Raw genomic sequence first — 72,089 nt, forward strand, 5'->3', positions numbered from 1 at the left:
AGTCTATGTATTCAAAGTCATAACATCAAGTCTAAGAGAAGTAATTCTCTTAGCACAACGTTACATGTGAAACGGGTTTTAATAATTCACATGCTAGCCCGATTCAAACGGTAATCGGTAAAGACACATCAAACCCGTTGAAGGCTGGGATTTGCTAAAAATCCTAAAGTCTATGTCTAACACACATCGTCGGTTTAGTCTTTCCCCGATTAAAAAAGACACCAGAGTCCAAGTCTGAGGAATTTTATCCCGAAACCTAAGAAGAGAGAAGCCATCATCTAATACGCGGTGCTGGGTACCTTTTCCCTATAAAAATGGTGAAGTCTATATATTCAAAGTCATAACATCAAGTCTAAGTGAATTAATATTCTTAGCACAACGTTACATGCGGAACGGACTAAAACAATACGCATGCTAGCCCGATTCAAACGGTAATCGGTAAAGGCACATCAAACCCGTTGATGGCTGAGGGTTTGCCAAAAATCCTATAAGCATTATGATAAAAGATGAATATAATTAAATCAAATACTGGGTCTCTACTAACAGATCAAGTCAAAGCATACAATAAAAAGTTCATCGGCCCGAACGCAGTTGGCGATCAAGAATATGAAACTCTAACTTAGAAAGTCAATCTGCATAACTCTGCTCAAGTTCTGCCTGCAGATCAGCTCGGACAGATTCTTCGGAATCGCTCAAGATCTTCGCGGCGTCATTCTTCAGCTTCATCAATCTCTCCTGCGTAGATCCTAGTCTCTCAAGTGTCTGTCCACGAGAATTCTCTAATCTAGCCAGCTCTTCTGCGATGATAGCACCAGACTCCTCGGTATACTTCAAAGCCTTCTTCAACCTATCTACTTCTTCATGGTTGGAATCCAAAGAACTGAGTAATTCGACTCTATCCGTATCCTTTCTCGCAAGAGTAGCCATCAGCTGCACAATAGAATTCTCATGTGACTGAAGCTCACTGCCAATGGAAGATCTCAGGTCACGCCACTGTGCCAGTCTATGCTCTAACTGAGAAGATATGAAGGAAGAAGCTCCATTAGCCTTTAACTCCTCCAACTCTCGGATTTCAGACTCCAGAACAACAAAGTCGGCAGTGAGAGAATCAGCCAACTCTGGATATCCCTCCTCTCTGATCATCGTCATGTAGCGAGAAAGGGAACGTCTGAACTGGTCAAAACAATATCCTTGATGAAGAAGTTTCTCGATTATGCCGTCAAAAAAAGGGACAAAAAAACCGAGATCCGTGCGGAAAATGTCTTTATTGGGATCGGAATCGGCCAAAAGGGCGAGGACACGCTCATATGGAGATGATTGAGATCCTACAAGCAATAATACGGAAAGGAAAGAGACTCTCAAACATGATAAGAAATTTAAAGAGAATTCAAAGCATATCAATACCAATAGAGGTTCCTGTAGACTGAGGTCCTACAACCGGTTCTGTTAGTCTAGTCTCAACAGGCTCCGAAATGACAGCAGATGTGGTCGTTGAGGGTATATCAACCTCTCTAGGTAAATCTGTAATGCCTCTCGGCTGTGGAGGAGAGACACCACCGTTAGGCAAGCTAGCAACGCTGGTAAATCTGTAATGCCTCTCGGCTGTGGAGGAGAGACACCACCGTTAGGCAAGCTAGCAACGCTGGAGACTGTAGTCGTATCAGTCATAACGGCTGGTCCTATAATCACACTCCTTTATTAGTCAAGTAGAAGTTCAGGCAAATGAAGAGAATCACGGTGACGAAGATTATATGCATACCTGTGGGTCCATTACCCTCAGGTAAACTAGAGATGCCGGGAATCATAACGGAATCAGTCCTAGTGATTGGTCCTATGATTATAATTCTTTGTTAATCAGATAAAAAAATTTGACAAAATGAGAGGATCATATATATACCTGCAGACGAATCACTCTCAAAGGGTGGTCCTGCAGTCCCTCTAGTGGCCTGCTCCGCCAACATGTCAACTAACAATCTAATGTCAGATCCTGAGAAACTCGGTGCAGAGACATACGCATGTTCTACAAAACCCATATCATGGAAGGCCTCGTCCTCGATTGGTCTCTCTGACAAAGGTCCTACGTGAGAATTTAAGGGTCGGATATATACGAAAGACAGGAAAAGAAGGAAAAGCTTAGATTTAGCTGTAGTAGGGGCGAAAGATTCTTTTGCCCCGATGTCCGTGCCTGGATTCTTCAATTTATCTAAAAGAAAACGAAGCGCGGAAATAATTAAAGGAGGAGTAAATCCTGAATTCCCTAACTCTTTCAATCGCTGCTCGAATAGGATATTACTGGAGTTAAAAGTACCTAAGCATATAACCGTCGGCTCGACGCTATCAACCTGCTCAACATTCCTGTTTGTTTCAACATCCATAGGCTCGTCATGAATGGCATCACACATCTGCTATACGAAGCTATCCAAATGTCTAGAATCAGGAAACACAGAATCTTATGGAAGTTCACCTTCGTCATGGTTTCCTGAAACACAGAACATGATTAAGTTTGACAAATCCAAACAAAAGAATCATATTAAAACAAGAAAGACAATAGGGTGTTACCCTCTACTCCGCCAGTGATACCTTCTAATTCTGCCCTGTAGGTGCGCTTACCGATATGTGGCTTATGAGCGGTTTTCTTTTGTTTTGGAGTACGAACTCTTACTGAACCAATAGATCGTTCATGCATGAACTTAGTACGCATCTCAACCTGTGCGGGAGCTTTGCCACTAGGCCGAGACCTCGCATAGTGAGAAGCAAGCGACTCGTGCTCGTCAACCATTCTACCTGGGGTGATAAGAGTCATCTTATTAGGATAAGTGAATAAGACCTTTCGCTCTGGTTTTTGAAAAGCCAATTGAGATCTAGAAAGGATATGATGTTGATGCTAACGAAAGAAGGCCAGATCAGTTAATTCTGAAAAGAAAGAGTCTGACAAACCTACATTAGGTTCTTCCTTGCAGTATCTGTGTCCACATATTCTTCCTCAGAAGTCTCGTCCTCATCGTCAGTAGGAAGGACCTCTTCATCATCCTCCATCTTGTCTCTCCTCAAAAGGGAGGGTTTGGCAAGCTTTTTCCCCTGCTTCTTCGAAAGCTCGGCCTTACGAGCAGCCTGGATAGTGATTTGAACCAAATGCTCAGCCTCCAACTCTGAAAGACTCCTCACGCCTAGAAACTCATTGGCAGAAAGGAACCACTTGCAGATGAGAAAAGTAAGCAACGGCTTGCGCTTAGAAGAAGGAAGAGCGAAGTAGGCTCCAGTACAGCCCACCATAGTCCAAATCCATGCTCGAACGCCATCAATAAGCCTCCCTCAGTCCTCAAACCACGGCTCTGATTCCTAACATACAGTTGGTCGTAACCGAACTGGCGAGCGAAGCGGCACGGAAGATAACGCTCTATGTGATAATGATTCTTCACCCTTAGAACAAGATATCCAACGCGAATGTTTACCAACCAACGAAAACAACCAGCGTCAAGAGAAGTCCGACCAGTCTTGGGTTTTTCCTCATCAATCAACACATCATCGTAACGGCCCGAGAAGCGAGGAAAACACTTGAAGAACTCCCAGCTCTTATGAACTTGAAGCTCTCGCTGTACGTCAGTGAACGTCTTCCCGAACCATTTACTCCTTTCCAACAGCTGCACAAAAGGAATGGAGACATCAACAGTACTAGGCACCGACATCAAATCAGGACGATGAAGAACGAGCCACGCCATCAGGTATGTATACGGAAGCTCGACCTTTACAGAAATGCTCAGTCGACGGTTCAGAACCCACCTGTGTAAAACCATCGACCAAATACCTAAGCCCACAATGGATGCCAGCAACCATCGCCGGAAGCAGAGAAAGCTCCCTCCCGTATGCTAGTTGAACGGTAGGGAAGAGCACCTCAAGAGGTAAGGCGTCAAAAAACTGATATGGAATAACGCACTTCTTCAACCAGATGGCAAGATAGCCTGCTAACAGAGTCCTGGGCTAAATAGACTTATGTGCATGGCTAAGAAATGTCTGAAACTTGGTCCCTGCAGAAAAAGCTCCCTCAACACCGGTAGTAGTATAGGAGCAAGCTTCGGCCTTTTCCATTAACTCATTAATGGAAGAAGGTGTCAAAATGCCTAACTCACGAATAGTTTCGCTTGGACCACCCTCCAAATACTGAAATAGATAAACGGTGAATTGGTTCAAGCTGATCTGTCTCTTCCTCTTCGCCTGAGTGGTCACTTTGATTAGAGATGTGTAATAGTGACACATAAGATCCCAAAGTGTGTCGTACATATCGGGCGAATCCTTCTTCATCCACTCCAATTGCATGTTCGAGGGAAAGTACTCCTAGTACGGACAATCCCCCATCGGAAGGCCGGAAACTTTGTGCATCTCATGCAAAGCTAACCCTAACTCTCCACCGCAAGTCAGGAAGGTGTTACTATCAGGGACATATGTTTCTAATAATGCTAGAAAGTGGCGACAGCTGACCGAGAATCCATACATTGTGGCTCGTATAGGCGCATACAACCCGTTGCTTCTCAGATCACCCTCCCAACGTCCCAAGACGTAACTAGTCATACGGGTCCACCATCCCTTGGGTTATGAGTAAACCCAACTAAAACATTTGAAATCTGGTGGAGGTAACTTCCTCCCAAGCTTAGCCAAATAATTCCTCACAGTAGGAGCAGCCGATGACACCTCGTCTGGGGGTGCAGTATCAAGACCCAAAATCCCCGGTCGAAGACCGCGAATATAATTGTGCCCATCAGAACCTGGAGTCTTGTGGTGGGAGATATATCCATAATGAACTCGGTCACCATCATCTTTAAGATTCTAGGACATCCGTCGCGGTACGGCCTGCGCCTCCAAATGAGTAAAAGAATGCTGACGGGGAATGGAAGGAATGTAAAGAAGAGCTCATTCATCATTATTCAACCAGTGCTCATCAGCAAAAGTCAACCTAGCCAGATCCTCAACGGAATCTCCAAACAGATAACTAGGCCTCTCTAAAGCCCGAGTGGAAATGGAGTCTGTGGTAAAAGGAGCATTAGTGATCAACTGGCATAATGAACGGCGTCCCCCATCTCGTATCAAACGGCATGACTCATCGGAACGACTCCTATCAAACTGAGGAAGTGGACCAATAGTCTGCCTGTCAGTAATAGAAGAGAAAACCTCCCCATTGCAACCAGTAGTAGCATGAGGGGGAAGGCTATCCGTAGGGAATTCAACTGCAACAAAACAAGAATAGAGTCAGAAAATTATCCAAGGATTAAATCCATCTCACAAGAGAGCGAGATAGGATCTTCCATTGGGCAATTGGCGAGACGATTTTGAGCGGTATGCATCATCATGTAAACAACGTGGTAACATACCCCGACCTACACAGTGTAAGACAACACGAAATCGCCCTAATATGCCGGAAGACTTGAATTGGCCAAGCAAAACAAGTCTGAAACCTCGATCCCCATGAAGGAGGATGTCAGTTCTTCCCGAATGACCAGTGAAGGGGCCAGTCGAGGGTATAACAGAACCACGAATTTCCTGAAACCTCGATCCCCGCAAAGGAATATGTCGGTTCTTCACGAATGACCCGCGAAGGGATCAATCGGGGATACAGAAAGTACACATGCTCACCCCCAAAATAGAAATCCGCGAAGGAGGATGCCGCGGGAGCCTCCCTCTCGCTATGCTACGAAAAGGAGCGGCTCCTATGAAATCGCGGTCAGCGCGGAGACATGGAAAACCTGCAATGAAAATTGACGGGTCAGGTACAATCATAAATCTGAACACCCGAAAGTTAAAAGGGGAATTAAGAACTTTAACTAAAATCCTATAAAATAAATAGGATTTTATAGTTAAAGTCTAATTAAACCTATGAGTTTTATGCATGCAAACAAGGAGCTCATATTGCAGTATAAACCCTCTTGATGAAATTTTTGGTGAAATACCCAAAATACCTCTCGTGTTCAAGGCTAAATTTTAGTCAAGGACACACTCTAATTGGATCATGATCATCATGTTTGTTCATCTAACATCCCCGATATCTCACAATCTAGGCTAATTTTGCAAATAAACCCTTCTATCAAATTTAGTAAATTTTGCAAATAGACCTGTACAAATTTCGGTTTGGTTTGCACATACTCCTCTCAAATTCTTGGTCATGGATTTGTGGTCTAAACTTTGGAAATTTTAGCCATAAAATTTTAGCCCTTTTTGCAAATAAACCCCTCTACAATTTATGGTTGCTTTTTGTAATTAAACCTCTCAACAATGTTGATTCTTTTGCATGAAAACACCCCTCAAAGTTTGGCCAAATAAGTGTGAAATTTCAGTCCTAAATTTCAGTCTACTTTTGCACAAAAGTCTTCAAATTTTAGTCCACTTTTGCACAAAAGCCCCTCAAATTTTGGCCATAGCGTTGTTTTTGCATAAAACCCCCCAAATCTTTGTCCATACACACGATCCATTATCAAGACCCTATCTTTTTCACAAAACTCAACTCATGGGAACAAAAAGCTATGATCTTGGCATATAAATTCATGTCATACTCCCATTACAAGCATAAAGTTGCAATCTTTCTTAAGAAAGGAGAGAGTTTTGAAGGAGAATTTACCCAAATCAAGAAGCCTCCTTTGAGTTTGAAGATGAAGAAAAAAGCCTAGCCTTGAGGAGAGGATATTTTCGGCCAAGAAAAGAACATGAAAAATCCAAATTTATGAGAAGGTGGAGAGGTTTTAAAGAGGAGAGTTCTAATGGGTTTGGAGTTCTTAAAGGAGGAGAACAATGGTGTTTGGATAAGAGGAGGAAGAAGATAGAGTTTAGGGGAGAAAATGACTCCCTTTTGAAAATTTGAAAGAGGGGAAAGTACATAATACAAAAGAAAACAAAAGAAAGAAAAAAGAGAGACAAGTGTCTCGGTTTTTGAACCGAGACACCCTAGGGTGTCTCGGCCAAGGTTGAGACACCCACAGGTGTCTCAGCCCAGTTCGAGTTCCCGGATGCGCTTTTCAAGCCCGAATTTTGCCCGTTCTCGTCGGTTATTGGATGTTTCGATAAGAACCAACACTAGTCAACGTCGGGCGATTCAAAACCCTAAGGTCAACGCCGGTCAACGCGTAACCCTAGGTCAACATCAGTCAACGCGTTGCAATCAAAAGTCAACGTCGGGCGATTCAAAACCCTAAGGTCAACACCGGTCAACGCGTAACCCTAGGTCAACGCCAGTCAACGCATTGCAACCAAAAGTCAACGTACGATGTTCAAAACCCTAAGGCCAACACCGGTTAACGCGTAACCCTAGGTCAACGCCAGTCAACGCGTTACAACCAAAAGTCAACGTACGACATTCAAAACCCTAAGGTCAACGCCGATCAACGTGTAACCCTAGGTCAACGCCAGTCAACGCGTTACAACCAAAAGTCAATGTACGACGTTCAAAACCCTAAGGTCAACGCCGATCAACGCGTAATCCTAGATCAACGACAGTCAACGTGTTGCAACCAAAAGTCAACGTACGACGTTCAAAACCCTAAGGTCAACATCGGTCAACGCGTAACCCTAGGTTAACGCCAGTCAACGCGTTACAACCAAAAAGTCAACGTACGACATTTAAAACCCTAAGGTCTACACCGGTCAATGCCAGTCAACGCGTTACAACCAAAAGTCAACGTACGACGTTCAAAACCCTAAGGTCAACGCCGATCAACGCGTAACCCTAGGTCAACGCTAGTCAACGCGTTACAACCAAAAGTCAACGTACGATGTTTAAAACCCTAAGGTCAATGTCGGTCAACACGTAACCCTAGGTCAACACCAGTCAACGTGTTATGACGAAAAGTCAACGTTGGGCGATTCGAAACCCTAAGGTTAACGTCGGTCAATGCGTAACCCTAGGTCAACGCCAGTCAACGTGTTGTAATCAAAAGTCAACGTGTGCCGTTCGTAACCCTAGGTCAACGCCAGTCAACGCGTTGTGGCCAAAAGTCAATGTGCGACGTTCAAAACCCTAGGCCAACGTCAGTCAACGCGTTATGACCAAAAGTCAATGTCAGGTGATCCGAAACCCTAAGTCAACGCTGGTCAATGCGTAACCCTAGGTCAACTCCAATCAATGCGTTGCAATGAAAGAGTCGATGCGACGGAGATAGTCAGTTCTAAGTCAATTCAATGACACGAACCAAACTCAGCTCACCGGTTGTAGACTCGAGACTCCGACGACGGCCAGGCGATAAACGCATCGCCGGAAGGACTTCAGCTATTCGTCAAAGCATCGAATATACTAAAAATCAAAGGAGCCAAGAGTTGAAGCTAATTAAAGGTCCTTTATACCGATCGAAGGCTGGACCAATCACATCCAAAGTATTCCAGCCTCTTCTATAAAAGAAACGAGTCTGGAACACTTTGGAGGGGGTATCTGTAGGCATCGAAAATTACCTATAGGTCTCCACGAACAGCTCAGCGCTAAGAAAATCTGTAGGCATCGAAAATTACCTATAGGTCTCCACGAACAGCTCAGCGCTAAGAAAAGATGATGAACAGTACTATCCGGTTCACAGAAGCTTGATTGATGTCGATGAACACTTCAAGTGGATTGACGAACTACGTGAAGTAACGGAGTTTTAGAATAATAAGGATACGAACTGATCGGGAGCCCCACGTCGCTTACAAAAGGCAAAGTGATGCTCCTATCCCAACTTAATCCACAATGATCTAATCATCAGAGCTTATAGAACTCCTCGTCAGCTTTCCAACACACTTTAAATCACTCAAATCAGAGTTCGGATGAAGAAATTACGACGGAAACGGACGAATATGCGGAAAAAACGTCTCAGCCTGTGTTGAGACACCCCGAGGTGTCTCGGCACAAGCGAGACACCCCAAGGTGTCTCGGCCTCACTGAGACACCCTGGGGTGTCTCCAGCCCCAAAAATGGGTCGTTACGCGGTTTTAACCGCCCGGATTTTATTAGAGCCTATAAATACAGCCCCAGGACCCTCATTTTTTGAGATCTGGAATTTTGGAGAATTGGCGAAGCCCTGCCGAATCGAAGATTGATCGAGTTCTTTAACACAGGAGGGAAAGCTTCTTCAGATCTACATCACTCGCATCCGTTCCTTAGGATTATCCCGTTGTGGTAATCCTAAGAAGAGTAATTATCTCGTCGTTGTCGAGATAAGCGCTTCTGCTTCTAGATTCCTTCGCGAATCGACAGAATTCTGGATCTGATCTGATTGTCAGGTAGTCCACGGATATCGATGTCTCCATCACTGGCTAAAGACCCACGCAAGCAAGAAACGACGAACAGATCTTGTGTTATTTTTGAGAAAGTTGTAACCTTTTATTTTCTTTTGTTGAAAACTTGAATTCTTTTGTAAACAATCAATATTATAATGAATTCAGCAATGAAGGCAACTTTCAGCGAAAACAGTTACCTTCATATTTAAAGATCTTGAAATCTGACAGTACTATTACATGCTTATCTTTGATCGTGTTTTTAAAAATTGATCCCTCGTTGGTAGTCATATCCCCAAATAAGGTTACTTGCAGAGTCGTGCCACTATATAGAAAAAAAAATATCAGTTTTTTTTATGTTATGGTAACTAAGTATTATGTGCATATTTTTGTCCATTATAGTATTTTTTCTCATCTTATCTAGTTTATTATATCTCGCAATATAGTTGATCAATGGATTCACTTTAGTTTCTATTGCAAAATTATTTATATGTAATTTTATATTAAGTTTATGATTCCTTCGGTGTTTTTAGAATAAAGTATAAAAAATTATAAGTATTTCCTAATTTTTCTTGTATCATTCATGAAGAATGCTTTTTTAATTAGGACATAATTGTTCAATATGTTCTTCAATGGGAACTCGGTCAGTGCTTCTTTGCTAGATATACCTTTTATCAATGTCAATTCAGGTGATTCATGAATGTTTCCGAATTTTGAGTTTATTTCCTTCACTGATCCATTTGAAATGAAAACAACTTAGTTTTTTAAAAGGATATATCTGAACTTTCTGATAGTTTCTCCATACATAACTCTTTGTATTTTTTTTACTTTATAAATAATTATTATCAACATTAGAGATAAATGTTTATACATTATAATCAATTAATGCTAACCTATTATATTTTAATGTAATAATATCAAATATTTTCTCTTTTCTTTGCCAAATTTCATCCTTTTTATGATTTTAAACTTTTGAGGGTGTGTTTTGCAATTTTTAAACTTTGATAGTATTTTATAAAAAAAATTTAAAATTTAAGTTAGGTGCTTATAATTTTCATGTTTTATGTATTGGTGGTAAATTTTTAATTATTAGAATATTTTTTGTAACACTGAAATTTTGAAGGTATTTTTATAATTACTAAAATTTTGGGTTCTTTTTTAAAAATTTTAATTTTTCAGTGATCTACTGATAATTTCTAAATTTAATGTGTATCGATTATAAGCTTTAGAATTTCAAAATTTTTTAATAAATTTTTACTTTTGAGGGAGTTTTTATAATTTTTGTAACTTTGAGATTATTTTTTACTAATTTTAAATTTCTAGGTGCCTAATGATAATCCAAGTAATCCATCTATGTTGTTTCTAATTTTTAAAATCTCTGAATTTCAGGATGCTTTTTGCAATTTAAACTTGCCTAAATGGTACTTATATACCCAATTGTTTCAATCTTGTAGTAGTTATATACGTTAAGTTACAAAACATAGCAAAAAATACCATGAGATGGTAACTGTTTAAATTTAGCTAACAATGTTAAAAAATACATGAAAGGATAATATTGTCTCTCCTTAGGAAAAAACCCCCACCCCCAAAATATAGTGAAAAATCTTATTTTCTATTGTTATCCATAATAAAAAGGAAGAAGAAGTTGGAGGCCACGAAAAGAAGAAGATAATAATGAAAATAATTTTTTTTTTTGGGTGGGGGTGGTAAGTAATATATTAAATAATGTAATAAATGAGGGTAAGAAGCATTCAAGTTCGTCATATGTGCAGCACGTGAGAATATTCCAGAGAATATTCTCACGATTGGTTAACAGAATGTACCAATTTGCAAAATTTTGCTAACTCAGGGTATTTTTTGCTATGTTTTGTAAGTTAGGGTATATAATTGCTACAAAAGCAAAACAATAGGGTATATAAATATAATTTAGCCTTTAAACTTTTAAGGTTATTTCTACAATTTAAAAAATGTTGAGGGTGTTAATTACAAGTTTTAAATTTTTAGGTTGGAAAAATTTTTAAAAACAACTCTTTTGTAATTTTAATAAGCAAAATCAACATTCTCTTAAAATAAACAACAAACTCGACTCTTTCGAACTGCACGAGACTACTAGTCCCGTGCAGTTAAGATAATTACTCAATCCAAAGTTACAAGATCCTCTCCTCCATTTTCTTCCCCATTCTCCTCTCCTGTCGACCCCGAACCCACAAAAAAACCCCAACCAAACCCTAACCCTAGAAAAAGCCATGACCTCCTCCTCCTCCCACCTCCTCCTCCTCCTCTTCCGCTGCTCCTCACAGCCCACCTCCATCCCCAAGAAGCTCCAGCGCGTCTGCGACCACTCGCCATCAAGCTCCCAATCTCCGCCCCCTCACAGTTGGCTACTTCCTTCTCCTCCACCCACACGCCTTCCACGTCTTCGAGCTAGCGGTGGTGGTGACAAACCAAGTGGTGGATGTGATCGATGGGGACTTTAGGATCTCGTGGGCTTTGGGATCGGCATGAGGATGACGAAGAGGATTCAGGCGGACAAGGGGGAGGGAGTACGGGCCGCACAGGATACGGGTGAACTACGTGTCTCCCTATAGCGTGGCAACGCCGATCGCCTGCGGCTTGATGGGGGGCTGAGCCCGCAAACGATGGAGGACCTCTGCTCTGCGAAGACCAACCTGTAGTGGATCTTTCTGAAGTCGAGCCACGTCTCCGAGGCGGCCATGTTTCTGGCGTTGGATCAGTCGGCGTTCATCAGCGGACACAATCTTGTTGTCGACGGCGCGACCATCGCTTTTAACAAGCCTTAGTCGACATTATTTGGAGGCTTAATTTTCAACAAAGTGTCATTGTGGTTTGTTTTGCTTAATTTGTAGCGAAGAGGATGCTAAAAGAGGACGATGAAGAGGATTCAGGCAGACGAGGGGGAGTTTAGCATCTTTAATTACACGGGACTACTAGTTCCGTGCAGTTCGAAAATCTTTCTCATAGCAAAATCGACTAAAATGGTCGATTTTGCTATTTATTTTTAGGGAAGGTCGATTTTGCCCATTAAAATTACAAAATGGTTGTTTTTAAAAATTTCTCCTTTTAGATTTCATGTTTGTCTTTAAGTTTTAAAAAGTCAACGTGTTTTGTGTAATTTTAAACTTTTAAGGCTATTATATGTAGTTTTTGAAACTTTTAGGTTTTTTATAATCCTTCATGTATTATAAAATGTTATCTACGTATAATTTTTTAATCTTATTTTTTTTAAAATTGTTGAGCTATAGGTAGTTCATATGGAGTTAATATAGTATACAATTAGTATTTGGATAGATTAAGATTTAAGTAAAACATTCAAAATAAATTTTTTAAAATTGTTGACTTATAGATAGTTCAGGTAGATAAGATATGATTAAAATTATAATTGATTAAAATTTAAATAAAATACTCAAAATAGTGAAGAGTGATACTGACCATGAAAAGATTTTCCTGAACTCATGCTTTTAAAAGGAGTATGATATGATATAAAAGATGATTATCTTGTCAAAACTTTTGATTTCTATTTTTACCCTTTTAGGTTTTATAACTCATGTAAAGGTCCATGGGCAGCTTCCGACGGGTCGCGCACGAGCTTTAATCGTGGTAAACAGTCTCAAATAGTTTCTGATCAAGATACTACAACGGAGAAGGGCAAGGGTCCAGCGACAACAACTGCAAAGAAGACTACACCCTAAACCCATATGCCAAGCCTGACTCAATCAAGTGCTATAGATGTAGACAGCCTGGTTATTAATCCAATCAGTGCCCTAAAAGAGGTGTTGTGAATATAGTGGATCATGAAGATGAAGTTACAGACCATGACGAAGTTGAAGATTACAATGATAGATTGGATCCTAATGATGATGGGGAACAACTCTCATGTGTTGTGCGGCGTCTATTGTTGGCCCCAAAGACAGAAGAGCCACCGCAGAGGCATAACATCTTCTGCACGAGATGTACCGTGATACAGAAGATCTGTGATGTCATCATTAATAGTGGGAGCAGCGAGAATATTGTCTCTTAGTGCATGGTGAAAAAGTTAGGATTAAGGACAGAGAAGCATCCCGCCCCTTACAAGATTGGTTGGATTCAAAAGGGTAGCGATGTACAAGTTGATAAAGTGTGTCGAGTATCCTTTTCCATTGGCCGAACTTATATCGATAAGGCATTATATGATGTACTTGAGATGGACGCATGTCATATCTTATTAGGTAGGCCATGGCAGTTTGATGTTGATGCCACACATCAGGGAAAAGATAATGTTTATATATTTAAGAAGGATGGTCGATGAATTGTGCTTAAGCCTCTAACTGAGAAGGGGCCTGTCAATACTAATGTGGCTGAAAAGAAGACTTTCTTGATCATTGACAATGAAGATTTTATGAAAGAAGTGAAGCAGTCCAACAAGGTTTATGCTCTTGTTTTGTCGAAAAAGGAGGATTCTACCACAGCCGAAATTCCACCTGGAGTTCAAACCCTCTTGCACAGTTTGAAATAGCTATGCCTAACGATCTGCCCTCTGAATTACCAATGCTTTGAGACGTGTAACATCAGATTGATTTCATCCCTAGATCTCGACTACCAAATCTGCCACACTATCGGATGAACCCGAAGGAAGGAGAGATTTTACAGAAGCAGGTGGATGATCTTGTCCAGAAGAGTCTTATACGGCCTAGCATGAGTCCATAAGCTGTAGCAGCACTACTAGTCCCAAAGAAGAACGAATAGTGGCGCATGTGTGTGGACAGTAGGGCTATCAACAAAATCACCGTGAAGTATCGATTTCCTATCCCACACCTAAAAGACATGCTAGACATGTTATCTGGATTAAAATTGTTCTCAAAGATAGATCTCAAGAGTGGTTATCATCAGATTCGGATTAGGGAAGGAGATGAGTGGAAGACTGCATTCAAGACAAAAGAAGGCCTGTATGAATGGTTAGTAATGCCTTTTGGCCTTTCTAATGCTCCCAGCACTTTCATGCGTTTGATAAATCAAGTATTAAAATCCTTTATCAGCAAGTTCGTTGTAGTTTACTTTGATGATATCCTGATTTATAGCCAGAGTAAGACTACACGTCTGGACCACTTGAGGGAGGTACTAACAGTTTTGCAGGAGAACAAGTTGTACATCAATCTGAAGAAGTACAACTTCATGACCAGTAGCCTTGTATTTCTAGGCTTTGTTGTTAGCGCAGAGGGCATCCATGTTGATGAAAAGAAGGTCCGTGCTATTCGAGATTGGCCTACACCGAAGACAGTAAGTGAAGTTCGTAGTTTTCATGGCCTAGCAACATTCTACAGAAGATTTGTCAGAAACTTCAGCAGTATTGTAGCTCCTATCACTGAGTGCATGAAGAAAGACAAATTCAATTAGGGGACAATGCGGATCGTAGCTTTGCACTGATCAAAGAGAAATTGTAGCTTTGCACTGATCAAAGAGAAATTGTCCACTGCACCAGTACTTGCACTACCAGATTTTCAAAAGGTCTTTGAAGTTGATTGCGATGCGTCCATCATAGGAATTGGTGGTGTTTTATCTCAGGAAGGGCGTCCAGTTACTTTTTATAATGAGAAACTCAGCGAAGCTCGGCAAAAGTGGACCACATATGAGCTGGAGTTATATGTTATAGTTTAGTCTTTGAAGCATTAGGAGCACTATTTGATCTCGAGAGAGTTTCTGCTTCATACTGATCATCAGGCTTTAAAGACCCTTAATAGTCAGACTACCATTAACAGTATGCATGCTCGTTGGATCACATATCTGCAGTGTTTCACCTTTGTTTTGAAGCATAAATCCGAGCAGCAGAATAAGGTTGCAGATGCACTCAGTAGGAGAGCTGGATTGTTGGTAACTTTGAAGGCTGAAGTGGTTGAGTTTGAGTGCCTTAAGGAGATGTATGCATAGGATGAAGATTTTAAGAAGATTTGGGATGACTGCCTTCAAAATAAATCAGTCAAAGGCTTTCATATTCAGGATGATTACCTATTTTATGGCGATCAATTGTGCATACCCCAGAGTTCACTAAGAGAGCAGATAATTTGAGACCTTCATGCTAGCGGACTAGGAGGACACTTGGGACGTGATAAAACAATTGCAGCTATTGAAGAACAATATTACTGGCCTCAGTTGAAGAAGAGAGTGGAAAAATATGTGTGACGTTGTCCAGTTTGTCAAGTTGATAAGGGACAGTCTCAGAATACAGGATTGTATACACCTTTACCTATTTTTGATGCAGCATGGCATGATATCTCTATGGACTTTATGTTGGGACTGCCTCGAACCCAATGAGGCATGGATTCTGTTTTTGTTGTGGTTGACAGATTTTAGAAGATGGCGTACTTTATTCCGTGCAAGAAGACTGCAGATGCGAGCAACATTGCCAATCTTTTCTTTCGGTAGATAGTTCACCTTCATGGAGTGCCGAAGTCCATTACATTCGATCGAGATTCTAAGTTCTTATCTCATTTTTGGAGAACTTTGTGACAGCGATTCAATACTTCTCTTAAGTTTAGTACTGCCTATCACCCTCAAACAGATGGCCAAACTGAAATGGTCAATCGCACCCTTGGTAATCTTCTTAGATCCATCTCTGGAGATCGACAAAAACAGTAGGATCTTGCTTTGGCACATGCTGAGTTTGCTTATAACTGTATGGTGAGTCGAACTACAGGTAAGGCACCTTTTGTGATTGTGTATGGAAGGCTTCCGAATCATTATCTCGACCTTGCTCCATTGCCTAAGCTTCTCGGACAGAGTGTTCCTACAGATCATATGGTTGAAAAGATACGGGCTATCCAACTGAAAGTAAAGGAGAAGATAAAACATTCTAATGCTAAATATAAGAATGATGCTGATCGACACAGGAGGCAGAAGGTGTTTGAAGAGGGAGACATGGCTAAATATAAGAATGATGCTGATCGACACAGGAGGCAGAAGGTGTTTGAAGAGGGAGACATGGTGATGGTGTTTCTGCGAAAAGAACCGACACAGGAGGCAGAAGGTGTTTGAAGAGGGAGACATGGTGATGGTGTTTCTGCGAAAAGAACGTTTTTCCATGGGCACCTACAACAAGATGAAGAATAAGAAGTATAGTCCATGCAAAATACTAAAGAAGATTAGTGACAATGCTTATGTGGTTGACTTTCCTACAGATTTTGGTATTTCTCCTAGTTTTAATGTTGTAGATTTGTTTGAGTATTACCCACCAGAAGAAACAATTATTCATGCAAGTGTAAGCTCGAGGTTGAGCTCTTTTCAAGCAGGGGGGACTGATGTAGAACACACAGCAGACACATTTATGTCAAAGTGGGATAGTCACAAGCCCAAATGCGGGCTTGGTCGAAGAAAATAACTAGTTTCGAAGAAATGACCGTAACTTTCAAACCGTACGTCAGAATTGGACAAATTATATATAAAAATCGACTATCTCGATGAGACGGAGTCATCCAAACCTACCCCTTTGGGCTTGGTTTGTGTTTTATGTTTCACCAAATTCCTTACGGTTTGAGAGATATTTGTATTTTTGTCCGTTTTTTACTATTTTTAGTAATATTTTAAGAGTCTGTTTTGTTTAGGAAACAAATCCGATTTGATCTCAGATTTGATCGGTGGACTTTCCTATTAATAAGGAGTCTTTTTAGGAGTTTTAATATTTTAGAATTCTTTTACTATTTTTGGTAGAGTTTGAGTCCTTGAAGGAGTTTTGCTTTTTTTTCTATTTAAGAAGAGTCTTGTAAGCCCTAGATGCATAACTTTTTATTAATAAAATTTTGTTTTTCCTCGATATTTCTTCGTGGATTCGAAGCTCTTCGTGGATTCGATGATTTTCCTTTGTGGATTCCGAGGCTACTACTTCCGCGCTGCGTCACAATATGGACGTGCAGAGCTCTAAATTTAGAGCTCTAAATTTAATCATTAATTTTTTTAAAATGAAAAAGTATCAAAATCATGTCTTCACCTTAATAAAATTACAACAATCTAATCTAATACTATTATAAAAATAGGTTGTCATGTTAAAAAGTGCCCTCCAACACATCCATTCATACATACATGAAGAAACATACATGCTAGTTTTCATAACCTCCCCATTACTTTCACATCCATGCATCCATACATGAAGACATAAATATAATTTTTAGTAACCTCCCAATTGATTGCCATTAATTTTCAAATTAAAAACTCACTCATAACACTCATCCACTAACTTTTGGTACACTAAATATAAATTTATTTGTACCAATGATAAAAAAAATATTACAACTATTCCTCTCCCACCAAATCATTATAAATAACAATAAAATTTCATCATACTTCTCCAATCAACATTCCAATTCACAATTAAAATTTAGATAGGCAAGAAAAGAGCCAAAGCTAGCTTGCTTTTATCCTCGCTGCTTTAGCATTCTTGAGCTCGCTTTCTCAATAATCTTTATAATTTTCATGTTCTTTTCTTGAGCAACATTGATATGCATTGAGATTTTTAAAGTGTTCAATTGTTTTTTGTTTTTTTTTGAAGATGATGTGAATATATGTGATTCGTTTAATAAATAGTAATTAAAGTTTCTATCCATTTTGGCATTTTTGTTTCAAACTATGTTCGTGCGGGGATTTTGTTAATATGAGCTTTTTAGGGATTCCGTACATGATTACATGCATTGAATTAAAGGAGCAAAAAGAAACCCCTGTCTTATTTATGTAGCTTATCAGTTTGAGGTTAAAATTATTCTATATTAATAAGTTAATTATTATTAATTAAATAAATAATTGCTTATGTGGTTGACTTTCCTACAGATTTTGGTATTTCTCCTAGTTTTAATGTTGTAGATTTGTTTGAGTATTACCCACCAGAAGAAACAATTATTCATGCAAGTGTAAGCTCGAGGTTGAGCTCTTTTCAAGCAGGGGGGACTGATGTAGAACACACAGCAGACACATTTATGTCAAAGTGGGATAGTCACAAGCCCAAATGCGGGCTTGGTCGAAGAAAATAACTAGTTTCGAAGAAATGACCGTAACTTTCAAACCGTACGTCAGAATTGGACAAATTATATATAAAAATCGACTATCTCGATGAGACGGAGTCATCCAAACCTACCCCTTTGGGCTTGGTTTGTGTTTTATGTTTCACCAAATTCCTTACGGTTTGAGAGATATTTGTATTTTTGTCCGTTTTTTACTATTTTTAGTAATATTTTAAGAGTCTGTTTTGTTTAGGAAACAAATCCGATTTGATCTCAGATTTGATCGGTGGACTTTCCTATTAATAAGGAGTCTTTTTAGGAGTTTTAATATTTTAGAATTCTTTTACTATTTTTGGTAGAGTTTGAGTCCTTGAAGGAGTTTTGCTTTTTTTTCTATTTAAGAAGAGTCTTGTAAGCCCTAGATGCATAACTTTTTATTAATAAAATTTTGTTTTTCCTCGATATTTCTTCGTGGATTCGAAGCTCTTCGTGGATTCGATGATTTTCCTTTGTGGATTCCGAGGCTACTACTTCCGCGCTGCGTCACAATATGGACGTGCAGAGCTCTAAATTTAGAGCTCTAAATTTAATCATTAATTTTTTTAAAATGAAAAAGTATCAAAATCATGTCTTCACCTTAATAAAATTACAACAATCTAATCTAATACTATTATAAAAATAGGTTGTCATGTTAAAAAGTGCCCTCCAACACATCCATTCATACATACATGAAGAAACATACATGCTAGTTTTCATAACCTCCCCATTACTTTCACATCCATGCATCCATACATGAAGACATAAATATAATTTTTAGTAACCTCCCAATTGATTGCCATTAATTTTCAAATTAAAAACTCACTCATAACACTCATCCACTAACTTTTGGTACACTAAATATAAATTTATTTGTACCAATGATAAAAAAAATATTACAACTATTCCTCTCCCACCAAATCATTATAAATAACAATAAAATTTCATCATACTTCTCCAATCAACATTCCAATTCACAATTAAAATTTAGATAGGCAAGAAAAGAGCCAAAGCTAGCTTGCTTTTATCCTCGCTGCTTTAGCATTCTTGAGCTCGCTTTCTCAATAATCTTTATAATTTTCATGTTCTTTTCTTGAGCAACATTGATATGCATTGAGATTTTTAAAGTGTTCAATTGTTTTTTGTTTTTTTTTGAAGATGATGTGAATATATGTGATTCGTTTAATAAATAGTAATTAAAGTTTCTATCCATTTTGGCATTTTTGTTTCAAACTATGTTCGTGCGGGGATTTTGTTAATATGAGCTTTTTAGGGATTCCGTACATGATTACATGCATTGAATTAAAGGAGCAAAAAGAAACCCCTGTCTTATTTATGTAGCTTATCAGTTTGAGGTTAAAATTATTCTATATTAATAAGTTAATTATTATTAATTAAATAAATAATTTAATAATTAACTAAGATAATTTAATAAATTGTGAGGTACCTAAGTGCTTTTTAGCCTTTTAGAAAACCTCTTAAATTTGGGCATTCCTTAGATAATATCACTTAACCCACAAAATGTCATAAAAACCTACTAATATTTAGCGATCTCAGTGAGTCCTCTTAAACTTTCAACAATTTTCAGAAAACTCTTCTTAATGGCGCTAATGCTGACTTTGTTCTTTTTCACACGTAGGTAAATTTATGCAGGGTGATATTTTTGCCAATAGAAATTGTATTTCACGCATTTAGGGGTTTCTAAACAATGTTAAAAGTCGAAAGGGTTTTCTCGAGAACCCCAGAACTTAAGGAGGTTTCGTGATATTTTAATAGTTCAGAAGTTTATTCGGAGGCGTTTGTTGAATTTAGGAAAGTTGATTTGATATCCAATAAATTATCGATTGCAAATCAAACTAATTTGAAATACTATATATATAACAAAAATATATATTAGGTACATAAAATTATCATCGCATATAAATAGGAAAATGGAAACACGTGCAACACGTGCACCATGCTGGTATACATAAAGCATCCGTAGAAACATGAGGAGGCACATCGATGCACCTGTCTTAGATATGGTAATATTATCCCTCAATGTATGTTAGCATTTTTGCCTTCTGATGTCAAAATGAAATTCCCCATCTCTTATTTATATATTTACCATACAAGGAATGCATGTTCAGCACCTAGTTTCCGCAATATTGAAACATCCCGGTCCTCTTTGTAGCTCATTAATTAACGTTGTCCGTCACCCATGTGACAGGAACAAATAACAGAGGGCAGGATTAAATCAAACTAATAAAAAATAAAGAAATATCCCAAAAAAATGTAACAGTCACGCCGGGAGATAAAATTGAGGGGAGGAAACAAAAAAAGAATGTTAACTTAGCAATTATAATAATTTGAGAGATGAAATTAAACCCAGACTCGAAAAAAAATATTAACGTACGTACATTGTGGGGACTTAGAAGACCGAGACGTTTGACTTGGAACGCATACACGTCTGGGATTCAAAACCCAGACTCGAGAAAAAGTCTCAACAGCGAAGATATATAACATCAATCACACCGCTAAATCCCCAATCTTTGACCCATCAGGATCAGGGGAAGAGACAGCTTTGCGATCGTACCCCCCACAAAATACTCTCCCACTCCAAATACTGTTCTCAGGATCTTCAAAGGATCCGCCGGCCAAATTTCTAGACCCTAGGAATTTGCATCCTCTCAAGCGTGTCTAGGTGTAAACACGTAGAGGATACATCGGTTTCTTAAATCCGCAGGCCAAATGTTTTTTTTATTAAGACCTAAATCGAGTTAAAAATGTTTTTGGTGAAAACAATTTGATCCAGAATTGGACCGGTTTCTTGAAGCAAAAAAGGTCTCATAAACTAGGTATCCTTCGGACCACCACCCATAACCTGGCGTCCAATCCTATTTTGATTAAGGTCTTGATCGGATTTAGTACGGAGTTGCCAAACACACCCATAGAGAACGTTTGAAAAACTACTCAAAACAGGATTGTGATTTATCACTGATTAGGTTTAAGATAAACCGGTTCTGTTTTAATTTAGAGGGAATGGATTGAAAAAGAACTATTCGGATCAAAACATAACAAGTTTTAGGAATTTTTTTTTTATCTAGAAAAACTAGATCAATTCTGGCTCAATTTTTCTCAAACAACATCTTTTGAGAAATTAGATCAGAATTTGAGAGGTTGCCAAACATGCCCATATGTTATTCAATTGAAGATATCTACTATCTCATAATAACTCTTTTGCATCTGGTATAATATGACCTAACTTTTGTAAACTTAAGTGGAATTAGAGATCTATCCATTAACCTTTTAATTCTTCAGGTTGCTTTGAGGTGCACGCTGTTGCGCGATGAGTATTGCAAAAAAAAAACAGCCTTAGTATGGAAGAAATACAAATATCTAGAAAATGATTTACTGAGTATAAGATCTAATTCTTTCGATCCTTATCGTTTATATCATCTCTAACTGATGAGATTACGCCATGTTAGATTTCTTTTGTTATCTTAAAAATCACGTTGAGTTGGAAAAACCCACTTGTGAACATGAAAATCACTACCGTCAAAATCACTATTTATGACAGATGAAATCTTAAGTAGCATGATCTCATTCATTGTAATTAAGGTAGACTATAATGATAGAGAAATTTAGACTCTCTCCACTTAAGATCTCTCACGATGATCCTAACGTACGTGTAATCAACTAGTGTGAAAATAATGCTAACACATATATGTTGGCTAAATACCCATATTGGTATTTTAATTCCACCCCAATTTCCAACAAGGTATTTTAAATAAGCAAACCCGTTTTAAGACATTTTAATTGATCCAACTAATCAATAAGGCATGTTTTCTCGTCGGCGGGCAAATTTCTGATGAGATCTCGTCACGTGCATGGCACGTGATGTCTCAAAACTCATTTTTAGCAGCGGCGACGGCAACAATCTCGTCATATTCAGCCTAAAGTAGGATAAAATAACGGTTATGACGCCGCCTGAGATCGCTAACCCTATCGAATCGGCTGAATATGACGAGATTGTTGCCGTCGCCGCTGCTAAAAACGAGTTTTGAGACATCATGTATATGACGAGATTGTTGCCGTCGCCGCTGCTAAAAACGAGTTTTGAGACATCATGTGCCATGCACGTGATGAGCTCTCGCCGGAAATTTGCCCGCCGACGAGAAACCATGTCTTATTGATTAGTTGGATCAATTAAAATGTCTTAAAACGGGTTTATCTATTTAAAATACATTGTTAAAAATTAGGGTGGAATTAAAAAACCAATATGAGTATTTCGCCCATATATGTCTTTTATAATTTCACCTCCAGACGTGGAAGAAGAACAAAGAATATTTAAGTCATGGCTGGCAGCAGATTTGAGGATCACATAGGAAAGGGAGATGGGAGAGAAGGGGCCAAATCTGAAGAGAATCAGCATGAAATTGCGTTTCTCTGTCAAAGAAAGGAAAGGAGGCGTAAAGTCTGTTGAAAAATTCTGAGGGGAGATAAGGACAGGTGGGATGAGATCACCCCAGGATCTTGCAATAGGGATTTGTGGGTCCCGCGCTTGTCGTTTGCAGAAATCGTACTCTGGTGGTGGCTTTCCCCGCTAGAAAACCAACCGCATCGCGAGCTGCTATTTAATGATCATTTTTCTCTTGTTTGGTTTGGTCTGGTACATATTCTAAATCCTATATTTTCTAAACATGCATTTGTATTTTGGAAAAGAGATGTCTTGGTAATTGGACAAATTTTTAAAACCATCCGGTTTTGAAATTTATTCTAAAAAAAAGATCTATTTTAATCTTAATTTTAAAAACAGACCTAGTTGGATGAAACTGTGTCTGTTTTTGAAAAAAAAAATTCCCGTGAAGTTTTTTCTCATAACAAAACTTCACGGGAGTTGAACTCCCGTGAAGTTTGAAATTTTTTTTTTCAAAAACCGACCCAGTTTCAACCAACTAAGTCGGTTTTTGAAATTAAAGTTGAAATGGGTCGTTTTTTATAAATAAATTTTAAAAGTGGATGGTTTTGAAAATTTGTCCCTCAGTATTTCAATCTATATTGATTCTTGCAAGTCGTTTCCAAACAATTCTCTTGCTACTTTTCTTATCGGAGGGAGTAATTTCAAAAATAACCTAAAAAGTGACGGACGGAATGGCAATTTGGCTAGCTTAAGAATTGAGAGGCCTGGGAGCAATTTTGATAACTTGCAGGACTAATTTGGGAATATGAACGAGTTAAGGAACCAACATACAAGAAACCGAGAATTCTAATATGATAACAAATGCGTTAAAAAAAACTTCCGGTTTTGGAGAATAATGTTATTTATTTCATGGGAATGAAATGGAGAAAAAAGCCGTATATATAAAACAAACAATTTGCAACCACCCATTTGTCAAAACCTCCAAATAGACACAAATTGACCTGCAGAGTTTCCCATTCATGGTGTTCCCTTGCCAGTACAAAACACCAGACACAAGGAGGGGACAACGAATAGCTGCTCGAGTAGGTAAGGGGGAAAGAGAGGAGAAAAGAGAGTGGTCCCTCTTGATTCCTTTTTTAATTCAATTCCAAATTCTCAAAAAATAAAAAATAAAAAATTGGCAATCCCATTACTCTTGTAAAACTTTTAACAGACTTAGATAAATGATTTATTTCAATAAGCAATAATTGATATAATTCAGATAAAATAACTATATCAACAGAAATGACTACGAGGTGCCAAGTGTCCGTTTGGTTAGAAACTTTTTCCCTTGAAAGCCTGCTAAAATGTCACTTCTTTGACAGGCTTTCAGCAAAATCGCCTCTAAAAGAGGCGAGACAATTTTGCTTGAAAGTCTGCCAAAAATGATACTTTTGACACTTTTGACAGGTTTTTAAAAGAGCATTTCCCTCAAAAACATGGAACCAAACAGCCCCCAATTCATTTTGCTTACGAATTGTTAAGAGACAAAACTTGACGTGAGCTTGTATTACTTAGCAATTCATTTGGATTAATGATAATGTATGAAGCATTAATAGAAACAAATTGCTGCTAGGTAACTAAATATTTTAACTAACGAGATTTATTTGGTGTAACTTATAAGTTTTGAGGATAATATATATACCAAAATTTAGAGTTCTACCTGAAATTAAACTGATATTTTTCAGTGATCAAATCTAAAACAATAAAAAAATGGAGTGTTTAGCAACCTAGTATTGAGTTATTTTGTGTTTGGCAAAGACATTGTAGAATTGACCTAAACTTTAGGTTAAAATTTAGCCTTTAATTGGTTTTGTTTTGAACCACTTCCTCTTGTTTTTTTAGCTCGGTTCAAGCTCTAGCCAAGTCATGATCAATCTGGCCCGATTGTCATGGGTTTGCTAAACACACTCAAAATGACAACTTATACGCACGGTTAGGCCTGTCCATCCGCGCCGGCCCGGCCCGAAAATCCGGGCCCGGGCCGGGCAAAACCGGAGCCCGGACCCGGACCCGGGCCCAACCGGGCCGGGCTCCGGGTCGGCCCGGATTTTTTTCAATTTTTTTTCTTTTCTTTTTTTTTTATAAAAAATGCTAAAAATTAGTTTAAATTTATTATATTTTATATAACTATGTATTAGTATATACTTACAAATTATTATGTAATTATATATTATATATACATATGTTATATATATTATATATACATATATTATATGTAAATATATTGTATATATTTATAAGTTATAACTTGAGAGAGAAAATCGCATAAGTAGCCATTGCCCGTTGGGCCAATGGGAAAGAAGTAGCCGTTGTAATATACTATACTTATATACTAAGAGAGAGAGTATACACACACACACAATACATATATAAGAGAGAGTAGCCGTTGTAATATACTATACTTATATACTAAGAGAGAGAGTATACACACACATATTATACATATATAAGAGAGAGTATACTTATATAAGAGGGAGTATACATANACACACACACACACACACACACACACATATTATACATATATAAGAGAGAGTATACTTATATATACATATATACTAAGAGAGAGAGTATATACACACACACACACACATATATTATACGTATATAAGAGAGAGTATACTTATATATACATGTATAGTATAAGAAAGAGTATATATATACATACATTATACATATATAAGAGAGAGTATATATACACACACATATTATACATATATAAAAATATATTATATATACATATATTATACATATATAAAAATATATTATATATACATATATTATACATATATAATACAAAAAAATAAAAAAATAAAAATTACTATTCCGGACCGGGCACCAAAAAGGCAGCCCGGGCCAGGCCCGGAGCCTGGACTTGGCCCGGGTTTCCGGGCCGAGGCCGGGCCGGGGCCCGGCCGGGCCCGGACCGGCGGGCTTTTTGGACACCCCTACTACGCACGGTGTCAATATTAATTATTATTAATAATGAATCATAGTAAAAATTTTTCCTATAAGGACATGTTTGTTTCGTCAAAAAAATACAGAAAGTTGCCCATCAGAATACTGACGCTGGGAAAATTTGTTGTTTTCCTCACAATCGGATGTTTGGTTCGCAAAAAATAAAAAAGAAAGTGAAGGAAAAAGGGGGCGCCACATCAGACTTTTCCCCAAAAAATTCCAGCTCCAAAACGTCTAATTACGGAGGAAAACCTCACTTTTCCATCTCCGTAAAAAAGGCCTGAATCTCCATCCCCTTCTGCCATCTCGTTCTGGTCACCCCTCTCTCCCCCTCTCTCCCTCCCGCCCGAATCAACCAAGATTTTCCTCCTTCCCCTTTCCTCCTGCTTTCCAATCTAGGGCTCGACATCTTCTCTCGGCCTCCCCTCCACCCACGCCCTCTTCGGCATCGACATCGCCGTCCTCTCCGGCGATGCCCTCCTCCCCCTCCCCCTCCACCACCTCACCTCCTCCCCCGAGTTGTCTACCTTTGGTTCGCAGCCAATATTCCATTAAAACCCATTTTTCTGCACCCATGTTAGCTCTAACTGAGTTCATGTTAGTTCTACCTGGGGTCATGCTAGTTCTGATTTATGTCATGTGAGTTCTAACTTATGCCATATTAGTTCTAGTTTCTTTCGTGTTAGTTCTAATTTACATCATGTTAGCTCTAGATGCACTCATGTTAGTTCTAGCTGTATTTATGTTAGTCATTATTTGGGTCATGCTAGTCTTAGTTGGCGTCATGTTAGATAAGAATTGAGTCACGTTAGTTTTAATAAAGGTCGGTTAGTCTCGGCCTTGCTTTTAGCCTTAGTTTGGTTTCCTTTGTGCTAGCTATTTGTGCATTACATGTTGATTTTCATAACTTGGTGCTTGGTTGTTAGTTCCTGGTTATATGACCTGATGCTTGGTTTTTAGTTATTGGCATTGGTTGTTATGACACTAATAATATGATATTATGCTATGATGATGGTCGGATATATAATGTATGCAACCAAATTTAATACTAGTAATCAATTGATGAGATAATAAATACAATCAACATTGCTATTATAAACTTCATGGCGATGCAGATAATGAAGAAAAGGGCCTTTTCTGAGCACATTTCTTAAGTGTTGCTCTTTTCTTAACAGAGCTTTTCTTAACTGAGATCCAAGTTCTAAATTTCTTAAGTGTTGAGCTTTTCTTAACTGAGACATTTGGGTTATGCTAGTCTTAGTTGGCGTTATGTTAGTTCAGAATTGGGTCACGTTAGTTCTAATAAATGACGGTTAGTTCTATCTCATGTTAGTTCAGAATTGGGTCATATTAGTTCTAATAAAGGCCATGTTAGTTCTATCGTAGCTCATGTTAGTTCAAATTTACATCATGTGAGTTCTAATTCATGACGTGTTAGTTCTAATTTATACCGTGTTAGTTCTAGCTGCACCCATGTTAGTTCTAATAGAGGTCATCTTAGATCTACCTGGGGGTTATGCTAGTTCTGATTTATGTCATGTGAGTTCTAGTTTCTGCATCCATGTTAGTTCTAACCGAGGTCATGTTAGTTCTACATGGGGTCATGCTAGTTCTGATTTATGTCATGTGAGTTCTAATTTATGTCATGTTAGTTCTAGTTTCTTCCATATTAGTTCTAATTTACACAATGTTAGTTCTAGACGCGCACATGTTAGTTCTAGTTGTATTCATGTTAGTCATTATTTGGGCCATGCTAGTCTTAGTTGGCATTATGTTAGATAAGAATTGGGTCACGTTTGTCCTAATAAAGGTCGGCTAGTCTCGGCCTTACTTTCAGCCTTGGTTTGGTTTCCTTTGTGCTGGCTATTTGTGCATTACATGCTAGTTTTCATAACTTGGTGCTTGGTTAGTTCCTGGTTATATGACCTGGTGCTTGGTTTTTAGTTATTGGCATTGACTGTTATGACACTGATAATATGATATTATGCTATGATGATGGCCGGATATATAATATATGCAACTAAAGTTTATACTAGTAATCAATTGGCGAGGCAATAAATGCAGTCAACATTGATATTATAAACTTCATGGCGATGCAGATAATGAAGAAAAGAGTATTTTCTGAGCACATTTTCTATAAATTGTGTTAAGTTTTGGTTTGGTTTCAATATTGGGTTGTTCAAGTCATGGTTTCTCTCGAGTTGGTTTTAGCCTTGATTCAGTCTTGGATATTACATTCTGGCTATCGATGTACTTGTAATCAATTGGTTGTTATGACATTTAATTATGTCTTGTTCATTGAGCATTTTGGTTCTTCGTTATATGAGATGATTATATATTTTTGGAATTAGCCCCCTCAAATATTTGAATATGTTGCAAATCACTACCTCAAATTTTTTTTAAAAATTACAAATTAGTCCCTCAAAATTTTAAATATTTTTATGTGACTGTTGATAAATGTTCACCTCTCAATTTATGTTAGAAATAAATTTATGCTATAAGGATGGTAAGCACACCATGGTGATCATAGTCTACTTTCTTCTTTTTTTTATTTGAACCAAACACTAGAAAGTGAGGGAATCTATTCACACATTATTTATTTTCTTCTTTTTTCAAGTTGAACCAAACTAAGAAAAGTGATGGAAAGTACTTTCAGGCCATATTTTTTGGCGAAACAAACACAAGAAATACTTTTCATAAAAATAAAGGAAACACAAAAAAGTGAAGAAAAATAAGTTTTGAAAAATGAAGGAAAAGAACCAAACAAGCCTTAAAAGTAATAGTTAATAGGTAATAGTAATAATGGGAACTTCCTTTTCAAATCCAATATATAAATATACTGGCCCCTGAAGAGTGATTGCGAGGAGATTTGGAGGAAATCCGGTGGGATCTTTCTTTTGCAAGTGGGTCGGATTTGTTTTTTCCAACAGCATCCCTTTACTATAAATTAAGCCACCCCAAAAAAATAAAAAACAGACAAAACAACAAATAAATTAATTTATAAAGACAACCCTCATCCTTTAACTTTCCTCTTCATCCTTTTCCTCTTCATTATTCACATCATCAAACGTAGTCTTTCTTCTTCTTCTTCTTCTAATGGCTATAGCAGCTGAGTCACAGTTCCATGTCCTTGCTGTAGATGACAGCCTCATGGACAGGAAACTCATTGAGAAGCTGCTCAAGGTTTCATCATTCCATGGTAAATTTACTAAAAACCCAAATTCAGAAGTACCCATTTGTTGTTTTGATCATTTTTAATCTTATTTGGATTTTTTTTTATTGTTTCAGTCACTACAGTTGATTCTGGGAGCAAAGCTTTGGAGTTCTTAGTGTCCCCTGATCAACAAGTAAATATCTTTACTGATTTCTATTTGCAAATGATTGTTTTTTCATGTAAATTTGGTTGCTGATGTTTGATTCTGATATCAGGAGATTGAGGTGAATTTGATCATTACAGACTACTGCATGCCTGGGATGACAGGATATGATCTGCTCAAGAAAATTAAGGTACCATTTTATTTTATTTTGCCTTTTTTTGGCTAAATTTTAATTGATTATGGTGGTATTGTTAGATTTTTTTATTGATATTGTTTCTGGTTTCTGTGAACCAGGAATCTTCATATTTGAAGGATATCCCAGTTGTGATCATGTCATCTGAGAATGTGCCATCAAGGATCAATAGGTGAGCATCACAAATCAAATTTAACAAAGTAAATCTTAAAGCTAATGGAGATTTTGATGTTGATCACCTACAAAATGTAGGACATGTATATTTTTCCAAATTTGGGAAAAGTTTGAAATTGATTTATTTGTTGCTGATCCCAGATGCTTAGAGGAAGGAGCAGAGGAGTTCTTTCTAAAGCCAGTACAGTTATCAGACATGAGCAGGCTCAGGCCTCATCTAATGAAGAGCAAATCCAGAGAAGAGAAGAGCAATGAAGATGAAGATTCCAGCAGCACTGAGAGCGTTACAAGCAAAGAAAGCAGCAGTATCAAGAGAAAAGCAACTGATGAGGAGATTTTGCCTGAAAAAACTAGGCCAAGATTAAGCACCAGCTTGACAATTGAGTGATGCTCGAAATAATAAAAATACTGTAACAAAATCTTTTGAGAGCTACCCAATTTTGTTGTGATAAGATGGTAGAAATATAGGCAACACTGGTTTTTTTTTTGTTTGTTTTTTTGGGGGAATTAAATTAGATGTGGGTTGGTTGTACATTTGATGGGTTATGATGAATGATAGAAAACATGTTCAAATTTTATTTAATTGAGATTTTAGTATAGATCTTAACCCAATTGTGCTACTACATAGTTTCTGAATGTAAGAAAAATCTGTTGATTATTGACAAAAAGGAGAACAGAGCATTGTTTGCATCTTTGTATTGCTTTTTAATGGACTCAGATCCTCTTTGCAGCATATAATAATTGAAAAATTCTCAAGGAAAATCAGTAACTATTAACTAATATACCTCAAATGAAAATGAGAATGAGTATGATTTTTAGTGGACTATAATGAAGCCTAATATACCTTCAATGAAAATGAGAATGAGTTTGATTCTTGACAAAGCCCTCTGACCAAACTATTCATATTTATAGTTCCTCATTTCTCAAATTTTTTTTTGTAAACATCATATTCGTGGAAAAATATATATTTTTATTCATAAAACTATTTATTGCGCCAAAAGCATTAATGTATAGTGTATATAGTGAGCAGCAGGACTATTGCAAGAAGGGGGTACGGGAAAAAAAATTCCATTCACAGTACATGTATTTCTAGAATGTCAAAGTCAAACAGGGGGTAAAATAAAAATTTCCTTCTTCGCATTTATAGTATTCAGAACTTTCCAACAAAAGGCTTGGCTAATAAACAAGATAAGCTTTGATGATTCTCTTTATGGTCTGACTAAGATACAAACTAAAACAACCACTCGTATGACTTTATCAAATAATAATCAAATCTTGAAAAGATTCTCTCATACATCACAATATCTCCGTCAAATCTCACTATGCCACCAACAATATCTCATAAAATCCTACCCAAAAAATATAGATCATCAATGACTTTGAACAAGTTATCAAACCTTATAATGATTCTCCATACATCACGAAAATCCATCAAATCACAATATACCAACGACATGTCATGAAATCCTATTGATTTAAATTGAATAGAATAGCAAAATAGGTAGCTTCTAAACCATTGGACTTAAAAAAGTAGTCCCTGAATTTCAAAAAACCATTAACTAATCTTACTAGCGTTATCCTATATGGCATTTATTTTATATATTGTCGGACTACAATACTCCATAATTTTCACTTTGCAATAGTAATTAAATAAAGTGGTTGCCAGTGGTAATATAATCTCGAATCATTTTATAATCCAAAACTCTCATACTAGTTTAACAAGAACATGGATATAAATCTATGCCGACTTTGTACCCACTTCTTCATTTTTTCACCTGTACTTTTCGCCGTCCATCTTCTAATCCTGATCTCGCCCAAGCTAGCACACCATCATATCATGCTTCAAATTATAACTCATGTTCAAATATTTAGTAATATGCTCTTGCATTTTTTGTTTCCCCTTTCTCACCATACAAGATGTAAAGAATTCTACTTTATGGCCACGAGAAGAAAATCTATACACATGAGAATATTAAATATGAGCTGCTACCTCATTTTGCAGAGCTAACGAGCCCTACAACAAAAGTCGTAAGTTATAAAACTTTTCTTATCATCTCGCGACACATTTGTGTTGAAGAGCGGCACAAAATAAAAGTGTGGGTAGAGCATGTGTGGAGAGGGTCCTTTTACACAAATGAAAATGTGTCGCGAAACTCGCAATACATACATATGTTGATGATGGCGACACATATATGTGTCTAGTGTTAGAGTTTTATGGAAAAGTTTTCCAAAAATCTGGGCTAAGTTTCAAACTTTGTATATATGATAGTATATATTTTAATAACAAAAACACAATGTAGCCTAGTGCTCCAAATCTTTTTGAACAAGTCAATGGTCCTGGGTTCGAGGCTTGCCCTCAACTCTTTTTATCTAATATTTCCCCATATATTTGGACCAAGACCTAGAGTCGGTTGGACTCGGACCCGACCTGCTCGGACTCGGACTCTTACTCAATTAGACCTGGACTCAAACTTAGTCAGACTCAGACTTGGTTTCAGAATTAGACTCAGACTCAGATATGGACTGTAGACGGTAAAAAAATACCTCTATGGGTCTACAGAGAATTTGTCTACGAGAAGAGTTCGCACGCCCAGTTCTCTGACACGGACCTAAACCGCGTAGACGTCGACTGGGCTCAAATCCAGGTTCGCCTAACGGTCGACTCGCCAGCATGAGTCAGGAGCGATCAGGATGGCGGAAATTTGCTCTTCGCTCAACTCGCCTGCCCGAGTTCGGAGTCGAATCCGCCAGCAAGCCCCAAAACCGTCAGTACAGCTGGGTATCCACTACCCCGCGCGCTGAGGTGGGCCTTCCCACCTCTCTCGACCCAAAGGGAGAGAGAGCACAGTACCCCAGGGCCGTCAAAACGGCCACCCACAGTGCGCACAGCGCGAAGGAGCTGGACAGGTGTCGAGTCAACCTGAGCATTCATAAATGCGACTCACCTCGGCTGTCTGAGTCTGGAGCTGGGTCCGCCGGCACTCGGCAAGCTGGCTAGACTCACTCGAGTACTGTACACCTACTTCACCGCCTCTCCTGACCGGAAAGGAGAAAGCGTCGTGCTCAAAGCACGCCGGGCGGTCACGCACAGTACTGGTGATCGGACAGACGCCTCATCGATCTGCGGACTCATAAATGCGGTTCATTAATGCTGGTCAAATCCACTCGGATAGTAGTCGTTTGTTGCCTCACATACAAGAATGGGCCTTCCCATCGTAGGTGACAGGACATAAAGCACAATCCCTGGAATGACCGATCATGGTTTCGAGGAACAGCTAGACGTCTCTGAAGAAGATGTGGTCACATCCCACAATTCAAGGAGGAGTCAAGTTGTCCTTCTCCCATTTAAAAGCCTCTTCCGGCACACTGGAGAGGAGGTCGCAAAACTTAGGAAAAAGAGTTGAGACCAAGCTCTCTGCACAACTTTCTTTGCATTGCAGCACTACTGCTTAGTTCCGAGCTCCGATCGCCGGCGAACTAAACAGACCCGAACTCTCTCAAGTTGAGCTTCTACTGCGAACTGAAGCTCTCCAGCAACCTCATTCGAACGGTCCAAGGGAAGCAGACTCGACACGAGCATCGAGCGAAGCATCCTGTAGCCACCTAAAAGTCCCCACACAAAACAAAGAGGGCCTTCCCTCTGCTTCTGTTGTAACTATTTGATCATTAGTTTGTAATAAGCCTTCTTATAAATACAAACGAAACTCCCTCTTTCGGGAAATCAAATATTCACCCTACAGAAGATGGCGACCACAGTGGGAGAAGCTGTTTCATCGAGTGAAATGGTGGTGGCTCAGTTTGATGAGGTTGCTGTAGGGACGACAGTGGAGTCCCTAGAAATTGAGTTCGACCAGGCCAAGTACGAAGAGTACTTGTCCTCCTCCTCCTCTGGTGGCGATGCGTCCCGCAAACGTCACAGAGTCGTGCGTCGAGGCCGACCTCAGACGGTCAAAGCCTCTGCACCTACGGGTTCTACCCGAGTCTCATCGGAAGAACCCGTTCCCTCACAATCGATCAACGCCAAGCCGGGGGTCGAGCGCAAAGGGCAAGGGTCTGCCAAATGGGTCGCCAAGCGATCCCCGCAGACACCTACCCCGAAGGGAACGCCGGTTCACTCCGGCACAAACCACGCTGCCACAGCTCGCGGTGACGTTCTCCCCGTTGGGAGAACTAACCAACAGCGGCGGCAGGAACTCGTCAGACAGGAGGTCCAAACCTCCGTTCCTCATAACGGCCTGAGCCATCATACGGGCCCGAGGAACGCTAGGCGAGAAGGCAAACTGCCCGACATTGGGAGGCCCTCCAAGTCAGGAGCGCCAACTGAGGAAGGCAGAGCCGCCCGCTCGGGAAGACTTCGCTTCTCAGGTCATATCCCTGATGCGAATAACTCACTTCCAAGGAGTGAGCCTACCCGAGTAGGCGAATCCTCGAAGGCTGGCGAGCCTCGTCATAACCATTTGACGGATAAACGTAAAGGTAGAGAAGTAGGCGAGTCCTCGCGAACCCGTTCTTCCAGGCGAAGGGGTGAAACCCGCCCACGTACTGGAGCTCGCTCAAACGCGAAGACTCGCCAGTCAAGGCGAGATCGCTCGACTCCAGCACCAAAGCATTCCATCCAACGCGCACCAGAGGGCGCACCCAAAAACCTCTCGTCGACTCACCAGAGCGACTCTTCTGAGGCCGGGGGTTGTCACCAACCGCCCGTAGAAGACCTCAGAGAATATTTAACTCGCAAACGCACTATCCATGAGGCGAATCCTCAGTGCCACTGCGAGAGACTCATCCACACGGTCCTCGCCGACTGTCAATGCGTCGGAACGGCGAGACCTTCGGTGTTTGGGAGACTGTCCCAACAGTCCTCTCGACCAAGGCCCTCCCGTCAAAGGCGCCGTCACCAAAAAAGACGCGCTGCCGATGACTTGGAACTCTCATCCGCCACGGTTAACATGACGGATAAAGGGAAGGCAGTACTCTCCGACTCGCCAGACTCGGATTCCGCCCTAAGACCTAACACTCGGTCCGCTCGACGCCGGCAGGAAGGCATATTCCAGCGAACCCGTAGTCACCGGGGGGTAAGTATTGGGTTTGACTATTCCAACCTAATACCTCCCTCCTGCGGCGAAGATGAGGACCATTCGGCCGCTGCCACATCTCAGACCTCGCGCTCAAGCCAAGACGCGCAGGCGAAGGCACACATGACCAATACCAACCACGAGCAGACAATGGCTCAAAAGTTGGAGGAACAGCAGGCGACCATCGACTCTCTAAGAGAGATGATGGAACAACTGCTGAACAAGAAGAAAAAGAAGAAAAGGGCCCAACGCCCCTTACCCCGGCAAACTAGAGACAGGGAGTGGGTACCTCCCCTCCGTCCCGTGTCTGAGGCGGAGGATAATCAACATTCCGATTATTCCTCCAAGACATCAATAGGAACGTCGCACACTGCGGATAGCACCCGTGACAAGAGGTTCGATGAATTCCAAGACCAGCTGAACGCGCTGAAGCTTCAGCAAAATATGAACAAGCTGGGGGTGGTACGTCCCTACCCCACGGAATGGGACACGGTCCCATACCCAGCGAAGTTCAAACCCATCAGCTTGTTACAGTTTGATGGCAAGGGGTCACCCTCGCAGCACATCTATTATTTTATGGCGCAAACCGGATTCCTTACCGGGAATGACGCCATTCTCACTCGACTGTTCATAGGTACCCTCAAGGGGGTGGCCTTTGAATGGTTCCGCAAATTGGAGCCCGGCTCTATCAAGGCGTGGGCCGACGTTGAAAAGCTTTTCCTCGCCCGCTTCTTCGACGACGACACCGAGGTGTCAATGGCCACTCTCCTTGCTGAGAAGCAACGGAAGTCGGAATCGGTCAATGACTTCGTGAAGAGATTTCGGAACCGATCAGTCCACTGTCGGGACCAAGTTTCCGAGGCGACACTGATCGAGATGTGCCGCAACAACCTGTCGATCCATATCTTGTCCAAGATAGGGGCGGTAGAGACCCGGACTTGGAAGGAGCTTGTTCGCCAAGGTGAGCAAGTCGAAAATATGATCAAGAGGCTGGAGGCCGAAGAGCCGCAGTCCAAAAAGGGAGCAGCAGAGCCGGCTGCGCCAAAGAACCCTCCCCGATCGAAGGGAAAAGAGGCTATGGCCGTAGACTCTGCCGCGGCGCCAAAGTTCGTTCAAAAGCCGAAACCCAGGCAATTTGAACCGCGCCCCCAGCGGCAATATGATTTCAAAGAAGACCAGGTGGTAGCTACCTTCGACACTCTACTCAAGAGTGGGCGGATTAAGTTACCGGAAGCCACCAAGCCTGAAGAGGCAGACAAAACCGGTGACCCAAGTTACTGTGCATATCACAGATTCCTTGGGCATCACACAACCAAATGCTACGTCCTCAAGGACAAACTCCAGGCCCTCTACGACGCGGGGGTCTTGAAGAAAGAGAAGGTCCAAAAGCAGGTGACGGCGAACATGGTCACTTTGAGCTTTGGGACGGGTCTCCCAGAGGTTCAAGCTCCGGCGGGGATAATTCCTATCCCCAAGGCGATTTTGAAGATCACTAACGACGATCCTCACAACCAGCGGGAGAAGGGTTTGGTTCCACAAACTCTGCCATCAGGGCAAGTGATGTGGGTCCATCCGGACCTCCTCGACGACGAGCAGTGGACCGCACAGCCTTCCAAGGAGGCTAAGAGGAAATATTGCAACGTTGTCACCGCCATCCTGGATACAGACGACGCGGCGATGACTGCCTTAACCGACTCTGAAGAAGACACCAACGTCTTCGCCACGAGAGCCGGAAAGGAGTTTGCAAAACAATATCCCGCGAGGACGGAAAACCCAGCAGGACCTCCCGCGAGGCCGGCCGCAGCAGTCCCTCCCAATCCAGATGAGCCAAGTTCAAGCCGCCAGCCTTACCGGTTCAACGTGCTCGCGCAATTGAAAAGCATACCCGCGCGAATCACCGTGTACGACCTCCTCCGGTTGTCTAGGCCTACCCGGGAAGCCTTACAAGAGGCGTTGGCTGACGCAGAGGCGTTCTCGACCCATTTCTCGAAAGAAACGGAGATCGAACAGGGCTGTACAACTTGCTGCCAAGTCTCCGAGAGACAGATCCCCTGCATCACTTTCACCCCCGAGGACATGCTCATCAAGAACACGTCCCATGACCGGCCGCTGTACTTCACAGGATACGTCGGCTCGGCGAAAGTGGATCGGATCCAGGTTGACCCGGGGTCCGCACTGAGCATCGTGCCCCTGAAGCTAATCAAACATTTGGGGATACCGTCGAAGCGCCTAGCCTCGACCTCGACTACCATCTTCGGCTTCAACGCCACTGGGACTCGGCCACTCGGCAAAATCCGCCTGAAATGTCGGATAGGCGACATGAAGACGGAGGTGACGTGCTACGTTATCGATGCTGAACCCTCCTACAACATACTCCTGGGGCGTCCGTGGATTCATGGCAACCGGATCGTTCCATCCACACTACACCAATGTTTGAAGTATGTGGACGACTACGAGCGAGTAAGAACGGTAGTGGCCGACAAACATCCCTTTAAAGGGGTCGAGAACTACTTCGCGGATTCTCTGCTGTACCAGGACCCCGAACAGCCACCAGTGGAAGAACTGGAGAGTGGTAATGAGGCGGACAGCGAGCCTGAATACGGTGACAGCTTAATTCTGAACGACTTTGAGTCAATTGTAATTGGTTACGAGAGTCACCATGTAACCAACGCCGTTCAGGCAGAGAAGCTTATCATGAATGAAAAATCCGACCTTGCTTATTTGTCGTCTTGCTCCTCGTCCGAAGATGACGCACCTAATAACCTATGGTCGACACTCTACAGTGAGTCTTCTCTACACTTGCCGGTATGTTCGTCATACGTCTTCAAGACGCGACTGATCGAGCCATCGCGAGCTGTATTCGTCGTGCCAGCACGGAAGAGGTATCGAAAAGACATCATCTTCGGTCGAATCGATCGTCCCCTACGCACGCTATGGGACGAATCTGAGGACGAAGACCCAGCACCCCAGTTCTCGCAATACAGTCGAGTAGCGAAACGCATAATGAGCAACATGGGGTACGACCTCACTCGCTTAGAGGGCCTGAATTACGGCCGAGGACGCAAGACGGTCATCAAACCATCCTACGTCCCCAAAGGGAAGCCCTCAAATTACTTCAACAGGACTAGGAGAGGCTTAGGCTACTCCTCCTCCTCATCGGAGTGTTGTTTTTACGTCGACGAAGATTCCGATTACGCATGTTCAGGGGATCAGTCGTCAACAACCTCGGCCTGGGACTCCGACGTCAGCGTAAGGGATCTGTTCGATGGCCTTACAGTCAACATGGCTACAGTAGACCCCGCCGGAATGGCAGAGGACGAACGACTTCCACTTTACGACGAGACATGGGATCGCCATGTTAGCGCCCAGTGGAACGGAGCTGGGATGAGAGAAATTTTGGGGGGAACGATGGAAGGAATAAAATTTTGGGGGGAACAATGTAACGAATAAAATTTTAGGGGGGAACGAACGATTTTTTGGCGACGCGGAAGAATAAAAACTCGTCGTTAAAAATAGACCTTTTAGCTACCCACAGCAGGCACGACGGGAAAAAGTGACTTTTAGCGACGCTAATGGAGCTGGGATGAGAGAAATTTTGGGGGGAACGATGGAAGGAATAAAATTTTGGGGGGAACAATGTAACGAATAAAATTTTAGGGGGGAACGAACGATTTTTTGGCGACGCGGAAGAATAAAAACTCGTCGTTAAAAATAGACCTTTTAGCTACCCACAGCAGGCACGACGGGAAAAAGTGACTTTTAGCGACGCTAATCTAACACGTCGCGATAAATACATACTATTAGCGACGCCAACCCTAAAACGTCGCTAAAAATATATATTTTTTCTGACGAAAATAAAAAAACGTCGGGAAATCCATACACTTTTACTAAAGCTAAGTTAAAACGTCGCTAATAATATACACATTTAGCGACGCTAATTATAAACGTCGGGAAAAAATATATGTTTTGCCGACGCTAACTAAAATCGTCGGGAAAAACATAATTTTTGCCGACGTATTTAACCATGCGTCGGGAATAAGCGTCGGGAAAAGTGTAATTTATTGTAGTGATTGGATTGGAATGTTGAATATGTGCATATTGAATTGGATGTTGGATTGAAAGTAATGTGTGTATATTTGATAGGATGTATTGGCGTGAAGTTTGTGTTGGATGTGTATATTGAGTGTTAATTATTTCAGGTTAATGCAAATGTACACGACAATATAGATTTGCTAAAAATAATTTTAGTATAATAAAGCATCATAGACAGATTTTCCGTCTAGGAAGCAATCTAGATGGAATTTTCGCCTAGGTTAATTACAATCTAGATGAAATTTTTTTCTATGTTGCTTCTGAGACAGAATTTGGCATTCCATCTAGGTTGGTCTCCATCTAGGGTGATAGTCTAGGTAGATCACCCTAGACGAAATTCCGTCTTGCGTCGACCTAGATGGAAATATCCAAGATGGAATTCTTTCTAGTTTGATTAATCTAGATGGAATTACGAGCGGTCTATATAGTTTCTTTCGTCTTGGTTGCTCGTTCTTTTATAGTGTACGTCCCTTTATCTTAGTTTACAATAATACGAGACACTTCATGGAGAAACCAAGCAACTATATCCTTGGCTCTTGTTTTGCCCAGTTTGAATAAGAAACAAAGTTATTAGCATGGTAGGATTCAATCTCCTAATAATGATAAGAATTCAAAACTATATATTGAAATTACATAGAATCAAAGACAAAATTCTTATATTTTCCTTCTTTGCATTTGATTTCCAAACTACCTCACTACCACATTTGAGGCCTATGGGGACGGTTGTGAACCGTCACACTAGGCATGGAAACCGTCACACTAGGCCTATGGGGACGGTTCAACATCCGTCTCGTTTACAGCCGTGCTCTTAGGTCTAATGTGACGGTTTATGCTTCTAGTGCAACGGTTTGTAAACTGTCATCCTTGATACCATAAGGGAACGGTTGTGCTAAGGGATCGGTTCTTAGTTTAGAGCAAGTGGAACGGTTGTATATCAAGGGGAACGGTTTTTAGGTTCTAAGCAACGGGAACAGTTTGATAGCAAGGGGAATAGTTTTTAGGTTCTAAGCAATGGGAACAGTTTTATAGCAAGGGGAACGGTTTCTATGGGGACGGTTTTTATACCAAGGGGGACGGTTTCGAGCTTGACTTAAGAAGACGGTTATATTGTCTATGGGAACAGTTTTGTTTGTGATCTATGAGGACGATTTTTATACCAAAGGGGACGGTTTTCATTTTTTACCGATCAAAACAAATCACCCAGATATCACACATCAGTCCATCACATACAAAGAAATAATAGTCCAAGTTTTACACACAAACTAACCAAACTTTAGCCTTAATATAATGAACAATTTATTACAACGAAGAACAATATTATAGCAATAGGATTGAGATAATTCTATACAAGTTTTACACACAAACTAACCAAAGTAAGCACATATCACAAATCCTCCATGATTAAAACAAAGAGCTACTACTTAATCAAAAGGTCAAAATGTCTCTATTGAGATGATTAAGTTCTAAATCTTCACAACAAATAAATCCCCAAAGAGCGACAAACATGGATCTTCAGATGTTTTCCTGCATACATCAAGATAAAAAAATGAGTAAGCACAAGTAGAATGAAATGCACTGTAATGGATTCAGAGCATCCATTCCTACTTTGATCATTACAAGGTGATTTGTCTATGGAAACATGTGTTTTGCCCCCCTGTTTTAATGAGCACCAGTTCCTTGATATAAGAATGTGTATTTTGTGCAGATAAGCAAGCCTCAGTGATTTGAGGGTGCTGCATTGTTACTTGGGTGTCCAAAATGATTTATTATTGACTTTGATTTCCGTACGAAACTTGAGGAGGGTGCTGAGCAGTTTTTGTACTTGATGATGTCCTTGTGATCACAAATGAGTGTTTGGTTGGCAGGAGATAGAGTTGTAGCAGTAATTAATATATGTGGATTAATATCTTTCGTTGCAGGCCACGTATTGGTATATATAACTTCATTATCAATAACCAAGAGATCATGTTTTCATAGGAGTTTAGTTGCGTTGGAACTGTTTTCCTTATTGGCTACCTACCAACCCTTGAGATACTTCTCATTTGAATCTATGACCCATATGTTTGTCAACAAATACTAGTTTACTGAAAGAATGAAATCTTTTCCTGTGAAAATTTATCTTTAACAACTAGCACCTGAATCATGCTAGTACAACCAGCATTATCCACACAAATAAAACTAAGAGAGAAACAATAGAGAATACACCTAATCAATGGTAATCCAATCCTGAGTTTCCTGCCAACACAATTTCAATCTGGACAATCAAATAGCAACCATGTTAGCCGAAATGAATTAAGCAGGCATCTTTGTCTATAGTTTTTCAAGCCTAACGCTAATACAGATCGCCCTTTGCTTCTAATGTGAGTCCATTAACCGCTAGTCTAACGTATACTCTGTCACAGTATGTTGTGCTATCAAGACAGAGGGCGTCGAACTCACATATGTTCTTCACTCCGGTTAATGTTTTCTTCATACATTAACCTAGTTGGTTATTCCTTAATGTATGAACTCAATTTCAGATCAATCACGGTTATTGCAATGGCCACCCCTTGAATTTTCTTTCTCCTAATCAGGGACTTAAAAGCTCGTGATTATCTATCATCGCAAATTTCCGATGGATCATAATCCTCATCAGAAGCAACATCCCATGCAGCCACTACCTTTTGCTTGGTAGAAAGTCAGTTTTTTTTTTACTGGTGAAGTCCCCGCATTATTGGTCATGCAATTTGAGCTCGAGCAGAAACAATGGATGTACGTATGTCTTAACATTTAGTTTTTTTCTAAATGTTTCATATTCTCCTTAACCGAATAATGTTGACATTTGATTTAGTTATTTTAGTCATTTGCAAATCAAAAAACCATAACATGCAACACCTAACTTTTTAAGCTTTGGCGCGCAAATGGATTCAAAAAGATGTTTATGAGAATCTACACCTTTTTATGTATTATTTAAATCTGTACCTTTTTATTTAAATCCAAAATGAAGATGGATCAGGAGGAGGCACAATAAAGTACATGGATCCACTGTTAACGTCCATACATGAGATAAAATTAAACACTTGCAGGATATTCTCAACATATCTCAGTATAAAATTATAGCAAATACATCATAAAGTTACCTTTAGTTGGAGCTGTGAATAAGAAGAATCGACCATTCCAAAGTGGAATTCCTTGTATCATACCTGAAATTTACAAAACCAAACGCATGAAAAACTAAGAGAAATTTACCAATCCAAATCAAGTTGTCATAATACACAAAAAAGAAAAAGAAAGATATAACAAAAGAAAAAACTACCTCATTTCGTGGCTGATGGCTGCTTGCAGATGAGCGAGGATGATCATGATTTCGAGCACTACCACCTTGCTCAGGTGATCTTGTGCGGGCAATAAGTCTTGCAATAGCCGCCGGATCAATTGTTTGCCCAAGTGTTTCAGTCAAGAGCTCGGCGAAACCATGAACCAAATCTGCCTTCTGCTCTTCAAACTTTTTTGTCAACTCTTGCTCAACTTTTTGTGATATAGTTTGAACAACAGATTCTGGAACTTGCTCAGAGGGATCCATGATCTTTTTATTTTTATTTTGGAGCATGGTTTTAGTGACACCCCTCCCCCTAAGACGTACACGTCCAGGATGTTCATCTTTCTTGACTAAATCCCATGCATCATCAGCTTCATCTTGAGATTTGAGTTCTTCTAAAGCACCCTGCATTAGCAAAATTTATATTTAGTTGCTATGCATGTTATATGAAAATTAGGACCTAAAAAGAAATATATGAATATTAATATTTAGGCTCCATAACATCAGCACAAACTGTTCGTACTCTAGAGTCACAGTGATGGGATGGAACCTTAACATTCTGCTCTGCAACCAACATAGCATATCAGTAGAAAGAAAACCCAAAATCACAAACATAAACCAAATCCCTTTCCTCTTAATCCCTTCCTTTATATTACCAATGTCACCAACCTTTATATCAACACCGATAACAGCCCCACCCTTCTTCGGTGGCCCTAAACTCTGACAAGCCACCTAAACATGCACTACGGAAGAAAATTAACTGGACCTCATTTTAACAGAAGCAAGTAAAACCTTTATATTACCAATGTCACCAACCTTTATATCAACACCGATAACAGCCCCACCCTTCTTCGGTGGCCCTAAACTCTGACAAGCCACCTAAACATGCACTACGGAAGAAAATTAACTGGACCTCATTTTAACAGAAGCAAGTAAAACCAATTTAGCAAAGGTTTCAGTTTTAAATATCTTTTAGGGGGTTTTACCTATATAACCCGAAACCAACCATATTTGCAAATTTACCCCCACAAATCTACATAGAACGGAAGGATAGATTAGCAAATATCTAGGTTTATTGGCTGGAATGTTAGACAAGAAACGATCTTTTCGGTACTATTTCCAGAATTCTTAACCAAAGGAAGCAACTTTAGTGATATTTCTTTTAGCTGCACCTTGAAATTAAATCCAATATAGCACAGTTGAGCAATTTCTCTCATTAAATAAATAAATAAATAAATAAGTGAATACCTGAAGCCAAGCACCGGGAGCGCATCCAAGATCGAGAACCGAAGCGCCCGCACCAATCAATTTGAACTATTTCTGCAACTGAAGAAGCTGCAAGAAGGATTGAAATATACATGCTTAAAATCAAATATCAACCAAGACAACAAAGCCCTAATTTATAAAATTAAATTTCAATTTTGTTAAATAGATAAAAAGGAAAATTTGAAACCCTAGAGTTTGATGATTGAAAAGGAGAGAGATAAGAACCCAATCACTGGATGCTAGAGAGGGATGGCCTTGAAGTCGACGAACAAAGGGCTGACGGACGAGGGGAAGTGAAGGAGAGGCGGCGAAAGTGAGGAACCGACGAGGGGAGGGAAACGACGGTGAAAAGGTCGGCGAGAAGGAGAGGCGGCGGAAGTGGGGAGCCGAGGAGAGGAGGCTGCGGTTTTCCTCCGTCGAGGAGAGGAGGCAGTGGAAGTGGGAAACGAGAAAAAGCCCTAGGTTTCTTCGACGGGATTTTGATCGGGTGAAAGATGAGGGGTACGGTCATAGGAAACAAAATTAAAATTGTTTTTTTTTAAGTTTGGGCGCTAACATAAAAAGCCCAAAATAAAGCGGTCCCCTTAACACAAAATTAAACCGTCCCCTTAGCTTATTATAAAACTTTTGTCTGAGCCTAAGTCAAGCCCAACGTTTTAGTTTAAAGCGTTGTCTTAAATTTTTTTCGTAACGGTTAGAACCGTCACAAAACCGTCCCCTTAGGAAGCAAAGGGAACGGTTTTAAACCGCGCCCCACGAACCGTCCCCATAGACCCATTTTTTGGTAGTGCCTGAAGATTTAATGTTGATGTATTGAATTTTGCTTTAAACTCTGAACCAAGGCAAACACGCCCCTCAGTGTTCTCTTGCGTCTCGATATGTAGTGGGCTATTGTCGCTCCATCTCTCTTGAATTATAAGAGAGATTCCTTCCCATAAGAAACCTAACATGCTTTTCTTTAGAATTGAGCCTGATAATAGGTCGATCTATCGTTCTTCTCTACCTGCATTGCTCTCATGGAAATTACAAGAGCGCTATCCTACACCTCCCTATAATTAAGTTAAATGCAACATTCTCCTTCATCACTTGCTTATGATTTAATAGGAGAGCTAACTTTCCCACTACCCCCTACATGCCTAGTACCACCATCTCCTCTATATCACTAATCTAAGATCCATAAAGAGTGCTACCTTTTCCTACGTACATCTCCCTACTAATCAAGTTCATTTTTACTCACTACTTCACGGAGTAGTCACAACCTTCACTCCTGACATACTAAATCTCTCTGGCATGTTCTGAATGTATCCCCTCCATGATAAGAAAAAACTTTTTCTAGTTACAATTTCTATGTATCTCTATATCCAAAATGTTTCAGGACTCTTCAAGAACATTCATATCCCTCACTACTTAGAAGCACCTTCAATTGCCGTATATTTGGTATCACTTGGGATAAGAGCATATCATCTACGCATAGAAGCAGACATAAACAAGTCATTGCTAATCTTGTTGTAATAATTAGTTGACCATTGACTACTCATGTAACTCAACTGACCAGCCTGCTCCTACTGCTTACTACGTACCTCCACATCCGAATCCTTTCATCGACATCTCCACAAGCCATTCTCACACCCAAATTAGTCAATACAAAGCACACGTATGCTCAAACTCTTCGTGAATATAAATGTGAATTTTCTCCATATAGCAAGATAATCCATGCCTATTATCTAGCCCTAGCATCCTAACCTTCCCTCGCTGTCAATGTAATTAATACGAGGAGCAGTCAAATACACTTTGCACTATGGTAACGACGATAACATCAATCACGTTATGGTTCATGTTTTATGTATTCCTACAAGTGGCCCAAGCTTACATATGGACCAATTTAACCCGACAAGCATCGAGCCATAACCTACGTTAGCCTTTGTAGGATTCGTGAGATTTCATCATTTTGGGCTTCAAAATCATGATGAAAGAAGGTTTTAATTGTCTAATTTAAAGGGGACAAACGAGATCTGTTTTGACTGAAATCGGATATATAAAGGATCCTGATTCATAGTACAAGTATATTTTCTAGTCTTCGATAAAAACATTAGTTGTATCAATTTATTTATTTTCGTTTTTGTTAAAGACTCTTTCTACATGCAGGAAGACAACTTTTGATGAATGAAATCCTAATTTATTGGTTGCAGCCTTTTTATTAGATTTTTCCTCTTTGTTTCTGAGTTCTTGTATTTTGATCTAATTGTAGCCGTAAGAGGATTGCATCAATATCTAATATTACCACACTGTATCCTTCAGTGAACTACATTGATCATTTTCCATATGTTTTTTCAAACAAGATCATAACCCTTCATCAAACATTCAAACGATTGTGATTGACCACACAATTTTTTTCGCTGTCAAACTTCAATAGTGTCACCAATTCAAATAATCCGAAGATTGAGAAGCTTACTCTAATAATTATTACACTTTAAGCTTTTTTTCGTGCCTATCTAGCCCTAATTAGCCTAGATCTCATCCCTCGTGTTAGCACATGCAAGCATCCGTGCCTTCCGACTAGGGGTGGAAATGAACCAAATAATTAATAAACAGTTTGGTTATTATTTGTCCATATATTCGGTCATATTCGATTCGGTAGTTCATTTAATAGTAAATGAATATTTTTTTCCGTATTTGGTGCATAAACGAATAGAATTTGACCAGAGGTATATTTGATTCGTTTGATTATTAAATATTCCTTTATGTTTTCCTACTTCTAGATTATTATATTATATTATCTTTTACATGCGTCATATTGTTTTATAAATATTGCTACTTAAAAGTATTATATTAATAATTTATAAACGTGCACTATAATAATTCTTATATTGAAACATCATAATAAAAATTAAGTAAAATGTTATAGAATATAAAAAAGAAAAGACTTCAAACATGAATTCGACACCTCATGGTTGAGGATCCTATGACTTAACAAATGTGCTATTGAGATATTTGTGAACATTTAAAAATATTCGTCTGATTAACTAACCAAATATGAACACCCTTTCCCTATTCGACAGGAATTCAAGTTTGACTTCGAATTCGTGAAAATTAACCGAATATGAATATGAATAACATTGTATTCAATTCGATTTGGTTATTTCCACCCCTACTTCCAACGATCCCGGGTCGTCCTCCCCATTTTATACGGCCCCCACTTGTTGCCATCATCGTTCTATCCGTCAGCACCAATTCCATGTCATCGCCGGAGGTGCATGGATGCATTCAATCCAATTTCATACACACCTATCATTGGACAAAAAATAAACAAGTACTTGTCAGTGGATGACAGCCCAAACTCCCCTCTCCTTTAGTTTTCTCACTAGGGAATTCAAAGTTCTTCAATGCAAAGCCGCAATCTCATTTAGTCATGTGGATGTGAGCATGACACCTTCATAGTTCAATTCTTTCACATCTCTCTAAAGGTCGGGGCAGCGGGGGGGGAGGAGCGGGGTGTCCTATAGAGCACTTCCATAGAAAATCATATAGGTCAGCAGAGAAAAATAACTGTTTGACACAAATTTTAGTAGGAATGTATTACTATTGGCTATTAATATAATCAGATTGTTTATCAGTGCAAAGGCACCATAGCAAATACGTTAATAAAGTTTTATTTGTAGTAATGGCTTATATGGATACGTACATCAAGAGTTGTATTTGACCAGATAATTTCATCATGCATTAACTTTTAAAAAAAGCTCTCACTACACAAAGACCAAAAAAAACAATGAGTAAAGAAAAAGCCTCTGCAAGGCTTCGTTTTTCTCCTCCCTACCCTAATAAAGGGTTCTTTTCTCTGTCGTTCTTTCTCTTCATTGTTGTGGACAGGATAGCTATGATCACTCTTTGCTTTCCATCTTTGGAATCCCACCTAGCTTTTGCATGAACCTTTCCTAATTCAGCTACCATCCAATTCAATGTAGTCCTCACCTTCTAAATTCATTGCATCCTAATCCTCTGCTGTCTCTAAGCAATAGGTTCTTTTGGCTCACTGGGGCCTGGAGGGTTAACAGGTGTTTCTCATGGCCGAACTTAGAACACATTGGCATATGATAATTACACTGATCCTAATCTAATTATCCAAATCCTCTGACTTATTTGTTCTTACGGATGATGATGACTATATTTGTGTCCATATCATATGCACCTTACTTATGGGGGGAAAAAAAATCTATTTCTGAATCTGATATTTTATGATACCCAAAAATATGAGAAATTGCTCTGTAAATTTCACATTGGTTTAATGGAAAATTTTATTAATTGACCAAAAGAAAATATATATGAAAAATGAGTCTGATATTTTACATAGAAACATATGTGATTTTGGTTTATATTACATGAGGAAAAAATTTTAGAATGGACCAGTTATAGGATTTTTTTAAGAACTATTTACGTACAAGAGAATTCTTAAAGTACTTAAATTATAGAATATCTCAAAAATTAATTATTGCACAAATAACATGCATTATAATACACACTATAAAAATTAGATATTAATATGAGTCGAATTAAATAAATATTTTCTATAATTTTTTCGAATTAGACAATATAGTGCTCATTTTATATGAACCTTTTTTTTCCTTATATCATGTGGAGATCTTTAAATTTGATTGAGTAGTTTATTGTATATATATATATATATATATGCATGTCTTATGCATTTTCGAAATTGCGCATTGTGCATGTCACGAGCCACCCTTATTGGTTACTATAAGTCTAGATGATTCACACCATTCTCATATTCAAACTTGTTGGTCATGGATTAGCCACTCATGCTCAACTAATGAATTAGTCCATGGATTAGGTTGAGAGAGCATAATGTTAGGCACACATAGAAAGTGAATACCGCACGTGACCTCATTGCTATGACACTCCAGACACGGAACACCTTTCGGAGCCAATGAGAGATCCACACGCGCCAAAACCCATGACACTTGTTACCTGCTCACTTGTGCTTGAGGCTGTTCTCTGAAGGTCATCCTTGATAAAAATTAGATTGGGTGACAAAAGTGTTGTTAATAATTCCCACGAATACCCAACTAAACCAAGCACGCGTGCTGGTTTAAAAAACTACAGAAATGTAGATAAAATCACTGAAAAATTGAATGGCAACAGTGAAAATATCGTCAGGTATTTACTAGGGCAACTAACACTTTTGTCCTCATACCGAAAGAGCCCACCAGTTGATTTTGGGTCTAAATATTCGTGCGTGCCAACGTTAATTGGTAACGACATCGACAACTCGACGCGTGTCCAATAAAAATCTGAGGATGACGTCATTTCAACAGCATCATTGGTTGCTCCCTCCTTCTCCTCCCCCTCCCCCTCCTCCCACGCTGCACATGTGGGGAGGTGGAGATAAACACAAGCCCGATTTTACATTTTAGCCCTCATAGGTTCATAAATTTCCAGCCATGTCCGGCTCCTCCCCCACTACTAAGCCGCCATACACCCCACCACAATATAAACCGCCCCCTTCCTCCAATCCCCAAAAAAAAAATTTAACTCCCTTTCCCCCTCCTTTGTTGTCTCCCTCCTCTCCCCCCCCACACCCTCGTAAGATTGCAAGGGCCGCCTATAAATTATGACAAAGCAAACCCCGTCCTCCCGCCCGGATTCCGCTTCCATCCAACCGACGAAGAGCTCATCCTCTACTATCTCCGTAACCGCTCTGCATCGTTGCCTTGTCCCGTCCCTATCATTGCAGAAGTCGACATTTACAAGTGCGATCCGTGGGATCTCCCAGGTTAGCGTTTCCTTCGGATATATTGTTGAGTTCCGTCTCTTATCCGAGCAAACAATATCCGCATATTGACGAATGTTTATGTTTTGTAGACAAAGCCATGTTCGGTGATAAGGAATGGTACTTCTTTAGCTCGAGGGATAGAAAATACCCTAACGGAGTCCGGCCGAACAGAGCAGCGGCATCCGGGTATTGGAAGGCGACCGGAACCGACAAGCCGATCGTTGCGAGTCGAGGGAATGAAAACATTGGCTTCAAAAAAGCCCTGGTGTTCTACAAAGGGAAACCTCCTAAGGGCGTCAAGACTAATTGGATTATGCATGAGTATAGACTCTCGGAGGCGAAGAATAAGACCAATTTAAGGCCTGTGAAGCTCAAAGACTCGCCGATGAGGGTAAGAACAACCAAAATTTACTGTCATCGACAAGCCGATCGTTGCGAGTCGAGGGAATGAAAACATTGGCTTCAAAAAAGCCCTGGTGTTCTACAAAGGGAAACCTCCTAAGGGCGTCAAGACTAATTGGATTATGCATGAGTATAGACTCTCGGAGGCGAAGAATAAGACCAATTTAAGGCCTGTGAAGCTCAAAGACTCGCCGATGAGGGTAAGAACAACCAAAATTTACTGTCATCTCAATTTCCTCTGTTTTTCTTTGTATTTACTAATGAGACTGTTAAAAACTTAATATTTCAGTTGGATGATTGGGTGCTTTGCCGAATTTACCAAAAGAGTAGCCATCTTCAAGAAGACTCAAATGGGATTGAAAGCCCCATTTCAAATACACATAACTCTACACAAGAGAATGACCTCATGATGCACAAATCCTTCTCTTTATCAGAGCTACTCAATGAGGCAGACTTCTCTTTGCTCTCTAGATTGCATGAAACTCCAACTGAACTAGAGATGGCGCCCGTATTGGATAAGGCTTCATTTGGGTACACAAATCTGAACCATCCCTTCATCAATATGCACCCATTTTCAGAGACAGAGTCATCATCAGTTTCTATTACTGAGAACAGTTTAAAGAGGCGGAGGATTGGAGAAGAGGGGCCGAATTATTACCCAGCATCTAAGAAGATCAATAATAATTCATGGGTTTATACAAACTTTCCCAATCAATTTGATAGCCAGAATTTCTACAGCCAACACTTGCTTCTCAACCCTCAATATGGGGATGCAGTATAAAGAAAAAGGAGGGAAAATGGTAGAAGTAAGTGGAGAGAATAAGTTCCCATTTGATTAGTGATAGGCTTCCTATTTTTGTATAGAAGTTTGTGTGGTTAAGATTAAGTTTGCCTCTAATGGTGTCTGAAAATGGACACCACATTAAGATGTTAAAAAATACCAGATTCCAAGAACTATAGATACGTATATATATATTATATATATAATATATACTATATATATATAGTATATATATATATATATAAGGTATAGATACATTCTCTGCTTCCCTTTTCTTAACAGTTTGTACGTCATAAGCAAGCATGTCTGTCAGTATGTCTTATGCATCCAAGTCGAGCAGAATTCTCCTACTGTGAATTAGTATATATATATATCATTATAGTATATTATATATAGTATTATTTATCATGATGAGACAATTTGCACGCTTGTTGAATCTATAACATATACCTAGTGATATACTGATATATAGCTCATATAATATATATATATATATATATATAATATATACTATGATATATATTAGCTATATATGTGTTGTGTTCCCTTTTTTTAAAGTGTAATGAAGGAAGCATGGTGTAGTATTGTCTTTAGCATCCGAGTGAGAGAATTTGCTACTTGTTGAATTAAAATATCTGTTAATGTATACTATGGTGTGAGAGATGCTCTTTTGTCTTATTATGATCTGAAAATTCAATGTAGGGTACAACAAAGTACTAAAGAGGAATTTGAAGGCAATCCTTATCTACATAGAGCACTTTCACATTTTGGAATCATTTGGAGGACAAGGATTGGTGAAAAACGCCTAGCAGTTGAAAGTGAAGTCGGATGATTCCCTTTCGATTTGGAATATACTATTGCTAATGGACGTTAATAGGATAGTAATCTGAAAATTCTTAGGAGGCTAATAATCATTGGCTTGAATTTGATGTTATTGTTAGACCTTTTTTTTTTCATTATTTTGGTGAACTTTTGATGGCTTGAGGATCATGGGTTGAACATCAATGTTGATGATCATATGTTTAATACAATTATAAAAATAAAAAAAGTAAAATACGTTTAATACTAATTATGTTGTCTGTTAAAGTTTAATGTAAAAATTTATGGACAAATTTTGAAAATCGACCGTTTTTCAAAGTTAATCGGCAAAATCGACCGTTGAAATTTTTTTTTAGCAAAATCAACATTTTTCTGCACGGGACTGCTAGTCCCGTGCAGAAAAGGGTCGGTTTTACAATTTTTTAAACTGCACGGGACTGCTAGTCCCGTGCAGTGCGGTTCTGCCCCCCACCCGATCCCAATCCACTTTCTCTCTCCTCCAACAATCCCCTCCTCCGTAAATCTCTTCCCATTCTCCAGACCCACCAACATTTTCCCCTCTTCTCCTCTTCCTCCTCCTCCTCCTCCTCTATCACACCATCATCATCCATCAATGGAGACATGTGCGTCTCTATCAAATTTACTAAAACCCATTCCAATAAACAAAACTCGGATAGCAAGCTAAGATTTTGAATGGAATTAATTGGAAATACCAGAACCCATGCTGTCCCTCTGAGATTTGTTCTGCCAAGGGAGGAAGTAGTTGGGGCTGCTGGAGATGGTAAAGATCTTGACAACAGAATCCAAAGCGAGCTCAATGGCGGCATAGGCGTCGGTATGCCTGGAACTAACAATGGGCCGCTCGCTGTCCTCTTGTAGAATTGGAACGGCGGCGGCTGAGTTAGCGGCAGTGCTGGCATCGTCTCCATTGATGGATGATGATGGTGTGATAGAGGAGGAGGAGGAGGAAGAGGAGAAGAGGGGAAAATGTTGGTGGGTCTGGAGAATGGGAAGAGATTTACGGAGGAGGGGATTGTTGGAGGAGAGAGAAAGTTGATTGGGGTCGGGTGGGGGGCAGAACCGCACTGCACGGGACTAGCAGTCCCGTGCAGTTTGAAAAATTGCAAAACCGACCCTTTTCTGCACGGGACTAGCAGTCCCGTGCAGAAAAGGGTCGATTTTGCTAAAAAAAATTTCAACGGTCGATTTTGCGATTAACTTTGAAAAACGGTCGATTTTCAAAATTTGTCCAAAATTTATCTTCATGTTTTCTTTATTAGTTAAGAATTCCATGTTTATTAGGGGTCTTTGATTGCATCTCCTTGAGGATATTGTACATGTTAAATATCAATTAATATTGATGTTTAGATGTTTAATATAAAAATAAAAGTTACTGTTGATCTCATTATTTTAGGTAGTTGTCAAGCTCTGTTGCTCTCAAATTCAAAGCAATGATCATAAACAACTGCTTCATGCTTATGGGCAAGCTTCAGTAGGACTTTTTATTTTACTATGTGTGATGCACGTGTCTTGCATGTGGTCAAATAATTTGATTATTTCATTTGGGATTATGTCTTTATTTTTTTTCGAGAAATAGTTTTATGTTTTTACTAATTCATTTGTGAAATAGTTCATGGGTACCATATAATTTATTGCACAAAATAAGATCGTATTTTTAAACCTCTACTTGATGATGATAAAATGAAGATAATATTTTGTAGACTGATATCAAACTTGATAATGCATTAAATTTAGTTATGCCTTATAAATTTTAGAACTTTGATCTAACAAACATATGAAAAATTCCAACTTATAATTTAGGACGTAGGTCTAATAGACATATCAAAGAACTTTTATACTCTATAGCAAATGCATACCTGCTAATACGATCGGAAATCCATTTAAATTCATACATGAGAAAATTCACGTGAGACCAACAAAGAAGATGAGTAAAATGATCCAAAATATTAACTTAATAATAATTATTATTATATATTAATATGTTAGTAATTGCTAATGACGAAACTAGTATGATTTTAAATAGGGAAAAATGTGTCCAGGCCCCAAAAGTGTAAACTTCGTGTGACTAGCCCCCTTGTACTTTGCCTCATGTGTATAAGCCCCAAATACGCATAGTATTTGTGATGAGGCCCCGAAGTATCTTTTTGCAGAAAAAGCCCAGCAGAAGTTACGATCTTGCCCCTCTGATGGGACTGAGCAGTTAATGCGCCCCATTCCTTTTTAGGTACTCTTCCTCTCTTTCTCTCTCTTCCACCTTGGAGCCTCAAAAACTCTTTATCTTTCTAATTGCTGTACGGATTTCAATAGTTCTAGGGTTTTCGTCGGGAAAATGTCGTCCAAGGAAGAATACAGTAATGACTACGAGGTCGTTTATCAAGCCCAGTCGAAGAACAACGACGGTTCATCTGCGGTTGGCAGCACGGAGGAAGCTACACAAACCCTAATCGAAATAAAAAGGAGGCAATACAATGTCGAGACTAGAAAAGGGGAACGACAATGGCTGGTCGTACCAACAAACCCCCCTCAAAAAAACAGTAAGTGTTATGTTATTCAGTATTCGGCAACGGCAATGGTTAGGTTTTACCCCAATATTGTTAGTTCTAGTTAGAGTCCAATGTTAGTTCTAGTTTGAGTCCAATGTTAGTTCTAGTTTGAGACCAATGTTAGTTCTAGTTTGGGTCCAATGTTAGTTCTATTGAACATGCGCGTTAGCTTTATTTTGTTCCCGTTACTGTTAGGTCTAATATGAGTTCATAGGTCTTATTGAACTTACAAATTCGAAATCCATTTGCAGGGAAAAAGTTGCTCTAACAGGTGCAGGAGAATCACTAAGGTTAACCGCCAATATCAGGGCCTATTGGGAATTCATGGAGCACATTATTGGACCCTAGAGGGGGGGGGTGATTAGGGTCAAGAGGCTATAATTATGCAATAAAAACAATACAAGCACACCACAGAATTCTAATGCAATCAAAATAGAGGAGATAGAGTTAGGAATCGTTATCCTGTGACGCGCGATATGTTAACGAGGTTCGGTCCGCTGACCTACGTTCCCGCTCCCCACTCTCGAGGAGAAATCCACTACACAATCCGGTTTGGAAGCCGGAACTTTGTCTACACAGCGATCCCCTCACGATCTCACACTACACAGTTTGATCTACACAAGATCACACTCCCTCACAGTTGATCTACACAAGATCACACTCACAAGATAGTAAAAATGGTGTAAGACTCTCTCTTTACAACGTCCCTATGGCAAAGAGAAAGAGCACACTGAAGCTGGGAAGTGAACACACAAAAACTTAGTGAAAACAGGTTTTGAAAATTTAAGCTCTGAGAAAAACAGCGTCACTGGTTTTTGCAAAAGCTGGGACACTGAGGAAGAAGAAGAGGTGGAGTTTAAATAGGAGAAAAACAGCTATTTAAACCCATCCCTTAATCCCCCAAAATCTGGAACAAAATCATCGCTGAGATCTGTACTGAGCGGCGCTGAAAAAGGACCAAAAAGACCGTTTGAATAATACGATGGTCGACCGACGGAAATTTCGGTCGACCGCTATACAGGTCGAAAACTAGAAAAACAAGCAGAGACTTGTCTGGTCGACCGGTGCAGTCGACCGAAGGAAGCTCTCAGTCGACCGCGACGGTCGACCGATGAACTCTCTGCTTCCCAGTGAGGAATGAACATTGGTGCGGTCGACCGGTACGGTCGACCGCATTCTGATACATCCCAAAATACTGTATTTTTGACTCAACTAAAATATTTGGAAAATATTTATTTGACCTCTGAAAATTATGAAACTTTGCAAAAAGTTTTTAATGCTAAACAAAAACTGTTTGGAAAAGAAATTTTGCAGATAGGTCCTCATACATTTGAACAATAGTATTTTGTGAAAAAACGGTTAAAAACATAAGTACGAAAACGTGTGTGTGATATCCCAATAGCTTCAAGTGAAGTCAATAACTCTTTGCCTACATTCTAGCACTAGAGAGAAAAACAAAAGATAACTAATATCCTCATATAGAATGCAATGCTTGAGTCTTGATATAGCTTGAATTTGATGAAGCTTCTATTTGAATTTGTTGTTCTTGAAATAACGTTGCTTCATCACTATGCCTCCTCCTCCTTTGGATATCATCGTTGTAGCGCATATTCCATCCAATCCTCCATTAGTGGTACTAACAAGCTTGATATATGATTTCACTACATTTGTACTTAAAAATCCATTAGTACCGATAATGATGGTTGTAAAACATCATCAAAACATAAGGGCTAACAATCTCCCCCTTTTTGATGATGACAACCAACCATTATATAAGAGCAAAAAATAATAGTAATAAAGATAGTTTATAGATAGGTGCTCCCCCTATCTATGAGCTCCCCCTATCAATAGAGCATCATTAATCTTTTTAGGTTCTAGTTGAGATAGGAAAGCAACATTACCACACTCACTCAAGGCTTTTGAGCGAGTAATGACTCCTTTTGAAGGGCTCCCAATAATTTGTTCCTTTGGATGGTTTGATGTGAATTTCCAAGCTTTAGGCGGTTCAATTTGTTCATTGTCATTTGAGCTATCCACATCCTTTTGAGCTTCTATAGAGGGAGTATCTTTGATTTGTAATAAGTCCAATCCTCCCTCAATATCATCATCATCATCTTTCCTAGGTAAAACAACTTGAGAACCAACATTAGTCTCATCAAAAGTAACGTTTATAGATTCTTTAACAACGAGACTTTGTTTATTGAAGACCCTATAAGCCTTACTTCGAGGTGCATAACTTAAGAAAATACCAACATCAATTTTAGAATCAAATTTGTCATGGTGATCTTTTGTATTTAAAATAAAACATTTGCAACCAAAGATACGAAAATAACTAATAAAAGGAGTTTTTCCATAAAAAAGTTCATAAGGAGTTTTCTTAAGCTTTGGTCTAATCAAAACACGATTTAAAACATGGCAAGCCGTATTGACGGCTTCGGCCCAAAAATATTTTGGTAAATCAAATGAATTTAACATAGTGCGTGTCATCTCTTGTATGGTGCGATTTTTCCGTTCAACAACACCATTTTGTTGTGGTGTTCTAGGAGCGAAAAACAAGTGAGTTATACTATGATGAACACAAAAATCATAGAAAAATTCATTTTGAAATTCACAACCATGATCACTTCTAATTTTCACAACTTTCAAATCTTTTTCATTTTCAATTCGTTTGACATGGTTAGAAAATTCTTCAAAATAATCATTTTTATTTGTAAGAAATATTGTCCATGTAAAACGTGAAAAATCATCAATAATCACAAAAACATAGTGTTTGCCTCCAAGAGAGGTAACACGCATAGGACCAAACAAATCAAGATGAAGTAATTGCAAAGGTTTAGAAGTTGATACCTCATTAATGGATTTGAAGGAAGATTTTATTTGTTTACCTTTGGCACAATCCTCACAAATTGTATCTTTTATGAAGTGCAAGCTAGGTAGCCCTTTCACAAGATTCTTCTTAGACAATTTTGATATTAACTCCATATTTGCATGTCCAAGTCTCTTGTGCCAAATCCAAGGGTTTTCATCAATTGCCGCAAGGCACTTCACATCTTGATTCACTAGTTCATTCATCTCAAAAATATATACATTAGATTTGCGATTAGCAATAAAAACAATTTTTTCATTCAAACTAATGATGCATTTATCCGGTTTAAAGGAAATATCAAAACCTTTATCACTCAATTGGCTAATGCTAAGAAGATTATGATTCAAACCATTTACCAAATAAACATCTTCTATAACGGGTGAGTGTTTCTTACCAATAGAACCAACACTAATGATTTTACCTTTCTCACCACCGCCGAAGGAGACGTTACCTCCTTCAATTCTTGATAGGGTTGTAAATAACTCTTTGTTGCCCGTCATATGATGTGAGCAACCACTATCAAGGTACCACATCTCCTTACGTCGTTGTCGTGACGTTCCCTACAAGAGATGAAGATGAAGATGTAGTAGCTTTAGGTACCCAAAACTTGGGTCCTTGGTGGTTTGTAGTCTTGGTACATTTGGGTACCCATATCAATCCATAAAATTCAAAGTTATCTTTAATTCTATAATGAGTAGAAATATGACAATGTTTCATGCAATAAGTGCACACAAAATTTCTTTTGTATGTATGAGTGTGAGTAGAAATATGACAATGTTTCATGCAATAAGTGCACACAAAATTTCTTTTGTATGTATGAGTGTGAGAACCATGAAACCTATTTACAAAATTTCTTTTGTATGTATGAGTGTGAGAACCATGAAACCTATTTCTACCATAGTGATGATGATTATCATAAGCATGAGTGGGTCTAATACTACTACCCTCAATTTCTAATCTCTCAATCTTTGATCTTAATTGCTTATTCTCGAAATTGAGATCTCCTAGCAATTCATCTTTTAGTGCGAGAGAGGTTGCTAATTGTTCTAGCTTGATATCACAAGAAGCATGCAACTTTTTAAAAGAAGAAAATTCTTTGGACATTCTTTTGAATTCAATGTTCAATTCTTCTAGAGCAGTAGCTAGATCACATTGCATGTAGAAGGATTCACTCTCGGTATCGGATATTACCTCATGTTCAAGGGCCATGAAGCAAACGTTTGGATCATGAAGAGCAAGTTTGGCTCCTTCTTCATTGCTATCTGAATCACTTGGTTCGGATTCTTCCCATCCGGCATACATAGCCTTCTTCTTCTTGTACTTCATGTACTTTTCCTTGAGCTTGGGGCAATCCTTAGCGATGTGACCCGGTTCATTGCACTCAAAACATTTGCCTACACGAGATGAAAACTTGTTATTAGATCGAGGATTGAATTTTTTGTTCATTTTTATAAGTCTAGAGATTCTTCTAGAGAGATGAGCCACTTCTCTGTAATCACTAGCTCCTTTGAGAGCTATGGTCTTCAACTTTGGTGATGGCTCCTCAACATCTCGTGAGGGTACTTCCTCCTTCTCCTTCCCCTTGAGCTTCTTCTCATGGACCTTGAGCTTTCCGATGAGGCCATCGAGAGGTAAAGTGGTAAGGTCATGAGCTTCTTCAATTGCCGTCGCCTTGGGTTCCCACATTGGAGTCAATGAACGAAGAATCTTGTAATTCATCTCTTGAATAGTCATCTTCTTGTCAAGACCATGCAATTCATTGATAATGTTAGTGAAGCGAGAAAACATAGCATCAATTGATTCATTTGGAAGCATTTGAAATAACTCATATTCATGCATAAGTCCACTAATCTTGGATTCCTTGACTTGGGGGGTTCCTTCGTGTGTAATACACAATTTTACCCAAATTTCGTATGTGGTTGCACACGTGGAAACCCTATTATACTCGTTGGAGGAAAGACCACAAATTAAGGCATTCATAGCCTTAGCATTGAGATTGGCTTGGTGCCTTTCTCCATCGGTCCTTAGCATTGAGATTGGCTTGGTGCCTTTCTCCATCGGTCATAGTCCCAACTTTGGACTTTTCTACGTATTTTTTCTCTATGAGTTCTAGGATGTTTTTCTACGTATTTTTTCTCTATGAGTTCTAGGATGTCAAGGTCAATGCAACGAAGGTAAATTCTCATCTTACCCTTCCAATAAGAAAAGTTACTACCGGTGAAGAGTGGTGGTCTAGTGGTGGATTGTCCCTCTAGCATATGCACATTCATTGAAGCCTCCATAAGATCTTTTCTCTAAGGTGATTAAACCAAAAACTAATATAAAGACCAAGCTCTGATACCAATTGTTGGACCCTATAGGGGGGTGATTAGGGTCAAGAGGCTATAATTATGCAATAAAAATAATACAAGCACACCACAGAATTCTAATGCAATCAAAATAAAGGAGATAGAATTAGGAATCGTTATCCTGTGACGCACGATATGTTAACGAGGTTCGGTCCGCTGACCTATGTCCCCGCTCCCCACTCTCGAGGAGAAATCCACTACACAATCTGGTTTGGAAGCCGAAACTTTGTCTACACAGCGATCCCCTCACGATCTCACACTACACAGTTTGATCTACACAAGATCACACTCAGCGATCCCCTCACGATCTCACACTACACAGTTTGATCTACACAAGATCACACTCCCTCACAGTTGATCAACACAAGATCACACTCACAAGATAGTAGAAATGGTGTAAGACTCTCTCTTTACAACGTCCCTATGGCAAAGAGAAAGAGCACACTAAAGCTGGGAAGTGAACACACAAAAACTCAGTGAAAATAGGTTTTGAAAATATAAGCTCTGAGAAAAACAGCGTCACTGGTTTTTGCAAAAGCTGGGACACTGAGGAATAAGAAGAGGTGGAGTTTAAATGGGAGAAAACAGCTGTTTAAACCCATCCCTTAATCCCCTAAAATCTGGAACAAAATCGTCGCTGAGATCTGTACTGAGCAGCGCTGAAAAAGGACCAAAAAGACCGTTTGAATAATACGGCGGTCGACCGACGGAAATTTCGGTCAACCGCTATACAGGTCGAAAACTAGAAAAACAAGCAGAGACTTGTCCGGTCGACCGGTGCGGTCGACCGAAGGAAGCTCTCGGTCGATCGTGGCGGTCGACCGATGAACTCTCTGCTTCCCAGTGAGGAATGAACATTGGTACCGTTCATTCTGATACATCCCAAAACACTATATTTTTGACTCAACTAAAATATTTGAAAAATATTTATTTGACCTCTGAAAATTATGAAACTTTGCAAAAAGTTTTTAATGCTAAACAAAAACTGTTTGGAAAAGGAATTTTGCAGATAGGTCCTTATACTTTTGAACAATAGTATTTTGTGAAAAAACGCTTAAAAACATAAGTATGAAAACGTGTGTGTGATATCCCAATAGCTTCAAGTGAAGTCAATAACTCTTTGCCTACATTCTAGCACTAGAGAGAAAAACAAAAGATAGCTAATATCCTCATATAGAATGCAATGCTTGAGTCTTGATATAGCTTGAATTTGATGAAGCTTCTATTTGAATTTGTTGTTCTTGAAATAACGTTGCTTCATCACTATGCCTCCTCCTCCTTTGGATATCATCGTTGTAGCGCATATTCCATCCAATCCTTCATTAGTGGTACTAACAAGCTTGATATATGATTTCACTATATTTGTACTTAAAAAACCATTAGTACCGATAATGGTGGTTGTAAAATATCATCAAAACATAAGGGCTAACACGCATTGCCCCAAAAATTCGTCAGTGGCATAGGGATGCATACTACGGTTCTATATTTCAGCACTATATTTTATTTGGGGTTCCTGCGCCTGATCGGCCCACACTTGAGTTGCTGCTGAGCTTTTTTGACAGAGATAATAACATATTTTCTATACCTGATTCAAAAAGTGGGTGTATGAAAAATGTTAGTTTTGATTTGCAATGGGTCCATAACCATACTCATTTCCCAATTTATAGGGAAGTCATAAGTAACAATCGGGACTCAGGAAGAAGAATATGAGTGGAATACTTTGCTAATCTTTTCATTTTTGAAGATGGTAAGAAGTTAAAAAAAAGCAAAAACGACCCAACGTAAACACCTTGAGGGGCTATTGGAACGGCTAGTTGAATCTACAACAAAGCAGGATATCCAGGATTTTGTTCTGTTACAAATCCTGTACCAATGCTCTATGATATGGAGTCCCAGAGTCGGGGAAGGTATCCCTAGACCCTTACTCAGGTACCTGGATAGCATTTAGAGGGTCAATTCTGTTGCATGTGCCAAGTTCTTTTATGATGAAATTATCAGGGGTATTGGAGTTTCTTTGAAGGGAAATAAGAAGCAAAGGGTCACATGTGTCCCAGGTTGCATGACACTATTGTGTATAAGATCCATATTATACTTATCTTGGTTCATTCTAGTTCGTACCTATGCCTTGTTAGTTCTAACTTATTCTATGTTAGTTCTGATATATACCATGTTAGTTCTAATCTATACCATGTTAGTTCTGTTGCATATTTTGTTAGTTCTAATTTGTGTCGTGTGAGTTCTAATCTGCACTTGTTAGTTTTAAGATATACCATGTTAGTTCTATCTGCACCCATGTTAGTTCTATCATAGGGCATGTTAGTTCTACCTGGGCTCATGGGGTTCTAACATAGTTTATGTTTGTTCTAATTTATGTCGTTAGTCCTAATCTACACTATGTCAGTTCTAGTTGCAGCCATATTTTACTCTCTTTGGTTTGGTCTAGTCTAGCATTAATTGTTAATGCTAAATATATTTGCTACAGCTTTGGTACTACGAGATGACTGGCATAAATAAATATGCCCTCGTAGACACCTCCAGACCTCCAATGACAAATTGGGCACCATAGGAGGTGAAAGTCCCATCTATGAGGATAGGGACAATTACGACAAAGGCTAAGTCAGCGTCAATATCTTTTGTCCATTGGCCTATTGCAGAGGTCGCTTCTCCAGGTCATGTTCATGCACTTCTCGCTGTACAGAGGGGTGAAGTTCCCGCTATATAGAGGGGTGAAGTTCTTCATCAAAAGCGTCAGGTAAAGAGGAAGGCTATCCAGGAAGAAACTACTAAGAACTTCTCAATAGGCTACGTAAGTATCCTGTTATGTTAAGTCGTACTCATTTCACACTAACTGCAAACAATATCCTAATTATGTGTAATCCTACTTAAAATTATAATCTCGTATCAATAACAGATCATGGCAAAGCATATTGATGTTGCTTTTGACGAGGAAGAGGAGATCAATATTCTTCATATTGAGCAGCAACTCACATTTTGGAGAAATTCTGCTAAATTTCTCAAGCGACTACTTGTTGCTACAAAGCAAACCAAGAGTAAATATTGTAAAGAACTCATGATTGAGATCAATAGGCTAAACATGATAATTAAAAATTTTGGAAGACATGATGAGGTTATAGACCCGGTGGTGCTTAAGGCAAATATCAAACAGAAAATTACAAATGAAATTAGGAAGAAGCGAAGGGAAGCTCAAGAGGAAGAGAAGTCCAAAACAAGCAGTTCATATAAGGAAGAGCCCACCATGCAAGAACATGTACATAAGATTGTTGAGGAGGATGTGAAGCTTCCTACTGACGATGAGGCAATAGAAGAGGAGCTTGTTACTTCTCCAGGGGAGGGGGTATATAGTAAGGTTGACCTGACTGTAGATAGTAAGCCTGAGGATAGTGTAGGTAAGGAAGAGGAGCATATTGAACATGAAAATTTTATTGTAGATAACAAAGGTTTTGATGAGGATCCTAATGATGGTGTAGATAAGGAGGAGGATATTGTAGATAAGGAGGAGGAGAATGCAGATAAGTTGGAGGAGCACGTTGATAGAGAAGGGGAGAATGCAGATAGTATGGTTAACGACAAGGTAGATAGTAAGGCTGAGGATAATGTATATATGGAGGAGGAACATGTGGATAGAGAAGAGGATCTTGTGAATATTAAACATGATGTGGACAAACTTGTAGAAGTTCTAACGAGCAATGTGGAAGCAAAGGGTAGACCACAGCCAAGAAGGGTAAGTAGGAGATCTAAATGGAAGAGGACCACATATACTGAAGGTAAAAGAAAGAAAAAGGAAAAACTTGAAATAGATATACTTGAAAGTCATGAGCCAAAAGTAAAACTAGTTGCCAAAGTTATTCATTTTTACCCCGGTAATCAAATCCCCACTTGGGATGCGTTGAGTTTGAAGCCAATGACAGATGAAGAGGTAGCTCTATTGGGAGAGCTGAGTAAAGATCTTCCAGACCCTACATTGTTTAACTTACGCATAATAGATAGCATAGGTGCTTTTGTACATAATTTAAAGATACCATCTCCAGTAGCAGACAGACTCGACAAAGCTCAAATTGAGAGCCTAACCAAATTTTGCTCTCAGAAGATTCACAGGTAAGTTTCAGTTGACTATTTATATGCTAATTCTTCACATATTAGTTCTAATTCATGCTAGTTCTAATTTATACCAGGAGATATAATATTATAGTAACATCCAACAGCAGTATTAACAGAGAAGAGATGTTATATTTGCTGCGTGGTGGCCGCCTTGTCGACAATGTTAGATTATTCTTGCTTAATAATTGAAATTGTCTTGTTTAAATTGAATTTTAATGTTTCATAACAATTACAGATGGAAGAAGCAATAATGGACACGCTTAACCAAGAGGTATATGACAAAGGACATGGAGTCGTATCAGTGTTCTTTCTTGTAAGATCATGCTATCACTAATTTCACTGTGTTAGTTTTGATTGAAATGTATGTTAGATCTTGTGTTATCCATGCTAGTTATACCATGAGTCACGTTAGTTCTAGTTAGCGTCAATTTAGACCTACCATAAGTCATGCTAGTTCTAATTTAAACGTTGTCAGTTCTAACTGATGGCGCGTTAGTTCTAATCTGCACCAAGTTAGTTCTGTCGCAGTTCATGTTAGTTCTAGTCTATGCTGTGTTAGTTCTAATCTACACAATGTTAGTTCTATTCTGTACAATGTTAGTTCTATTCTGTACCATGTTAGTTCTATTCTGTAGCGTGTTAGTTCTAATCTACACCATGTTAGTTTTATTCTGTAGCGTGTTAGTTCTAATCTACACCATGTTAGTTTTATTCTGTAGCGTGTTAGTTCTAATCTACACCATGTTAGTTCTGTCGCAGTTCATGTCAGTTCTAGTGTACACCATGTTAGTTCTGTCGCAGTTCATGTCAGTTCTAGTGTATGCCACGTTAGTTCTGATTTTGTACCATTTTAGTTCTATTTTATATCACGTTAGTTCTATTTTATACCAAGTTAGATCTATTTTATAATAAGTTAGTTCTAATTTATACCAAGTTAGTTCTAATTTATACCAAGTTTGTTCTATTCTATACAACGTTAGTTCTATTTTATACCATGTTATATCTAATTTATACCAAGTTAGTTATAATTTATACCAAGTTAGTTCTATTTTATACCATGTTATAGTTCTATTTTATACCACGTTAGTTCTAATATATACCATGTTAGTTCTAATTTATACCAAGTTAGTTCTAATTTATACCAAGTTAGTTCTAATTTACACCAAGTTAGTTCTAATTTACACTGCGTTAGTTCTAATTTACACCACATTAGTTCTAATTTATACTACCAAGTTAATTCTATTTTATAACAAGTTGGTTCTAATTTTAACCACATTAGTTCTAATTTATATCAAGTTAATTCTATTTTATGACAAGTTGGTTCTAATTTTAACCACATTAGTTCTAATTTATACAACGTTAGTTCTATATTAGAACAAGTTAGTTCTAATTTTAACCATATTAGTTCTAATTTATACCAAGTTAGTTCTAATTTATACCACGTTAGTTCTAATTTTTGACGTGTTAGTTCTAATATGTAACATGTTAGTTCTATTTTGTAGTGTGTTAGTTCTAATTAATTCGGTATTAGGTTTAGCCCTTCCAGCGTTAGTTCTATTCTGTAGCGTGTTAGTTCTAATGAGAACGATGTTAGTTCTAATTGATATGATGTTAGTTCTAATTAAGATCATGTTAGTTCTGTCGTAGTTCATGTCAGTTCTAGTTTATTCCGTGTTAGTTCTAATCTGCACAATGTTAGATATGTTTTGTAGCATGTCACTTCTAGTTTATGACGTGTTTGTTAGTACTAACTGATTACAGTCCAAGCTCATGTTAGTTTTAATTTTAACTTAAACATGATGTGTTTACAGCACTCACTCTATGGCCTCGAGACGAACAATTATGAGCTATATTTGTCATTCATTGACAAATATTCCACATTCCGTATGGAGCATCTCTTGATCCCTTTGGTCAGGCATGATCATTGGCATCTTATAGAAGTTGATTTAAAAGATAAAGTCACCAAGCATTATAGTTCCGCTGGGCACGAAGCTTGGATGTAGCCTGTTAATAAAATCATAAACTACTTTGATGCCCATCATGCTGATTTTATTGAGGAAAATGTGCGCAAAATATTTAGATATCAAGCCATCAAATGCGAGCAACAAAGAGGACGGTTAGTTTCGATGTCTATATTGTGTTAATTTGTGTTAGTATTAGATATAACAAAAATGTCTAATTTAGTCTTCTATGTTGCAGCTTTGACTTTGGTGTGTTCGTCTACCTCTATATAAAAGCCATAATTGAAGGACGATCAACATTGCTGGTTAATCCTCCGAACGATATCCATGAAGCTATGCGAGCAAGTCTTGGCGCACAATTATTACTGGCTGGTTATGAACAAAGACATAAAGAAGAAACAGTGTATAATGATGAATGATATGTTCATACAAATACAATAATGTATGTATATTTAATTAATTGAAAATGATTGTTATCAGATGTATTGTTGGTTCTAACTTCGTGTTGGTTCTAAAAGAGTACGTTTTAGCTACAATGACATGTTGTGTTAGCTCTAATTGAGAGCTAGTTCTAATGATGCTCGTTGGTTCTATCTCGTAGCCAGTTCTAATTTTATTTATTTATTTGCCAAGTTATCTTCTCACTCCAGTTGTTCGCTTTTTTCGAAGCGACGGTTCCATCACACTAACATATCACATCATATATTTGCGTGTTTCCAAGTCAAGTAAATAAATTAATTAACTTAAATAACTTAATACGAACTTCTATCGATAGTACGAACACCATCATTCTTCTACTACCCCCAGCGTAGGCGCCTTTGCATACCCCTCCCCCTGCTAAAAATCGAAACCCAGCGTCATCTATTTTCATCGTATACCCTCACAAATGGCTGGGGATCCTTTTTGTGTATACTGCCATGGGACAGGGCATAGCTCTCGAGATTATCATCATGGAATTACCGCTCGTGCCCATCCGAAGATGCTTACCGTCCTGACCAACACCTCCAGCACCATACGACATCTTTCTTCTTACGCCATCTTCAATCTTGATAGAGGCCATCCATCTGTGCAGGAGCTTCGAGAGATGCTGGCCTACCGCTTCAATCTTAGGACATGGCTCCATCAAATCAAGGAGACGACATGGCACAACTTTATGGTGCAGTTTCCATCCGATGAAGTTCTTGCCCAAGCTATTGAACTCGGTCTGATAGATATGAGCACATTTAAGGGTAGATTTCGCCGTTGGAGGGAGGATCTGAGGCTAACAACGTTGCCTCAACCCTTTCTAGTATGGATTCGCCTATTCAATCTCCCATACCACATCTGGAATTTTGAATTTCTGCAATCTCTGCTCATTGGTATCGGTGAATGTGTCATGTGCTCCAGGGACGTCATAACACATTCTAACTTCGAAGACTGCATAGTTCTACTCAAGGTTAGGGATTTATCTGAAATCCCTAAGAGGCTTGGGTTCCATTACATCTCTCCGTTGGACGGTAACATTAAGGAAGGATACGCCATCACACAGGTCTAATGCGGGGGGAGGGGGAGGGAGGGTTTGGAGAGGGCTCAGGGATCCACACGACTTAACTTAGGGCCCAGCGTGCGCAACCCTTTAGGATCGACCCCGAGTTAATTAAGGTTAGTTGGGATGACAAACACATGACGGTCGAGAGAGACCAAAGGCAGCTGTTTCTACGTAACCAACGGGTCGGGGTGCCAATTCTCCGAGGTCTCTCCCCACCGGCAATGTTCCACTCCCTTTAAATGTCGCCATCTCCCACAGTGGCATAGCGGAATCCAGTTCTCCTTCCTCAAAGCACAGTAAGCCAGGACCTTCAAAAATGAAGGCGAGTGACAGCGAAAATGGTTTCTTAGATTGAAACCGATCCAGCGAGGGTAGAAACAAATGAGGACCTGACATCATTGCGTATTGAAACCCCCCGCCCAGTTAGTTCTTGTTAAATAATGCTTATCTAGAAAATAGTTTGTTAAAAATCTTAACCCAAATATAGAGATGACGGGTTATTCTTATAGATTAGTTTAACTAATGTTGTGTTCGTTCTAATCCTCACCATTTAGTTATATTTTGTAATGTTAGTTCTAATTTACACCATGTTAGTTGTATTCTGTAGCGTGTTAGTTCTAATATACAATATGTTAGTTCTATTCTGTAGCGTTTTAGTTCTAATATACACCATGTTAGTTCTATTCTGTAGCGTGTTAGTTCTAATATACACCATGTTAGTTCTGTCGCAGTTCATATCAGTTCTAGGGTATGCCATGTTAGTTCTGATTTTGTACCACTTTAGTTCTATTTTATATCACGTTAGTTCTATTTTATACCAAGTTAGTTCTATTTTATTAGAAGTTATTTCTAATTTATACCAAGTTAGTTCTAATTTATACCAAGTTATAGTTCTATTTTATACCATGTTAATTCTAATTTATACCAAGTAAGTTCTAATTTATACCACGTTAGTTCTAATTTATACCACGTTATATCTAATTTATACCAAGTTAGTTGTCATTTATACCAAGTTAGTTGTAATTAATACCAAGTTAGTTCTAATTTATATAAATTTAGTTCTATTTTATACCACGTTATAGTTCTATTTTATACCACGTTATAGTTTTATTTTATACAACGTTAGTTCTATTTTATACCAAGTTATATCTAATTTATACCAAGTTAGTTCTAATTTCTACCAAGTTAGTTCTAATTTTAACCACATTAGTTCTAATTTATCCCAAGTTAGTGGTAATTTATACCAAGTTAGTTCTATTTTATAACAAGCTAGTTTTAAATTATACCATGTTAGTTTTATTTTATGCCGTGTTAGTTCTAATCTACACCATGTTATTTCCATTCTGTAACGTGTTAGTTCTAATCGACACCATGTTAGTTCTATTCTGTAGAGTGTTAGTTCTAATCTACACCATGTTAGTTCTATTCTGTAGCGTGTTAGTTCTAATATACACCATGTTAGTTCTGTCGTAGTTCATGTCAGTTCTAGTGTATGCCATGTTAGTTCTGATTTTGTACCACTTTAGTTCTATTTTATATCACGTTAGTTCTATTTTATACAAAGTTAGTTCTATTTTATAACAAGTTAGTTGTAATTTATACCATGTTAGTTCTAATTTATGCCGTATTAGTTCTATTTTATAACAAGTTAGTTGTAATTTATACCATGTTAGTTCTAATTTATGACGTATTAGTTCTATTTTATTCCACGTTAGTTCTATTTTATACCACATTATTTCTAATTTATACCAAGTTAGTTGTAATTTATACCAAGTTAGTTCTTATTTATACCACGTTATAGTTCTATTTTATATCACGTTATATTTAATTTATACCAAGTTAGTTCTAATTTTACACCACGTTAGTTCTAATTTATATCAAGTTAGTTCTAATTTTTACCAAGTTATAGTTCTAATTTATACCACGTTAGTTCTAATTTATACAAAGTTATATCTAATTTATACCAAGTTAGTTCTAATTTATACCACGTTAGTTCTAATTTATACCAAGTTAGTTGTAATTTAAACCAAGTTAGTTATAATTTATATCAAGTCAGTTCTAATTAATAACAAGTTAGTTCTATTTTATACCACGTTACAGTTCTATTTTATACCACGTTATAGTTCTATTTTATATAACGTTAGTTCTATTTTATGCCAAGTTAGTTGTAATTTATACCATGTTAGTTCTAATTTATGCCGTATTAGTTCTATTTTATACCAAGTTAGTTCTATTTTATACCACTTTATTTCTAATTTATACCAAGTTAGTTGTAATTTATAACAAGTTAGTTCTAATTTTACACCACGTTAGATCTAATTTATACCAAGTTAGTTCTAATTTATACCAAGTTATAGTTTTATTTTATACTACGTTAGTTCTAATTTATACCAAGTTATATCTAATTTATACCAAGTTAGTTCTAATTTAAACTACGTTCTAATTTATACCAAGTTAGTTGTAATTTATACCAAGTTAGTTGTAATTTATACCAAGTTAGTTCTAATTTATAACAAGTTAGTTTTATTTTATACCACGTTATAGTACTATTTTATACCACGTTATAGTTCTATTTTATACAACGTTAGTTCTATTTTATACCAATTTATATCTAATTTATACCAAGTTAGTTCTAATTTATACGAAGTTGGTTCTAATTTTAACCACATTAGTTCTAATTTAACCCAAGTTAGTGCTAATTTATACCAAGTTAGTTCTATTTTATAACAAGCTAGTTCTAAATTACACCATGTTTGTTCTATTTTATGCCGTGCTAGTTCTAATCTACACCATGTTAGTTCTATATGTAGCGTGTTAGTTCTAATCTACACCATGTTATTTCTATTCTGTAGCGTGTTAGTTCTAATTACACCATGTTAGTTCTGCCATAGTTCATGTCAGTTCTTGTGTATGCCACGTTAGTTCTGATTTTGTACCACTTTAGTTATATTTTATACCAAGTTATATCTAATTTATACCAAGTTAGTTTTAATTTATACCATATTAGTTGTAATTTATACCAAGTTAGTTGTAATTTATACCAAGTTAGTCGTAATTTATACCAAGTTAGTTGTAATTTATATTAAGTTAGTTCTATTTTATACCACGTTATAGTTCTATTTTATACCACGTTATAGTTCTATTTTATACAACGTTAGTTCTATTTTATACCAAGTTATATCTAATTTATACCAAGTTACTTCTAATTTATACCAAGTTGGTTCTAATTTATACCACATTAGTTCTAATTTATCCCAAGTTAGTGCTAATTTATACCAAGTTAGTTCTATTTTATAACAAGCTAGTTCTAAATTACACCATGTTAGTTCTATTTTATGCCGAGTTAGTTCTAATCTACACCATGTTAGTTCTATTCTGTAGCGTGTTAGTTTTAATCTACACCATGTTAGTTCTATTCTGTAGCGTGTTACTTCTAATCTACCGCATGTTAGTTCTATTCTGTAGCGTGTTAGTTCTAATATACACCATGTTAGTTCTGTCGCTGTTCATGTCAGTTCTAGTGTATGCCACGTTAGTTCTGATTTTGTACGAATTTAGTTCTATTTATATTATGTTAGTTATATTTTATACCAAGTTAGTTCTATTTTATAACAAGCTAGTTCTAAATTACATCATGTTAGTTCTATTTTATGTCGTGTTAGTTCTAACCAACACCATGTTAGTTCTATTATGTAGCGTGTTAGTTCTAATCTACACCATGTTAGTTCTATTTTGTAGCGTGTCGGTTCTAATCTACACCTTGTTAGTTCTATTCTATAGCATGTTAGTTCTAATATACACCATGTTAGTTCTGTGGTAGTTCTTGTCAGTTCTAGTGTATGCCACATTAGTTCTGATTTTGTACCACTTTAGTTCTATTTTATATCATGTTAGTTCTATTTTATACCAAGTTAGTTCTACTTTACAACAAGTTAGTTGTAATTTATACCATGTTAGTTCTAATTTAAACCGTATTAGTTCTATTTTATACCACGTTAGTTGTATTTTTAAACCATGTTATTTCTAATTTATACCAAGTTAGTTGTAATTTATACCAAGTTAGTTCTAATTTATATCACGTTATAGTTCTTTTTTATACCACGTTATATCTAATTTATACCAAGTTAGTTCTAATTTTATACCACGTTAGTTCTAATATATACCAAGTTAGTTCTAATTTATACAAAGTTATAATTCTATTTTATACCATGTTAGTTCAAATTTATACCATGTTATATATAATTTATACCAAGTTTGTTCTAATTTATACCACGTTAGTTCTAATTTGTATCAAGTTAGTTGTAATTTATACCAAGTTAGTTGTAATTTATACCAAGTTCGTTCTAATTTATAACTAGCTAGTTCTATTTTATACCACATTATAGTTCTATTTTATACCACGTTATAGTTCTATTTTATACAACGTTAGTTCTATTTTATACCAAGTTATATCTAATTTATATCAAGTTACTTCTAATTTATACCAAGTTGGTTCTAATTTTAACTACATTAGTTCTAATTTATCCTAAGTTAGTGCTAATTTATACCAAGTTAGTTCTATTTTATAACAAGCTAGTTCTAAATTACACCATGTTAGTTCTATTTTATACCTAGTTAGTTCTACTTTATAACAAGTTAGTTGTAATTTATACCATGTTAGTTCTAATTTATACCACGTTATAGTTCTTTTTTATACCACGTTATATCTAATTTATACCAAATTAGTTCTAATTTTATACCACATTAGTTCTAATTAATACCAAGTTAGTTCTAATTTATACCAAGTTATAATTCTATTTTATACCACGTTTGTTCTAATTTATACCATGTTATATATAATTTATACCAAGTTAGTTCTAATTTATACCACGTTAGTTCTAATTTATACCAAGTTAGTTGTAATTTATACCAAGTAAGTTGTAATTTATACCAAGTTCGTACTAATTTATAACTAGCTAGTTCTATTTTATACCACATTATAGTTCTATTTTATACCACGTTATAGTTCTATTTTATACAACGTTAGTTCTATTTTATACGAAGTTATATCTAATTACATCAAGTTAGTTCTAATTTATACCAAGTTGGTTCTAATTTTAACTACATTAGTTCTAATTTATCCTAAGTTAGTGCTAATTTATACCAAGTTAGTTTTATTTTATAACAAGCTAGTTCTAAATTACACCATGTTAGTTCTATTTTATGCCGTGTTAGTTCTAATCTACACCATATTAGTTCTATTCTGTAGCGTGTTAGTTCTAATCTACACCATGTTAGTTCTATTTTGTAGCGTTTTACTTCTAATCTACAACATGTTAGTTCTATTCTGTAGCGTGTTAGTTCTAATTTACACCATGTTAGTTCTGTCGCAGTTCATGTCAGTTCTAGTATATGCCACGTAAGTTCTGATTTTGCACCACTTTAGTTCTATTTTATACCACGTTAGTTCTATTTTTTACCACGTTATTTCTAATTTATACCAAGTTAGTTGTAATTTATACCAAGTTTGTTCTAATTTATACCACGTTATAGTTCTATTTTATACCACGTTAGTTCTATTTTAAAACACATTATTTCTAATTTATACCAAGTTAGTTATAATTTATACCAAGTTAGTTCTAATTTTACACCACGTTAGTTCTAATTTATACCAAGTTAGTTCTAATTTATCCCATGTTATAGTTCTATTTTATACCACGTTAGTTCTTATTTATACCAAGTTATATCTAATTTTTACCCAGTTAGTTCAAATTTATACCACGTTAGTTCTAATTTATACCAAGTTAGTTGTAATTAATACCAAGTTAGTTGCAATTTATACTAAGTTAGTTCTAATTTATAACAAGTTAGTTCTATTTTATACCAA

General features: G+C 38.3%; 2 protein-coding genes and 2 long non-coding RNA genes across 5 annotated transcripts; 2 read left to right on the forward strand and 2 right to left on the reverse strand.

Moving 5' to 3' along the window:
* LOC109831617 (two-component response regulator ORR9-like) lies at window positions 28,572-29,905 on the forward strand. Its single transcript, XM_020398973.1, has 5 exons — window positions 28,572-28,837; window positions 28,927-28,985; window positions 29,068-29,145; window positions 29,250-29,320; window positions 29,464-29,905. The coding sequence occupies exons 1-5, from the start codon at window positions 28,735-28,737 to the stop codon at window positions 29,708-29,710; spliced, it is 558 nt and encodes a 185-aa protein (XP_020254562.1). The 5' UTR covers window positions 28,572-28,734; the 3' UTR covers window positions 29,711-29,905.
* Window positions 39,750-41,870, reverse strand: LOC109829622. The gene is made up of 2 exons (XR_002244094.1): window positions 41,782-41,870; window positions 39,750-40,010 (listed from the first exon to the last, which is right to left on the reverse strand). It is a non-coding gene; the product is annotated as an uncharacterized LOC109829622 (long non-coding RNA).
* On the reverse strand, window positions 42,272-43,595 carry LOC109831618. Of its 2 annotated transcripts, XR_002244476.1 has the most exons (5): window positions 43,276-43,595; window positions 43,033-43,119; window positions 42,724-42,817; window positions 42,454-42,576; window positions 42,272-42,348 (listed from the first exon to the last, which is right to left on the reverse strand). It is a non-coding gene; the product is annotated as an uncharacterized LOC109831618 (long non-coding RNA). The 2 variants fall into 2 exon arrangements; XR_002244475.1 differs by lacking the exons at window positions 42,454-42,576; window positions 42,724-42,817 and having other exon boundaries at window positions 42,274-42,348; window positions 43,276-43,584.
* On the forward strand, window positions 48,613-50,123 carry LOC109831620 (NAC transcription factor 29-like; the record flags this gene model as incomplete). The annotated part of the gene is made up of 3 exons (XM_020398974.1): window positions 48,613-48,835; window positions 48,925-49,226; window positions 49,527-50,123. Coding segments are annotated over 3 exons (1,017 nt in total), but the record flags the coding sequence as incomplete, so codon positions are not given.

Source organism: Asparagus officinalis, chromosome 2 (genome assembly GCF_001876935.1).
Source record: "Asparagus officinalis chromosome 2, Aspof.V1, whole genome shotgun sequence".
NCBI classification, from domain to species: domain Eukaryota; kingdom Viridiplantae; phylum Streptophyta; class Magnoliopsida; order Asparagales; family Asparagaceae; genus Asparagus; species Asparagus officinalis.

Coding starts and splice junctions, on each gene's coding strand:
- LOC109831617 (XM_020398973.1), top strand. CDS start 28,735: ATGGCTATAGCAGCTGAGTCACAGTTCCATGTCCTTGCTGTAGATGAC. Junction 28,838..28,926: donor CAAGGTTTCATCATTCCATG/GTAAATTTACTA, acceptor TTATTGTTTCAG/TCACTACAGTTGATTCTGGG. Junction 28,986..29,067: donor TAGTGTCCCCTGATCAACAA/GTAAATATCTTT, acceptor TTCTGATATCAG/GAGATTGAGGTGAATTTGAT.